General features: G+C 42.7%; 1 protein-coding gene and 1 long non-coding RNA gene across 3 annotated transcripts; both read right to left on the minus strand.

Annotated features, from left to right (window-relative positions):
- Nucleotides 1-1,623: 1,623 nt before the first annotated feature.
- Nucleotides 1,624-13,311, minus strand: LOC114111263 (odorant-binding protein-like). Of its 2 annotated transcripts, none has more exons than XM_060407244.1 (7): nt 13,154-13,311; nt 12,528-12,667; nt 6,577-6,647; nt 4,709-4,819; nt 3,663-3,764; nt 3,422-3,468; nt 1,624-1,833 (listed from the first exon to the last, which is right to left on the minus strand). In XM_060407244.1, exons 1-6 carry the CDS (start codon nt 13,247-13,249, stop codon nt 3,446-3,448), a joined length of 543 nt encoding a protein of 180 aa, XP_060263227.1. In that variant the 5' UTR covers nt 13,250-13,311; the 3' UTR covers nt 1,624-1,833; nt 3,422-3,445. The 2 variants fall into 2 exon arrangements, with proteins under 2 accessions (XP_060263227.1, XP_060263226.1); XM_060407243.1 differs by having other exon boundaries at nt 13,142-13,311.
- Nucleotides 13,312-18,024: 4,713 nt separating this feature from the next.
- LOC114111318 (uncharacterized) lies at nt 18,025-25,399 on the minus strand. Its single transcript, XR_003587399.3, has 3 exons — nt 25,266-25,399; nt 21,622-21,720; nt 18,025-18,240 (listed from the first exon to the last, which is right to left on the minus strand). It is a non-coding gene; the product is annotated as an uncharacterized LOC114111318 (long non-coding RNA).
- Between the last annotated feature and the right edge of the window lie 46,690 nt (nt 25,400-72,089).

Genomic DNA, 72,089 nt, shown 5'->3' on the forward strand with positions numbered 1-72,089 from the left:
CCACGCATCCAGTCCAGGATTTCCAGACATTCTGTGAAGACCAGAGTCACAACTCTAACTGCATACAGTCTGCTATACAATTAAACATTGTCCTCGACCTCCATTACTACAAAGTAAGCCATGAAAACATTACTGGTGCTTTGACATTGGCCAGCTGTAGCCCATTTGGAGGCCATGTCTATGTAGGATCTATAACATTTACTCTGTTACATTACTTCTAGTATTATTTTCCCAGCTCTTAGATCAAATGTCGGAGCTGTGGCCCCAACCCTTGGAATCAGTTCTACATCTTGAGGAGGCTAGTTCTTGTAGTCTGCAAACAGCTGGACCACCATGGGGAGCTGACCGGTATGTTCTGCCCATGACTGTGGGAATGCCACTCCTTGGAAATCCTAGCATCCACAGGTGTTGGAAACATAAGAGGCTGGAAGACCACCTTTAAATGTCATGAAGACTCACAACCTCTTGACTGCACTGTCAGTCATCTGGTACCTGTGAACACTGCCCTGAGTGGTGGTCCTGTGAACTGACCAAGGCTCCAGGGCTGCTCCACCTTTGATTCCCGGTGACCCAAAGGTCAAGGAGTGTCCGTCCTTCAGCTCAACTGCAGAAGTGCTGGTGCTCTCAGAATACACATTTTTCCTCAGTTGTGGCCCATGCCTTCCTACGCTTCCTATCTATGAAGCTCAGAGACTGGAATTCAGGTTCCCATCCTGTTATGAATGAGATGCTCGCTAGGGATGTGTTTCTTGACCAGACTGCCCTCTCCCACTGCAGTATAAGAATCAGAACCCTGTCCCTTGACCTTGATTGCTTAGTCCTTTTTCTCTTTCTCCCCTGGACACCTCTAGGATATCTCTATTTACTCCATCATTGTCTCTGATGGGACAGCTAACCTCTTACAGGCGTATGTTTCTGGATGGTTAAGTTTAATGTGCATTTTTGTGTGTTAGAAAATGGGGGCTTTTGGAACAAACACACATAAGTTAAATTAATCAGTTTATTTAAACCCTCAGAAATCAAACACCACAAGACTGGTTGTGATTAGTGTCTAGGAGAGATGAGATGGGAAATGGAGTGTGAGTGTGAAGAGAGAAGGATCGTGTTGATCAGGAACCGGGAAAGTCATCCTTGTGTTGCTGACCTTGATGCTGTGCAGAGAAGGACCAGTCTGGTCTCAGAGACTCTTTCCTTTCCACTGATCCAATCGTTAAGAACTATCCATCCTTCAGCTCAATTGCAGAAGTGCTGGTGCTGTGAGATTACACGTTTCCCCACAACTGTGGTCCATGGCACCTTACATTTCCTCTCTATGAAGCTCAGAGAGTGGAACACCACCTCCTTCCCCTGTAATGAGCACACTGCTTCCTAGGGACATCCTTCTTGAGCAGACTGCCCCCTCCCGCTGCAGTAGGAGGTTCATAACCCTGCCCTTTGTTCTGTGATGGTTTAGGCCTTTTTCTCCTTCTGCCTTGGACACCTCCACGGCATCTCCAGTTCATCCTTCTTGGAATTGTCTCTGATAAACACCTATCTTAGGAAATGCATATGTTTCCAGATAGTTAAATTTACTGTGCATATTTATGTGTTTTAAAACAGACACTCAGTAAAGACCCAAGTGAATCTGTTCTATATTAAACCAATTTATTTAAACCCACAGAAATCAAATACCACAACACAGGACATGACCAGTGGCCATGAGAGATGAGATGGGGAAGGAATGTGAGTGTGAAGAGAGAAGGATCATGATAATCAGGAAACAAGGAAGTCATCTTCATGTTGTTGATCTTGATTCCATGGGGAAGAGGATGTGTCTAGTCTCAGTGACTCTCTCTGTAGGTGAAAACACAGAACCAGAGCTTTAGTAGAGTTGGCTGTGTGATGGCTGACAGGGATGAGCCTCACACAGTCGATGTCCAGGCTACAGGAGCTGGTAGGGAATCCAACCTCAGAATCCTGGCAGACCTCTTACTCCACATCTCAACAGTGTAGGTGGGGATCCATGTAGAATTTCCCCAGTATGTACATATGGGGCAACTTTCCCATTTGGGATGGATTCTAGGAGTACTGATTTCAGAATACATGCCTCTAATCACACACGTTTTGTCTTTTGGGTCTTCAAGAATTATTATTTTTTAACTCTTCTTTACCTGTTGAGCCACAAGAAAAGCCTAAGAACACTAGAGTGGATAGCTTACCCTTCTCCAGCAGATCTTCCTGTCCCTGGAACTGACCCAGGGTCTCCTGCACTGCAGGTCAATTCTTACCAACTGAGCTCTCAGGGAAGCCAATATTGGAGTCTAACTGGTTATTAATGTTCTATTAGTTTCAGGTGTTCATCAATGTGGAGTTTCTGCATACATATAGCTATTCTTTTTCAGATGATTTTCCCAATCACGTTTTTTCAGAGAATTGCATGTACATCCCTGTACTATACTGCAGGCCTTTTTGGTCTTTCCATCCTGCATATAATAGTTTGCATCGGATAACCCCAAACTCCCAATCCTTCTCTTGCCCTACCCTTCTCCCTTGGTAACCACGGGTGTTTTCTCTATGTCTGTGTGTCTCTTTCTGTGTTGTAAATATGGTCCTTCAGGTCACATTTTAGGTTCCCCATATAAGTGATATCATATGGTAATTGTCTTTCCGTCTGACTGATTTCACTTAGTATGACAGTCTCTTAGGCCGATGTATGTTGCTGCAAATGGCATGATGTCATCCTTTTTGTGGCTGAGTAATAGTGCATGGGATATAGGTACCACACCTTTCTTATCATTTTCACCTGGAAGCGAGAATTTTTCTTTGTTCTTTTTCTTTCATTTTTCTTTCTCCACAGAAACTTATAAGCCACACTTTAGCCTTATCGGTATTGTTTTTCTGAGGCTGTCTTAGTTGAGAAAGTTGAAAGATCTCACTTTAGGAAAATCACCTTCTAAATGCAAATATAATTCAAATACGTGTTTCAGACAGTCCAGGTGGAAGGACTTTACTGGTTCTGTCAGAATCATGTGAGATTACACACAGGTGTTGCAGAAAACGTGAGCTCTTTGTTTTCAGTTCTTCTGCACGAGGGATGTGTGTGAACAACCATGAGGTCAGGACTGACAGTAATACTAGTTAGTTTCCACCAGCTTGTGGCCATTCCTGCTTCTCTCTGATGACTCTGGTCTGCAAGCTTCCTGCACGTGAAGGCTTTCCCACCAAACCTGCTCAGCATGAATCTACCAACTCTTCTGCAATTTAATATGGCTCGAAAGAAGAGAAATTGTCTAATGTAAGAGAAACATCGCTAGTGATAGAAAGTAAGCTATTGGCACTGAAAAAAAGTGTTACCTGCAAAATTTGGAAAGTATGAAATCACAGAGTTTACTTGGTGACTTATTTGATAAAACAGCACTTATAACAGATTATGCTTACTTACAATTAGGGCGTTTCGAAGTTATTTTCACGCCACAGCAAGACATTTATCTGGGGGAACAAAATGAACAACCCACCAATTAATACCATTCCCTAAACTTTGCAAGTGTTTTTTTTTTTCAATTTAGAGATTATATAAATGATTACTTATGGAAGAACATATTGTCAATAACTTGATTTGTTTCCTGACAGCATAGTTACATATGAGGCGAAAGGTATGTTCAGAAAAAATACACTTCCATTACCAGGTTCGGTTAAATCCTTAATGTTTTCTTCTGAAATCTTCCGACTTAGAGTCTCCTTCTTGAATATCTCTAAGCCTTCCTTATCAACGTCATTTTCTTTGCCTGAATATCACCATGCAAGAGGTAGAAATTTACGTGTTAGAAGTCCTAAACATGTCTTCATACAGAATAAAAACAATGTGCCTATCAGATTTCACTTGGAATAGTTTAAGAAGTCTCAGTTACCATTTCCCATGACACAGATGTCTGCTGTCTCTCTCAAAAATTATCCCCTGTCCAGCTCTGTAGCTAGTCCCCTCCACCCACCCCAGCATCAGAAACAGGACCTCAAAGACTCACAGGGCTCCATGAATTTGGGGCTCCTTCCGTAATGGTAAGGAAGCAGCTTGCTCCTAGACCAACTCCCTAGTGTCTGTACCTGCCACTCAGGTCTTGTTCTGAATCCAAATAAATAGGAAACAGGGTTCTCCCCTGACAGACATATTTACTACATCACAGAAGATAATGGGAGATGATTTATCCTTTAATACTGCACCATTGTACCCAGTACCTTTTCTGGTATAGACGCCTGATAGCCTATTGGTTCACACAGCACTTAGTGCTTCTTTGTGGTTATCTGAGATGATGTCAGTGTGGACAAGATAATGTATGTGGATAATTGAACAGGATAAAGATTAATTTTAAAAGGTTTTATTCCAAGGCTTAGAGTGCATAGGGAAACTTGTATAAAATAAAGCCACTGAGGTCAGACTCGTTACAGTCACAGCTTGCAATTAGTTGACATGTTAAAGACAACTTCTAGTAGCAATCATTTTTTCTAGTTTCAACAGGCAGGAATTATTTGGAAATGTTTGATGATATGACATACACACCCTATCACCTGTTCCTTGGTAGATTACCTTCCCGGATGCTTAACTGTGAAAGACCCAGGTCTTATACACTGAATGCTGAATATCGGCAGAACCTCCTGAGATTCTGAATGAAAGTCCCGACAGTGGACCTGTTCTCTGACAATGGCAATGGGAACTATGGGGTGTCATACATACCGAATAGTAGAACCTGTTGTGTCTTCTTGCCTGTTTCATCCGCGTTGACATTAATTGCTACCAGAGCTTTCTCGGAAACATGAATAAATTCAATTGTATTTGTACCATTATCTGTGAGAGAGAGAAAAGTTACATATACACAACCGCCTTAATTTATTCTCATTTAGATGTGTTGTCGCATGTTTCAGGCATTAAGAACAGTCCGTGCTGTGTTGATGTGTGTGTCAATTCGTGGGTGCTCTGAACACTACCATTCTTATGACAACAAGCAGAGCAGGCAATATATTTCCTTATCCCCACCTAATCCTACAGTTAACCGGTTACTTCATGCAGTCTTCTGGGATGCTTTCTATAACATGTGGTGGAATGTACCTAGCAGGTTTTCTTAAACGTCTTCAATTAGTTTTTCTTTTTGGCTCTCCTGGGCCTTTGCTGCTGTGCGGGCTTTCTCCATGAGCAGCGAGCAGCGCCTACTCTCTAGCTGCAGTGCCCAGGTTTCTTCTTGTGGTGGCTTCCCTCATTGTGGATCACGGGCTCTAGGGGTTGTAGGCTTCAGTAGTTGTGGATTGGGGTTCAGTATTCCCAACTCCCGGGATCTAGACCACAGGATCGGTAGTTGAGGTGCACGGGATCCATTGCCCCAAGTCATGTGGGATCGACCCAGACCAAGGATCCAAACTGTCTCCCCTGCACTGGCAGGTGGATTCTTCACCACTGGATCACCAGGGACGTCCCCAACAGCTTTTTAAACAGCATGAGCATATTATCGAAACCCAGTTCAGAAAGTCTTTCTATTTCTATTTCCCAGGCATGAGATTGATTTCTCCTCACCGAAATCAGTTTACCATTCATAACCTTGTGTTCCTGCATGCCTACGTTGGACCAGGCAACTTTCTGATGACTTTATATTAACTGTCGTGTCTCCCCTGCCGCTCAGTCGGCTATGACAGAGACCATGGCCTTGTGTGTTGGTGTGAAGACATTTTACCTGCTGGGAAATGCAGCCAGTGACCTCCTAGCGGTGAGCTCCATCCCCACCTGAAGGGCCGCCCCTCATCTCTGCGCGGCCCATCTACTTAATGCCATGTATCTGAACAAGAAGCAACTCTGACCTACTGCCTGTCACTTCTATACCCTCTACATCCATTCTCTCTTTCCTGGCCTCCATCACACCTTCCCACAATCACTCAGCATGATGGGAGGAAACTCCACCCACCTGTGTTCCCAAAATATGGAAACAGCACTGCTCAGGGTATAACACTCACTAGTCTACTTGAGAGACAGAAAATTAGTAGCTGAAGCCGCTTTATAGTCTCATAGCCCCAGACAAGGTGTACGCAGCTTACCCAAGGCCACAGTGAGTCTATGAGACTTGGGTCACATTAGGACAATTTAAGTCAGATTATGCATGTCCTCAGATTGCTCATGGGCTTCCCAGGTGGTGCTAGTGATAAAGAACCTGGCTGGAGACAAGAGAGGCAGGTTCGATCCCTGGGTGGGAAAGATCCCCTGGAAGAGGAAATGGCAACCCACTCCATTATTCTTGCCTGTAGAATCCCATGGACCGAGAAGCTTGCTGAGCTACAGTGCAGGGGGTCACAAAGAGTCAAGACATGACTCAGTGACTAAATGACAACAGCAACAGGTCCCTCATCATTGTGAGGGGCCGTCCAAGTTCTGTGATTGGACACTGTGTTCATGAGAGACGAGATGCTCAGACGATTTAGGACCAGCACCTGGTGCAACTTGTAATTGCTAGTAAACCTAGAATTCAGATATATGGAGTTCCTGAGGGAAGATAAACCAAGATTTCCAGCCAAACAAATGCTTACCACTGAAATGCTCACCACTGAAATGCTCATACTTACATTCATATTTGTAGATATAGGGTTTTATCAGTTCTCCACAAATGAAAAATGGTCTCCACACGTGACAGTTGCTTGAAAACAGAAGATATTTAAGTTGGTGGATGAAACTGATAAAAATGTGACAAGTCATTTGTGTCACCCTTCTAAGGCCTCATGTCATGTATCATGTTTGTATCTCTGAACAGTATGACATTCACCAGAGAAGAATTATGTGTAACATCAAGTAAGTATCAAGTGACAAAGTTGTCATGTCAACACATTAAATCTGAGCATAGTCCCAAAGATTAACTGCAGATACAAACTAAGTCATGTTTACAAACAAATAAACATGGAGAGATCCAGAATTTTAGGAGGGAAGAAAAAAAGTTAACACCTTGCTTGTAATCCTTTCCTTTAACCTGAGACACACAGCTGCCTAGACAGACCTTAGTTAACTCTCAACCCTTTCCATGTATTCTTTGATAATATAATAGCACAAAAGTACAAGAAATTAGAAAAAACATTTCTAAATTTTATCAGAAACAGACTCTCCTTGTATAAAAACAGCAGAAGAGGACCACCATGGTGGTCCAGTAGATATGAATCCACCAGCCAACACGGGGGACACAAGCTTGACCCTGGTCAGGGAGAATCCCATATGCTTTACGCCTTTGGCACCACAACTGCTGAAGCCAGCTTGCCTATGCCCGTGTTCCACCATGGGCAATGCCAATGCAGTGAGCAATTTGCATATCACAACAGGAGAGTAGCCCCTGCTCGATGCAACTAAAGAAAGCCTGGGTGCAGCAACAAAGACCCAGCACAACTGCAATAATTTAAAATAAATAAATAAAACAGCTTAAGAAGAATTCACATGAAAGGACGTCTGTGTGTACACTTATTCTACACACCTGTGTGTACAGACACATTAGACACACACAGACATACAAAGTACATATGACATTTCACACAGTGAATGATAGTCAAATATCTGATAATTATGTGCATATCACCTGTATAACAAAGAACTTTGTGGTCTTATATATCTCTTCCTACCATACGTGAGAAAAATACATATATTTGGCACATATGAAGATTGAACACCAAACATATATTCAAAAGGAAAGAATTGGATAAGTTACTGAAGAGACTGAGAGCTTAGAAAAGAGCCTGATGCTGGGAAAGACTGAGGGCAGGAAGAGAAGGGGGCCACACAGGATGAGATGGTTGCATGGCATCACCGACTCAATGGACGTGAGTTTGAGCAAGCTCCAGGAGATGGTGATGGACAGGGAGGCCTGGCGTGCTGCAGTCCATGGGGGCACACAGAGTCAGACACGACTAAGTGAATGAAGTGAACTGAACTGAACTGAGGAGACACATTGCAAGAGATTGGCCGTAATGAATAGCACTGAATGACATTACTAGTCATTAGGGAACTGCATCAGAGTTACTCAAAACAGCCACAGTGGGAAGAGAACCGCCGTCCAATAAATAGAAAATGTACAAAGTCTTATATAAGCCTGCCAAGTCGTTTCACATGACTTTGAAATAAGTGACTCCTTGTGTCTGACATCCTGTGGATAAAGTGCCCAAATGAGCTTAGTCATAGAAGCAGGGGAAAATGAGGAACATCAGATCCACTGTTACCTGTGCCTGGAGGGGAAGACATTTAATGACATTTAATGATAAAGGAGAGAGGACATTTTTGGCAATGATGGATGATTTTTATATCTTGATTTGGGATATGCTGAATATTGCCAAAATCAGACTGAAATTGAAGAAAGTAGAGGAAACCACTAGACCATTCAGGTATGACCTAAATCAAATCCCTTATGACTATACAGTGGAAGTGAGAAATAGATTTAAGGGACTAGATCTGACAGACAGAGTGCCTGATGAACTATGGACGGAGGTTCATGACATTGTACAGGAGACAGATATCAAGAAAAACAAATGCAAAAAAGCAAAATGGCTGTCCAAGGAGACCTCACAAATACCTGTGAAAAGAAGGGAAGTGAAAAGCAAAGGAGAAAAGGAAAGATATACCCATATGAATGCAGAGTTCCAAAGAATAGCAAGGAGAGATAAGAAAGCCTTCCTCAGCAATCAGTGCAAAGAAATAGAGGGAAACAAACAATAGAATGGGAAAGACTAGAGATCTCTTCAAGAAAATTAGAGATACCAAGGGAACATTTCATCCAAAGATGGGCTCAATAATGGATAGATTGTAGGGGCCTAACAGAAGTAAAAGATATTAAGAAGAGGTGGCAAGAATATACAGAAGAACTGTACAAAAAAGATCTTCACGACCAAGATAATCCCAATAGCATGATCACTCACCTAGAGCCAGACGTCCTGGAATGTGAAGTCAAGTGGGCCTTAGGAAGATTCACTACGAACAAAGCTAGTGGGGGTGATGGAATTCCAGTTGAGCTATTTCAAATCCTACAAGATGATGCTGTGAAAGTGCTACACTAATATGCCAGCATTTGGAAAACTCAGCAGTGGCCACACAACTGGAAAAGGTCAGTTTTCACTCCAATACCAAAGAAAGACAATGCCAAAGAATGCTCAAACTACCGCACAATTGTACTCATCTCACACGCTAGTAAAGTAATGATCAAAATTCTCCAAGCCAGACTTCAGCAATATGTGAACCATGAACTTCCAGATGTTCGAGCTGGTTTTAAAAAAGGCAGGGGAACCAGAAATCAAATTGCCAACATCTGCTGGATCATGGAAAAAGCAAGAGAGTTCCAGAAAACATCTATTTCTGCTTTATTGACTATGCCAAAGCCTTTGACTATGTGGATCACAATAAACTGTGGAAAATTCTGAAAGAGATGGGACTACCAGACCACCTGACCTGTCTCTTGAGAAACCTGTATGTAGGTCAGGAAGCAACAGTTAGAACTGGACATGGAACAACAGACTGGTTCTAAATAGGAAAAGAAATATGTCAAGGCTGTATAATGTCACTCTGCTTATTTAACTTCTATGCAGAGTACATCATGAGAAACGCTGGGCTGGAAGACACACAAGCTGGAATCAAGATTGTTGGGAGAAGTATCAATAACCTCAGATATGCAGATGACACCACCCTTATGGCAGAAAGTGAAGAGGAGCTAAAAAGCCTCTTGATGAAAGTGAAAGACGAGAGTGAAAAAGTTGGCTTAAAGCTCAACATTCAGAAAACTAAGATCATGGCATCTGGTCCCATCACTTCATGGCAAATAGATGGAGAAAAAGTGGAAACAGTGGCTGACTTTATTTTTCTGGGCTCCAAATGACTTCAGATGGTGACTGCAGCCATGAAATTAAAAAACGCTTACTCCTTGAAAGGAAAGTTATGACCAACCTAGACAGCATATTGAAAAACAGAGACATTACTTTGCCAACATAGGTCCATCTAGTCAAGGCTATGGTTTTTCCAGTGGTCATGCATGGATGTGAGAGTTGGACTTTAAAGAAGGCTGAGCACCAAAGAATTGATGCTTTTGAACTGTGGTGTTGGAGAAGAGTCTTGAGAGTCCCTTGGACTGCAAGGAAATCCAAGCAGTCTATCGTAAAGGAGACCAGTCCTGGGTGTTCATTGGAAGGACTGATGTTGAAGCTGAAACTCCAATACTTTGACCACCTGATGCAAAAGGTGACTCATTGGAAAAGACCCTGATGGTGGGAAAAATTGAGGGCAGGAAGAGAAGGGGATGACAGAGGATGAGATGGTCGGATGGCATCACTGATTCAATATACATGAGTTTGGGTAAACTCCAGGAGCTGGTGGCGGACAGGGAGGCCTGGCATGCTGCAGTTCATGGGGTCACAAAGAGTTGGATACAAATGAGCACTGAACTGAACTGAAATGAACTGATGAAAGAAATCAAAGATGACATAACAGATGGAGAGATATTCCATGTTCCCAGGCAGGAAGAATCAATATTGTGAAACTGACTATACTACCAAACCCAATCTACAGATTCAACGTGATCCCTATCAAATTACCAAAGGTATTTGTCACAGAACTAGAACAAAAAGTTTCACAATTCAGGTGGAAACACAAAAGACCCCAAATACCCAAAGCAGTCTTGAGAAAGAAGAGTGGAGCTGGAGGAATCAACCTTCCTGACTTCAGATTACACTACAAAGATACAGTCATCAAGACAGTATGATACTGGCACAGAAAGAGTAATACAGACCAATGGAACAAGATAGAAAGCCCAGAAATAAACCCATGCACCTATGGGTACCTTATTATTGGCAAAGGAGGCAGTAATATACAATGGGACAAAGACAGACTCTTCAGTAAGTGGTGCTGGGAAATCTGGACAGCTACATGTAAAAGAATGAAATTGGAACACTTCCTAACACCATACACAAACATCAATTCAAAATGGATTAAAGACCTGAACAAATGTAAGACCAGAAACTATAAAAGTCAGAGGAAAACATAGGCAGAACACTTGATGACATAAATCAAAGCAGGATCCTCTATGACCCACCTCCTAGATAACGGAAATAAAAGCGAAAGTCAACAAGTGGGACCTGTTTAAACGTGAAAGCTTTTGCACAGCAAAGGAAACTATAAGCAAGGTGAAAAGACAACCCTCAGAATGGGAGGAAATAGTAGCAAATAAATCAACTGACAAAGGATTAACTTCCAAAAAATCATACAACTCAACACCAGAAAAACAAATGACCCAACCAAATGGAAAAAGACCTAAAGAGACATTTCTCCAGAGAAAACATACAGATGGCTGACAAACACATGAAAAGAAGCTCAACATCGTTCATTATTAGAGAAATTCAACTCAACACTACAATGAAATATCACCTCTCATGAGGTCACATAATGGTTCTAATGGCCTTCGTCAAAATGTCTACAAACAATAAATGCAGGAGAGGATGTGCAGAAAAGGGAATGTTCTTGCACTGTTGGTGGGAATGTAAATTGATACAGCCACTGTGAAAGACAGTATGGAGATTCCTTAATAAAAATAGGAATAAAACCAGCATACGACCCAGTAATCCCACTCCTAGGCACAGACCCTGAGGAAACCAAAATTGAAAAAGACACATTGTTCATTCTGAAGGAGATCAGCCCTGGGATTTCTTTTGGAAGGAATGATGCTAAAGCTGAAACTCCAGTACTTTGGCCACCTCATGCGAAGAGTTGACTCACTGGAAAAGACTCTGATGCTGGGAGGGATTGGGGGCAGGAGGAGAAGGGGACGACAGAGGATGAGATGGCTGGATGGCATCACTGACTCGATGGTTGTGAGTCTGAGTGAACTCCGGGAGTTGGTGATGGACAGGGAGGCCTGGCGTGCCGCGATTCATGGGGTCGCAATGAGTCGGACATGACTGAGCGACTGAATTGAACTGAACTGATCCCATTGTTCACTGCAGCACATGTAAATAGAACATGGAAACCACCCAGATGTCCTTCGCCAGATGAACGGATGAAGAAGTTGTGGTACATATACACAATGGAATGTTGCTGCTGCTGCTGCTAAGCTGCTTCAGTCGTGTCTGACTCTGTGCAACCTCATAGCCGGCAGCCCACCAGGCTCCCCCATCCACAGGATTCTCCAGGCAAGAACACTGGAGTGGGTTGCCATTTCCTTCCCCAATGCATGAAAGTGAAAAGTGAAACTGAAGTCGTTACTCGGCCATAACCTTCCCCCCACACCTTCCCCCACCCCGATCCTGCCCTCAGCTTCTGCGCTCAGTGGAAACCGTCTCTTACAAATTCTGCAGGAAGGGTCAAGCCCCTGTGGGGACTGTGAGCTCCAGGACATCACCTGGAGGCTCAGGGGAACTGCCCCCCAGCTCAGAGACCCTGCTCAGCCCCACAGCTCAGGGCGTCCTGCTCTCAACATCACCAAGAGAGTTCCCTGCAAACAGGTAAGCCACACCCTCCCTCAGGCTCGGGTTTATGTGTGTGTTCTTTCCGGGTTATTTTTACTTACCAGTCATAAATGAAGAACATTATTACGAAGCAGTTCTTACAAAACACAATATAAATCCTGTGAGGCATGAGGAAGACTTTCTGACTGGCCTTCGCTAGGCTACTGGATGCAATGTATGTGGTGCTCCACTGTCCTGAAGGCTAACAAGAAAATTCACCTTAGAGATTTTCCTCCTTGTCTTTTTATTTCATTCAGAGTCCTCCCTCTTGAGTTTCCCACCCCTTGTGCACATCAGCACACAGTATCTAACTTGGCTAAATAAAACAGAATTTATAAGATAAGGTAAAAACTGAAGTCAGAGTGAATTGAGACATTTGAGAGACAGGTTAAGCTCTGATGTCAAATGCAAGATCTCAAATTCAACAGTAGTTTTCTGATCCTCTTTCTGTTACAAGAGCAGTAAAAATGCACAAGTCAATTAATACACAGTAGAGAGGATACACCAAACAGAACAGGCATAGAGCCAGTGAATGGAGCAGTGTTGCATGGGAGGGACACAACTTGCTTATGGATCAACGTAACAAACCAGAGAAAGTACACACACACACACACACACACACACACACACACACACACAAACACACACACACACAAGACCTCCTCCCAGATCATACCATTCCTGCTACCTCTGAGATGGTGCTACTTTTCGCAGCATCCGTAGCATCCTCTTCTTGAGCAGCACAAACCAGACCAAGGAGAAGAGTCAGGAACACAACCTTCATCTTGTGGCTCTTGTGGTCCTTCTTCTATTGAGGCTGAGGGTGTGCCAGTGGTTGGAGAGGGTGCGAATTGGTGCCACTTTTTATAGGATCGTTATGTTGGCTTGACGTCATGAACCAATGGTTGTTCCTCTTAAGCCCAGGGTTACACAGAAATCATCTTCAATATCCTCCTTGGTAGGGATGACCTTCAATGACATTTTGTGATTTTGATCATGCAGATTGCTTTAGGAGAAGGTTGAGTGAATCTAGACATTTGTCCTTTAGGGTGACTGAGAAACCACAATACACTTCCAATATGTCAGGTCCGGAGGATTTATTTTCCTCTGCGTCTTGAGATCCACAATGGGATAAACTGTCCAGGACACATATCCCCCACTCCTGTGTTCCTTCCTATTGTTTCCTTAACATTGAGCAAGTTGTTTAAATTTTAGTTTCTTAAAGTAAAATTAAGTGTGTGGTTTCATGTAGTTGAATGATTTCCTGTGAGAACCTTAGAAAGCCTCCTACTTCACTGCAGTTAGGAGGACATTGGCACAAAGTTAATCACCTCCTGCTCCAGAGCAAACTCTGTCCTCCTTGTAAACAAGGACATGATCTGAGCAGTGCCCCTTAACATGCTCTGAAAGGCTATGTCAGCAATGCATTTTCATCTCTCCCTTTGAAGACACCCCTTTACCCATCCAATCTGCAATGTACCTTTCACTCATTGACTCAATTATTTCTCAGGCAAATGAGGAAGCAAGACAGTAGTGCTTGTGATAGCTAGGATTTTTAAAGAAAAAAATTTTGTTAATTCGAAATGCCTAGTTGTTTTCAAGGTCACTCAAATAGTCAAAGAATCTGTTCTTTGTCATTTTTCTCAACCAGGAGTCTTCATTTCCCAAACCACAGATGGAATCAGCAGCCCCTGTATTGAAAGTGTGTCATCTTCAACCCTGGACCACCAGGGCAGTCCTAATTCAGGGAGATTCCTGTGGTTTTTTTTTTTTCCTTTTCCTTGATGAGAAAATTTGGGCAGCTATGTGAATAACAAGGCGATTTCTTAGTGGAAAAAAAAAGACCAAAGGACCTGTGGAGGACTCTGAATCCAGAGCCATATCCAAGGTTCATTCAGTCACACGCATGGGAGTGTGGATTCAAAAGTAGGGGTCCTGGTCAGCTCTGTCCAGTGGACAAGGGAGAAGGATCTAGAAGGCTGGGGGCACTGGCTCAGGAGTTTCCAGAAGACACCCAGCACCCCAACAGTGACTGATTGTCTCTGAGACCTGTGACACCAGGGAAAGACATTCATCAAGGTTCAGTTAGACAAGTGACACTGTTTGTCCCTCAGTTGTGCCTAATTCTTTGTGACCCCATGGACTACATTCCACCAGGCTCTTCTCCTTGGGATTCTCCAGGCAAGGATACTTGGAGTGGGTAGTCATCCCCTTCTCCAAGGGATCTTCCCAACCCAGGGATCTAACCTGGGTCTTTTGCATTGCAAACTCTTTCCCATCTGAGCCACCTGGAAAGCCCAGTGAGACATACAGGATTGTATAAGGACAGAAGGAAGACATCGGTCTTGTTCTACCTCACCTAGAAGCAAGTAACACAGAGTAGAGTTTGCCTGATGGTCACCAGGTTGGACATTTCAACATAGCTCCCAAGGGTCCCCCATTAGTCTAAGGACAGAGTTATCATATTTTCTATTAAATGTCAGAGCAACACTTTGAGGTGCACAGAATCCAATAAAAGACAGATCAGCACTCAATATGAACAGAGGAGGTAACATCTATACTTTAGCTCAAGGTGTCCTGCTAGAAATTCTCACCACTCGGAGCTTCCTTTGAACTCCTCTTGCCTTTGAGAACCTCTTGAAGCTCTCGAGGTAGACAGGAACAGAGAGATGTGGGGGAAAAAAAAATAAAATAAGAAGAAAAGTGAAACATCCGTGACCTTCCTAATCCTTTGGAAACTTTTAGGCTTCCAGGCTGACGTGGGCAGGAGGAAATTTCCTACAGATGTCAGAGAGGACCGGTTCCATAGAGAAAGGTCCCATTGTCTCTCATCACTGGGCGCCTCTGTTTCTATGTTCAAGTATTGGTATTTATGGGTCAGTGTCTGTTTTCTTTGCATCACGCGTGTTAGTTTTACTGAATTATGGACAATTATTTCCTCTGTGGATATTTCAGTCAGTCAGCCTCTTGACTCACTCCTTGACCCAACTGTGTTATTAATATCCACTTAGAGAGATTCAAATTTTCCATCCCTCCAACCTATGTAATAAAGGGTGAGTCTTAACTAATGTTAGGTTGGAAACAAGAGCCAATATCAACAGTAAATCTGAGACCCGCACTTCTCAAGGTGCATGCACAGAGTGAAAGAAGCGTTTCGTTCTCTGCACAATGTCTTGATTTCTCCTTCATCTCACAGGAACAGACTAGAGAATCAGTTCAGTACCACGTGCTGCAAATGTTTACCTACATGTGCATAATTAAGAACGTGTGTTCTATAAGATTCCTCATGTCCCGCTTTGTCCTGAATTCAGTAAATACAGATTTAGTGCCAACAAAAGCCCAAGCCTCAGAATTCAGCAGGAAGCAGATAGACTCAGTACATTGTCCAGTGAGCCACCTTGCCATGAAATGAGTCAGATACAGATGAACAAAAGCTAAGAAACAGTTACCAAAGTTGTAGGGTGAAGAATAACAATGGTCGGAACTTAGAGTGTGCTGGGATCCTGTTTTGGAAAGAAGGAATATTTCCATAGAGAAGGTTTTGAGTGATGCTCTGACCATAGTTGGAAGAGGGAGTTTAGTGTGTATCTGTGAGAAGAACACAACAGGACTTGAGCACGCAAAGTACAAATGTGTTTTGAGAGTACACCTTGGTTGGTTGTATCTATCAAAATTTTGCAAGTTTGTTCACTTAAAAAAAATATTTAGCATGGGTTCCATTTTTAGATTATTTTTTTGAATTTGTGGCAATTTTGCTTCTGTTTTATTTTTTGCTTTTCTGCCTCTGAGGCATGTGTGATTTTAGCTCTCCAGCTTATGTGCAGAGTACATCATGAGAAACGCTGGGCTGGAGGAAGCACAAGCTGGAATCAAGATTGCCGGGAGAAATATCATTAACCTCAGATGTGCAGATGACACCATCCTTATGGCAGAAAGTGGAGAACTAAAGAGCCTCTTGACAAAAGTGAAAGAGGAGAATGAAAAAGTTGGCTTAAAGCTCAACATTCAGAAAAGTAAGATCATGGCATCCACTCCCATCACTTCATGGCAAATAGATGAGAAACCAGTAGAAACAGTGGCAGACTTTATTTTGGGGGGTTCTAAAATCACCGCAGATTGTGACTGAAGCCATGAAATTAAAACATGCTTACTCCTTGTGAGAAAAGCTATGACCAACCTAGACAGCATATTAAAAAGCAGAGACGTTACTTGGCCAACAAAGCTCCATCTAGTCAAGGCTATGGTTTTTCCAGTAGGCATGTATGGATGTGGGAGTTGGACTATAAGAAAGTTGAGCACTAAAGAATTGATGCTTTTGAACTGAAGTGTTGGAGAAGACTCTTGAGAGTCTCTTGGACTGCATTAAGACACAACCAGTCCATCCTAAAGGAAATCAGTCCTGGGTGTTCATTGAAAAGACTTATGCTGAAGCTGCAACTCCAATCCTTTGGCTACCTGATGCAAAGAACTCATTCATTTGAAAATATCCTGATGTTGGGAAAGACTGAGGGCAGGAGGAGAAGGGGATGACAGAGGATGAGATGGTTGGATGGCATCAGCAACTCAAAGGACATGAGTTTGGGTAGGCTTCGGGAGTTGGTGATGGACAGGGAGGCCTAGCATGCTGCAGTTCATGGGGTCACAAAGAGCTGGACATGACTGAGCGACTGCACTAAACTGAACTGAAGCCATGGAAAGATTCATTACTGGTTTCTTTGACAATGGCCAGCTAGCTGTAGCCCATTTGGAGGCCATGTGTATATAGAATCTGAAACATTTATTCTGTTATGTTACTTCTAGTATTATTTTCCCAGCTCTTAGCTCAAATATCAGAGCTGTGGCCCCAACCCTTGGAATCAGTGCTATATCTTGAGGGGCTAGTTCCTGTAGTCTGCAAACAGCTCGACCACCGTGGGAAGCTGACCAGTGTGTTCTGCCCATGACCGTGGGAATGCCACTCCTCGGAAATCCTAGCATCCACAGGTGTTGGAAACATAAGAGGCTCTAAGACCATCTTTAAATGTTATGAAGACTCACAACCTCTTGACTGTGCTGTCAGTCATCTGGTACCTGTGAACACTGCCCTGAGTCGTGGTCCTACGAATTGACCAAGGCTCCAGGGCTGCTCCACCTTTGATTCCCAGTGACCCAAAGGTCAAGGAGTGTCCGTCCTTCAGCTCAACTGCAGAAGTGCTGGTGCTCTCAGAATACACATTTTTCCTCAGTTGTGGCCTGTGCCTTCTTACGCTTCCTCTTTAGGAAGCTCAGAGACTGGAATACAGGTTCCCATCCTGTTATGAGATGCTCTCTAGGGATGTGTTTCTTGACCAGACTGCCCCCTCCCACTGCAGTATGAGAATCAGAACCCTGTCCCCTGACCCTTGATTGCTTAGTCCTTTTTCTCCTTCTCCCCTGGGCACCTCTAAGACATCTCTATTTACCCCATCATTGTCTGTGGTGGGACAGCTAACCTATTCAAGGCATGTTTCTGGATGGTTAAATTTAATGTGTGTTTTTGTGTGTTAGAAAACAGGGGCTTTTGGAACAAACCTACGTAAGTTGACTGTAAATTAACCAATTTATTTAAACCTTCAAAAATCAAATCCCACCAGACCAGTCACATGATTAGTGACCAACCAGGAGAGATGAGATGGGAAAGGGAGTATGAGCATGAAGAGAGAAGGATGACGTTGATGAGGAACCAGGAAGATCGTCTTTGTGTTGTTGATCTTGATTCTGTGCAGAAAAGGACCTGTCTTGTCTCGGGGACTCTTTCTGTAGGTGAATAAAATAGGACCAAAAGTTTAGTAGAGGCGATTGTGAGATGTCTGACAAGGGTGAGCCTCAGGCAGTAGGCTGCCCAGGGTACAGGGAGCTGCTAGCTGATCCAATGTTAGAATCCTGGTGGACCTCAGGACTCCACACCTCTGTGCTGTGGGAGTCTGTGTGGAATTTTCCCAAGGATGTACTTACTTGGCGGACTTTCCCACTTGGCTGTATTCTAGGAGCTATGATTTCAGAAGGCACATTCATTCTCTGTGATGGGAGCATATGCCTTAAATCTCATAATTTTTTTCCTTTGTGGCTTCAAGAATCAATTTATTAATTTTTATTTTATAGTGGAGTATAGTTGATTCATAATATTGTATTAGTTTCAGGGGTACAGCAAACTGAATACCAATACAATGTATTTATAAATACAACTGTATTTATACTAATACAATGTGTGGTTTCTATGGACATGCATTAATATCTTTTCTTACTTAAATTCCTTTCCTATTTAGGGTTTTCAGAGCATTTCACATAGATTCCTGTGCTCTACAGTTGAAAGTTCTTGTCTATCCATCCTGTATATAATAGATTATATCTGCCAACCCCAAACTCACCTCCCTTCTCTCCCCAACCCTCTTCTCCTTGGCAACCACAAGTCTGTTCTCCATGTCTGTGAGTCTATGTATCTTTTGTAAACAAGTTCCTCTGTGTCATATTATAGATTCCGCATGTAAGTGATGTCGAGTGCTATTTATCTTTCCCTTTTGACTTGCTACACTAGGAGTGACAATATCTAGGTCCATCCATGTTGGTGCCCATGCATGATTTCATTCATTTTTATGTCTGAGTGACATTCCATTGAATATATACAGCACCTCTTTCTTATCATACTCACCTGGAAGCTAATGTTCTTCTTTGCTTTTTTTCTTTCATGTTTTAATTCAACAAAAAATTAAAATTCACACTTCACCTTAGATCCGTGTCATTTTCTGAGGCTGATTTGTTTAGAAAGTTTAAAGATCTCAGTTTAAGAAAATCAGCCTCTGATGGGGGATAGAATTCAAATGTATGTTTCAGAGAGTGTGGCTGGAAGGTCTTTTGGTTCTGTGAGAATCATGAGAGATTAAACAATGGTCTTGCAAGAAAAAACAAAAAAAGAGTTGTGTTTAATCCTGATTTCCCAGGAGGAGGGAAGTGTATGGACAACCATGAGGTCAGGACTGATGGGAACATTAATTAGTTTCCCCCAACTTGTGGGGATTCCTGCGTCTCTCTGATGACTCTGGTCTGCACGATTTCTGCAGCATAAAGCTCTCTCAGCATTAATCAATCAACCAATTGACACTTTAAAATGGCCCCAGAGACAGGAAACCAGCTACTGTGACAAAGTTCTCTAGCGACAGAATGTAAGCTGTTGGGCAAATATATATATATATATATATATATATATATATATATATATATAACCTACAAAAATTGGCAGGTATGAAATCACCAAGTGTCCTTATGGATTTATTACTGGAACAATATTCAGTTCAGTTCAGTCTGTCAGTCATGTCCGACTCTTTACAACCCCATGAACCGCAGCAGGCCAGGCCTCCCTGTCCATCACCAACTCCCAGAGTTTACCCAAACTCATACCCACTGAGTTGGTGATGTCATCTAACCACCTCATCATCTGTCATCCCTTCTCCTCCTCCCTTCAATCTTTCCCAGCGTCAGGGTTGATGAAGGTGAAAGAGGAGAGAGAAAAAGTTGTCTGAAAGCTCAACATTCAGAAAACTAAGATCATGGCATCCAGTCCCATCACTTCATGACAAACTGATTAGAAAACAGTGGAAAAAGTGGCTGACTTTATTTTGAGGGGTTCCAAAATCACTGTAGGTGGTGATTGCAGCCATGAAATTAAAAGATGCTTACTCCTTTGAAGGAAAGTTATGACCAACCTAGACAGCATATTAAAAAGCAGAGACATTATTTTGTCAAAAAAATGTCCATATAGTCGAGGCTATGGTTTTTCCAGTGGCCATGTATGGATGTGAGATTTGGACCATAAAGAAAGCTGAGTGCTGAAGAATTGCTACTTTTTAACTGTGGTGTTGGAGAAGACTCTTGAGAGTCCCTTGGACTGCAAGGAGATCCAACCAGTCCATCGTGAGGGAAATCAGTCCTGAATGTTCATTGGAATGACTAATGTTGAAGCTGAAACTCCAATATTTGGCCGACTTTATTTTTCTGGGCTCCAAAACCACTGCAGATGGTGATTGCAGCCATGAAATTGAAAGATGCTTACTCCTTGGAAGGAAAGTTATGACCAACATAGATAGCATATTCAAAAACAGAGACATTACTTCGCCGACTAAGGTCCATCTAGTCAAGGCTATGGTTTTTCCTGTGGTCATGTATGGATGTGAGAGTTGGACTGTGAAGAAGGCTGAGCGCCGAAGAATTGATGCTTTTGAACTGTGGTGTTGGAGAAGACTCTTGAGAGTCCCTTGGACTGCAAGGAGATCCAACCAGTCCATTCTGAAAGAGATCAGCCCTGGGATTTCTTCGGAAGAAATGATGCTGAAGCTGAAACTCCAGTACTTTGGCCACCTCATGCGAAGACTTGACTCATTGGAAAAGACTGATGCTTGGAAGGATTGGGGGCAGGAGAAGAAGGGGACGACAGAGGATGAGATGGCTGGATGGCATCACTGATTTGATGAATGTGAGTCTGAGGGAACTCCAGGAGTTGGTGCTGGACAGGGAGGCCTGGCGCGCTGCAGTTCATGGGGTCGCAAAGAGTCAGACACGACTGAGCAACTGAACTGAACTGAACTGTGAGAGTTGAACTGTAAAGATAAGTGATCACATAAAAATTGATGCTTTTGAATTGTGCTGTTGGAGAAGACTCTTGAGAGTCCCTTGGACTGCAAGGAGATCCAGCCAGTCCATCCTAAGGGAAATCAGTCTTCCATGTTCATTGGAAGGACTGATGTTGAAGCTGAAACTCCAATATTTTGGCCATCTGATGAGAAGAGCTGACTCATTTGAAAAGACCCAAACAATATTAGTAACAGACTATTTTCACTTATACTAGGGTGTTGAAATCCATAGTCCACAGGAAATATACTCATCTGTTGGGGGATCTAAAGGACAGGATAAAAAATATCCACCAATTACTACCATTCCCCAGTGTTTCTAAAGCTATTTTCTGTTTTAGGTTTGTTTTTTTGTTGGTTTTTTTGTTGTTGTTTTGTTTTGTTTTGTTTTTTCCAAGGAGGAGATTATATGAAAGATTATTTATGCAGAAAGAAATTTTGAATAAGTTGATTTGTTTGATAGTATATTTTCTTATCAGGTGAATGATATCTTTAGGAAAAACTATAATTCCACTACCACTGTCGATGAACTTCACGGTATCTTTCCATTTAATCCCTTTTGCTTCTATCAGCTCACAGAACTTCTCCCAGGCTTCTGCTCCAATATTTACTTTCACTGAAAAACATGACACAGAAAGCAGAATTTTCCCCTTTTACAACCAGTAGAAATTTCTGAATACCAAACAAGAAGTTGAGCATGCAAGTCACACTTGTTATGAAGTAAGCCTCATACAGTTACCATTTCCATGACACAGATGCTGTCTGTCTTAAGAATTACTCCCTGTCCAACTCTGTAACTAGGTCCCCCCCAGCGTAAACAGTAGGACCTCAAAACTTACAAGAGCTCCCCGAATTTGGGGCCTACTTCTCCTTAATCAACTTCCTAGTTATCTGTACCTGCCACTCAGGTAACGTTCTGGTCCCTAATGTATAGGAAACAGGGTTCCTCCCTGACAGACACTCTCCACGTCGGACAGTAAAACGGGAGACGATCTGTGCTTTACTTACTCCACTGTTCCACCCAATTCCTTTCCTGAAAGAGACACGTGTTATGTTAGTAGCATTCACACCTCGCACTGCTTCTTTGTGGTTATTTGGGCTGTTTGTAATGTTTGTAAGAACACTGCATTCGAAAATCTAGCAGGACAAAGATGTACCATAAAAGTTTCTTTTCCAAGGCTTAGAGTGTATTGGGAAACTGGTATAAAATGAAAAAATTGAGAATTAGACTCATTGTCAGTTCAGTTCACTTCACTCTCAGTCGTGTCCGACTCTGTGACCCCACGAACCTCAGCACGCCAGGCCTCCTTGTCCATCATCAACACCAGGAGTTCACCCAAACCCATGTCCATTGAGTCGGTGATGCCATCCAACCATCTCATCCTCTGTCCAGACACCCTGGAATGCAAAATCAAGTGGGCCTTAGGAAGCATCACTATGAGCAAAGCTAGTGGAGGTGATGGAATTCCAGTTGAGCTATTTCCAATCCTAAAAGATGACGCTGTGAAAGTGCTGCACTCAATATGCCAGCAAACCTGGAAAACTCAGCAGTGGCCACAGGACTGGAAAAGGTCTGTTTTCATTCTAATCCCAAGAGAAGGCAATGCCAAGGAATACTCAAACTACCGCACAATTGCACTCATTTCACACGCTAGTAAAGTAATGCTCAAAGTTCTCCAAGCCAGACTTCAGCAATACGTGAATCATGAACTTGTAGTTCAAGCTGGGTTTAGAAAAGGCAGAGAAACCAGAGGCCAAATTGCCAACATCCGCTGAATCATGGAAAAAGCAAGAGAGTTTCAGAAAATATCAACTTCCGCTTTATTGACTATGCCAAAACTTTTGACTGTGTGGATCACAGCAAACTGTGGAAAATTCTGAAAGAGATGGGAATACCAGACCACCTGACCTGCCTCTTGAGAAATCTGTATGCAGGTCAGGAAGCAACAGTTAGAACTGGACATGGAACAACAGACTGGATCCAAATCAGGAAAGGAGTACGTCAAGGCTGTATATTGTCACCCTGCTTATTTAACTTATATGCAGAATACATCATGAGAAATGCTGGACTAGATGAAGCACTTGCTGGAATCAAGATTGCTGGGAAAAATATCAATAACCTCAAATATGTAGATGACATCACCCTTATGGCAGGAAATGAAGAAGAACTAAAGAGCCTCTTGATGAAAATGAAAGAGACAAGTGAAAAAGTTGACTTAAAACTCAGCATTCACAAAACTAAGGTTGTGGCATCCGGTCCCATCACTTCATGGCAAATAGATGGGGAAACAATATAAATAGTGACAGATGTTATTTTGGGGGTCTCCAAAATCACTGCAAATAGTGAATGTAGCCATGAAATTAAAAGACACTTGCTGCTTGGAAGAAAAGCTTGACCAACCTAGACAGCATATGAGAAAGTAGAGACATTACTTTGCCAACAATGGTCCGTCTAGTCAAGGCTATGATTTTTCCAGTGGTCATGTATGGATGTGAGAGTTGAACTATAAAGAAAGCTGTGCGCCTAAGAGTTGATGCTTTTGAACTGTGGTGTTGGAGACGACTCTTGAGAGTCCCTTGGACTGCAAGGAGATCCAGCCAGTCCATCCTAAAGGAGATCAGTCCTAAATATTCATTGGAAGGACTGATGCTGAAGCTGAAACTCCAATATTTTGGCCACCTGATGTGAAGAGCTGATTCATTTGAAAAGACCCTGATGCTGGGAAAAATTGAGGGCAGGAGGAGAAGGAGACGACAGAGGATGAGATGGTTGGATGGCATCACTGACTCAATGGACATGGGTTTAGGTGGACTCTGGGAGTTAGTGATGGACAGGGAGGCCTGGAGTGCTGTGGTTCATGGGGTCTCAAAGAGTCAGACAGAACCAAATTAACTTAGGAAGCCAGCAAGCATACTATCAAATATATACATATATGATATATAATATTTAAACATATGTATTTTTGTATATCCATAAGTCACTCTCTCAAAGCAGAAACTTATTTTTTGTGAATGTTTTTATTCCTCCAGATATATCCTTGAGGTTGCATGTTCTTAGTAAACCATCTGCAGTGTAGTGGGCATTCCCTGAGTGGTCCTTGGGGCTGAATTGTTAATAAACTCAGTGGTGATGAAACCTCCCATGAGGATGCTCCGAGGGTAGAGCTCACTGTGTGCACTAAACCCACTGTGTGCTCTCCGCCCCACCCCCCACCACCACTACCACTGGCTTCTGTGCTCAGTGGGAACCGGTCTCTTACAAATTCCACAGGAAGATGTCAAGCCCCTGGTGGGGACTGTGGGCTCCAGGACACGAGCCTCTCCCCACTGCCGTGTCCCACTTCTCTTTAATGAGTTGAAGCCAGTGGAGCTTCTGGGACTTGCCTCTAGGCTAAGGCTCCAGGACATTCCCTGGAGGCTCACAGGGGACCTGTCCCCCCAGCTCAGATACCCTGCTCAGCCCCACAGTTCAGGGTGTCCTGCTCTCAACATCACCCAGAGAGCTCCCTGCAGACGGGGAAGAAACACCCCCTCCCTCAGGCTCAGAGTTTATAGATGTTTTCCTTCTGGGTTATTTTTCCTTTCTTGACCCAGAGATAGATGTCCACTGTGCCCTTTTCATCATCAAACACGACATCGCACACGTAAACCCTGAATGGTGCATTGATGTGTTGTGGGTAAATGTTGGGTCAGTGGATGCAATATACAGACTTCTCCAGTCTCTTGAAAACTAAAAGTAAAATCCCCCTTAGAAAATTAGTCTTTGTCTTTTTATTTCATCCAGCATGAGCTTCCCACCCGTTCTGCAAATCAGCACCCATTGTCTAAATTCAATGAAGACAGAAGGATTTACAAAATAACGTAGAAATCAAAATCAGAGTAAAAGAAGGAATGGAGACATTTCTGAAACAGCTTGAGCTCTGATGTCAAATGCTCACTCCAACAGCTCTCTTTCTCTGTTATAAGAGCAGGAAAAAATGCATGAGAGTCAATACACAGTAGAGATGAGGCAGACCCCAAACAGCAGAGGTCTAGAGCCACTGACTGGAACAAAGTTGAGTTGAAGGGACACAACTTGCCTATGGATCAACATAACAAAACCAGAAAATGTACACACACACACACCCAAGACCTCCTCCCAGAGCAGAGCTTCCCTGGTACCTCTGAGAAACTTTGCTCAGCTTCCTTTTCTTGGGTGGCACAAACCAGACCAAGGAGAAGAGTGAGGAAGAGAGCCTTCATCTCGTGTCTCCTGTGGTCCCTCTCCTGTCGAGGCTGAGGGTGTCCCAGAGGTTGGAAAGGGTGGGAATTGGTGCCACCTTTAACAGGATCGTTATGTCGGCTTGATGTCATGAACCAATGGTTGTTCCTCCTAAGACCAAGGTTACACAGGAGTCGTCGTCAATATCCTGCTTTGCATGGATGAACTTTCATGACATTTTGTATTTGAATCATGCAGATTGCTTTAGGAGAAGGTTGAATGAATCTTGACAGTTGACCTTTAGAGTGACTGAGAAATCACAATACACTTCCCGTATTTCAAGTCAGGAAGATTTATTTTCCTTTGCGTCTTGAGATCCAAAACGGGATAAACTGTCCAGGACACACACCTCCCGCTCCTGCGTTATTTCATCTTGTTTCCTTAACATTGAGGAAGTGGTTTAAAACTTACTTTCTTAGAGTAAAACTGAGTGTGTGGTTTCATGAACTTAAATGATTTCCCGAGAGAACCTTAGAAAGCCCCTTACTTCTCTGAAGTGAGGAGGATATCAGCACAAAGTTAATCACCTCCTCCTGCCCCAGAGCAGGCTCTGTTCTCCTTATAACTAAGAGCATGATCGGAGCAGTGCCCCTTAATGTGCTCTGAAAGGATATGTCAGCAACGCATTTTCATCTCTCCCTTTGAAGACACCCCTTTAGCCATCCCATCTGTAATGTATCACTTACTCATTGACTTAGTTGTTTCTCAGGCAAGGGAGAAAGCAACACAGCAGTTCTTGTAATTTCTAGAATTTTGAAGGAAGAAAAGAATTTCCTAACTCTAAATACCCTTGCAGCTCAGCTGGTCAAGAATCCGCCTGCAGTGTGGGAGACCTGGGTTTGATCCCTGGGTTGGGAAGATCCCCTGGAGAAGGGAAAGGCTACCCACTCCAGTATTCTGGCCTGGAGAGTTCCGTGGACTATATAGCCCATGGGGTGACAAAGTGTCGGACACGACTGAGCCGCTAACACTTTCACTTTACAAATACCTAGTTAGTTTCAAGGTCACTTTGAAACAGTCAAAGAATCTGTTCTTTATAATTTTTCTCAACAGGTGATCTTAGTTCCCTGACTAGGGATGAAACCAGCACCTTCTTCAGTGGAAGTGTGGAGTCTTAACCCTGAACCACCAGGGCACTCCTGATTCAGGCTGTTTCTTGGTGGTGGGCGGAGTCGGGGTGGTGTTTTTCATGGGCAGATTTGGGCAAGCCTGTGTGCAACAGGGGCAATGCTTGCTGAAAAGAAGGACCAAAGGAACTGTTAAGAACCCTGAATCCAGAGCCATGTCCAAGGTTCATTAGTCACATGCATGGGAGTGTGGGTTTGAAAGAAGAGGTCCCAGTCAGCACTGTCCAGTCGACAAGGAAGAAGGCTCTAGAAAGCCTGAGGTCACTGGCCCAGTTGTGTTTAGAAGACACCCTACACCCTGACTGTGATTTCCCTGAGACCCGTGGTGACAAGGAAAGAGACATCAAGGTTCAGGTAGCCAAATGACAGCGTTTGTCCCTCACTGATGTCTGACTCTTTGCAACCCCATGGACCGTAGCCCACCAGACTCCTCTGCCCATGTGATTCTCCAGGCAAGAATACCGGAGTGGGCTGCCATTCCCTTCTTCAAGGGAAAAAGGAATCGAACCTGGGTCTCCTGCATTGCAGGCGGATTCTTTGCCATTAAATCCACAGGGAAGCCCAGTTAGATAAACTAGAATGTATAAGCATGGAAGGAAGACCTCTGTCTCGTTCTCTAGGAATACCCACTTAGAAGCAGGATAACACAGAGTAGGAATTCCTCAGAAATAGTCTCTCAGGTTGTACATTTCAACATAGCTTCCAAAGGTACCTCGTTAGTGTGACTCAGGACAGATTTACAATTTTCCAGTAAATGTCAGAGAAACACTTTGAGGTGGACATAGGCCAAGCAAAGGGTAAACACTCCATGTGAGCAGAGGAGGTTATATCTGTACTCTATCTCAAGGTTTCCTGATAGAAATCCTCACCACTCAGAGCTTCCTTTGAGCTTGTATTTCCATTGAGGACCCCTCGAAGCTCTCCAGGTGGAGAGGAAAAGAGAGATGTGAAAAAAAAGAGAAGTGACATGTCCATTATGTTCCTCAGTTCAGTTCAGTTCAGTTCAGTCGTTCAGTCATATCCAACTCTTTGCGACCCCATGAATTGCAGCACGCCAGGCCCCCCTGACTAGTCAAGGCTATGGTTTTTCCTGTGGTCATGTATGGATGTGAGAGTTGGACTGTGAAGAAGGTTGAGCACCAAAGAATTGATGCTTTTGAACTGTGGTGTTGGAGAAGACTCTTGAGAGTCCCTTGGACTGCAAGGAGATCCAACCAGTCCATCCTAAAGGAGACCATCCCTCGGTGTTCTTTGGAAAGAATGATGCTGAAGCCGAAACTCCAGTACTGTGGCCACCTCATGCGAAGAGTTGACTCATTGGAAAAGACTCTGATGCTGGGAGGGATTGGGGGCAGGAGGAGAAGGGGACGACACAGGATGAGATGGCTGGATGGCATCACAGATTCGATGGACATGAGTCTGAGTGAACTCCGGGAGTTGGTGATGGACAGGGAGGCCTGGCGCACTGCGATTCATGGGGTTGCAAAGAGTCAGACACGACTGAGCAACTGAACTGAACTGAACTGAGTGACTACATAACATCCAGCTGAAGACTAGCAGGGCGGTACTCTTTCTGCCCTCTTCTGATGCCTATGTCAGAAGCTTTGCCTATCTCCTTTATACTTTAATAAAACTTTATTACACAAAAGCTCTGAGTGATCAAGCCTCGTCTGTGGCCCTGGATCGAATTCTCCTCTGGAGGCCAAGAATCCTGGCGTCTTTTCGTTCAGCAACAGCCTTTCATCTTTTTCTTTCATTTTTTCCTCAACAAAAAATTAAAAGCCACTTTAGCCTAGATTGCTGTTGTTTTCTGAGGCTTACTGTAGAAAGTTTAAAGAGTTCATGTTAAGAAAATCAGCTTCTGATGGGGAGTATAATTCAAATATATGTTTCAGATAGTATGGTAGGAAAGCCTTTAGGTTCTGTCAAATTCATGTGTGATTAAACACTGATCTTGCAAAATATTGAGCTCTCTTTAATCCAGTTTTCCTGGAGGAGGGATATGTGTGGACAACCTTGAGGTCAGGACTGACAGGAACAGTAATTAGTTTCCACCAGCTTGTGGGGATTCTGGCTTCTCTGTGATGACTCTGCTCTGCAAGATTCCTGCAGGTGAAGGCTTTCTCACCATAATGCCCAGCAGTAATCAACCAACCCATTTGCAATTTAATATGGCTTCAGAGAAGAGAAATTATGTAATGTAACAGAAAAAGTTCTCCAGGGATAGAATTTAAGTTGTTAGAAATAAAAAAACCATTACCTAAGAAATTCGACATGTATAAAGTCATCGTATGCCCTTATTGTGTATTTTATGGAACAACATTATTAACAAACTCTTTGCTTACATGATCTTGTTTTGGGCCTTGTCATCCACAGGGAGGACAGTCATCTGGGGGAAGATCAAAAGGACAGGGAAAAAGATCCAATGATTGCTATCATTCCACACTATTTCCAGGTTGGTTTTTATTTTTTTTCAAGTAAAGAAAGTGAAAGTGAAGTTGCACACTCGTGTCTAACTCTTCGCAACCCCATGAACTGTAGCTCACCAGGCTCCTCTGCCCATTGGATTTTCCAGGCAAGAGTATTGGAGTGGGTTGCCATTTCCTTCTCCAGGGGATCTTCCTGACCCAGGGATCCAACCTGGACATATCACATTGTAGGCAGACGCTTTACCGTCTGACTGACCAGGGAAGACAGTTCATTTCAGTTCAGTCGCTCAGTCATGTCCAGCTCTTTGCCACCCCATGAATCGCAGCACGCCAGGCTTCCCTGTCCATCACCAACTCCCGGAGTTCACTCAGACTCACGTCCATCGAGTCAGTGATGCCATCCAGCCATCTCATCCTCTGGCATCCCCTACTTCTCCTGCTCCTAATCCCTCCCAGCATCAGAGTCTTTTCCAATGAGTCAACTCTTCGCATGAGGTGGCCAAAGTACTGGAGTTTCAGCTTTAGCATCATTCCTTCCAAAGGGCTGATCTCCTTCAGAATGAACTGGTTGGATCTCCTTGCAGTCCAAGGGACTCTCAAGAGTCTTCTCCAACACCACAGTTCAAAAGCATCAATTCTTTGGTGCTCAGACTTCTTCACAGTCCAACTCTCACATCCATACATGACCACAGGAAAGCCCAGGAGAAGGAAATGGCAACCCACTCCAGTATTCTTGCCTGGAGAGTCCTGTGGCTAGAGGAGCCTGGTGGGCTGCTGTCCATAGGGTCGCACAGAGTCGGACACGACTGAAGTGACTTAGCATGCATGTATTGGAGAAAGAAATGGCAACCCACTCCAGTATTTTGTCTGGAGAATCCCAGGGACAGGGGAGCCTTGTGGGCTGCCATCTATGGGGTCGCACAGAGTCGGACACGACTGAAGCGACTTAGCAGTAGCAGCAGGGATTACATAAAAGATTATTTATGGAGAAAGAAATTGTAAATGAATTGATTCATTTCCTGATAATAGGTTTACATATTGGGTGAATATTTAGGAAAAAGTATAGTTTCATTACCAATCTCAATGAAATTCACAACATTTTCATCTTTAGTTCCTTTTTCACTTTTCAGCTTATTGAATATCTCCAAGGCTTCCTCTTCAATATCATTTACTTTAACTGAAAAGAGCATGCGGAAAGCAGAATGCTTGCCCATGAGGACCCAGGGAAATCTCTGAATGCAGAGGAAAGATTTGAAAGTCCGACTCAGATAGACCTTCACAGCTGTAAATGAAGCCCCAAACAGTTTCCATTTCCCATGACTCAGATGTCTGCGGTGGTCTATCTTAAGAATGAATCCTCATCGAACTGTGGAACTAGACCCTGCCCCCTCCCCACTGAATCAACAGCAGGACCTCAAAGATTCCCAGGAGCTCCATGCTTTGGGGGCTCCTTCCATCACAGCATGACACCAACTTGTTCCTTTACCAAATCCGCCACTCTTAGCTTATTCTGGACCCAAATAAATAGCGAAGAGGGTTCTCCCCTGACAGACACACCCTCACCATATCGCACATAGTAATGGGAGATGATTTATTCTTCAGTTAACACACCATTATACCCAGTACCTTTCTTGAAATAGACACATGTTCTTCCAATGATATTCACACCTCTCAGTGCCTCTAGGGGAGTATTTGGGCTGATGTCAATATTCATAAGAAGAATACATTTGAAAACCTGAACAGGATGAAGATTTATGATTAAAGTTCCTGCTTGAAGGCTTAGAGTACATTGAGAAGTGGGTATAAATTGAAAAAAAAAAACTGAAAGAAGTCTCAATATAACCATGGCTTGAGATTAATTGAAGTGTTAAAAAAAGAAACTGGAGAAAACCAGTATTGTAAATTTCCTCCAATTAAGAATTTTTAATGTTAAAAACCTATTTCTACTAAAACTGAGTCTCTTAATTTTTTTTAATGTCAACATATGAGAATTATTTAGAAATTTCTCATGATCTGGTCCTCCCCACCCCTAAAAACTGCTCTTTGTTGGTAGATTTCATGCCGGGGTTCTTACCTCACTGAAGATAAACACTTCGGTCCCATAGACTGCATAATGGATATTGTCACCACGTATTGATTTTATCGATAGAAGTTCTGACAATGAAAGTGTCTCGTAACAATGTTGATGTGAATATGAGGATATCATACATACCAAGCAATATGACGGCTCATGGTGTCTCTCCCCATTTTCATCCACTTTGGCAACACGCGGTACTAGAACGGTGTCGGAAGCATACGTAACTTTAAATTTCGTTATACCTTCTTCTGGGAGAGAGAGAGAAGGTACATATATAGAAACCTGGCTTTGTTGCCAGTTAGATGTATTTATTGTCAGGGAAACAGTACCTTCTGTGTTGATCTGTTTCTCTCTCCATGGATGGGTTGAAAGCTGCAGTTGTTATGATAACAAGGAAAGCAAGCAAGACTTTTTTATTCTCATCTTCTCATAAAGTCAAGCTGATATGCTTAAACTGTAGGCACATATATACCCTTTTGTTGTTCAGTCACCCAGTCATGTCCGACTCTTTGCAACCCCAAGGACTGTAGCATGACAGGCTTCCCTGTCTTTCTTCATCTCTTGGAGCTTGCTCAAACTCATGTCCATTGAGTCAGTGATGACATCTAAACATATCATCCTCTGTCATCCTCTTCTCTCCTGCTTTCAAACTTTCCCAGCATCAGGGTCTTTTCCAGTGAGTCAGCTCTTCGCATCAGGTGGCCTAAGTATTGGAGTTTCAGCTTCAGCATCAGTCCTTGCAATGAACACCCAGGACTGATTTATTTAGGATGAACTGCTTGGATCTCCTTGCAGTCCAAGGGTCTCTTAAGAGTCTTCTCCAACACCACAGTTCAAAAGCATCAATTCTTTGGCCCTCACCTTTCTTCACAGTCCAATTCTCACATCCATACATGACCACTGGAAAAACCATAGCCTTGACTAGATGGACATTTGTCAACAAAGTAATGTCTCTGCTTTTTAATATGGTGTCTAGGTTTGTCGTAGCTTTTCTTCCAAGGACAAAACATCTTTTAATTTCACAGCTGCAGCCACAAACTACAGTGATTTTGGAGCTAAAGAAAATAAAGTCTGTCACTGTTTCCACTGTTTCCCCATCTATTTGCCATGAAGTGATGGGGCCAGATGCCATGATCATCATTTTTGGAATGCTGAGTTTTAAGCCAACTTTTTCACTCTCCTTTTTCACCTTCATCAACAGGCTCTTCCGTTCCTCTTCACTTTCTGCAATAAGAGTGGTGTCAACTGCATATCTGATGTTATTGATATTTCTCCCAGCAATCTTAATTCCAGCTTGTGCTTCCTCCAGCCCAGTGTTTCTCATGATGTACTCTGCATAAAAGTTAAATAAGCAGGGTGACAATATACAGCCTTGATGTACTCCTTTCCCAATTTTGACCCAGTCCATTGTTCCATGTCAGGTTCTAATTGTTGCTTCCTGAACTGCATATAGGTTTCTCAAGAGGCAGGTCAGGTGGTCTGGCATTCCCATTCCTTTAAGAATTTTCCTTTTTTTTTTGTGATCCACACAGTCAAAGGCTTTAGCATAGTCAATGAGGCAGAAATTGATATTTTCCTGGAATTCTCTTGCTTTTTCGATGCTCTAGTGGATGTTGACACTTTGATCTAGTTCTTTTGCCTTTTCTAGATCCAGCTTGAACATCTGGGAGTTCTCGGTTCATGTACTGTTGAAGCCTGGCTTGGAGAATTACTACTTTGAGTATTACTTTGCTAGTGTGTGAAATGGCTACAATTGTACAGTAGTTTGAACACTCTTTGACATTTCCTTTCTTTGGTATTGGAATGAAAACTGACCTTTTCCTGTCCTGTGGCCACTGCTGTACTCCTTAGGCCATGTAAAATTAGTTTAGGGCCATTGTAAAGACTCTTGAGAGTCCTGTGGACTGCAAGGAGATCCAACAAGTCCATCCTAAAGGAGATCAGCCCTGGGATTTCTTTGCAAGGAATGATGCTAAAGCTGAAGCTCCAGTACTTTGGCCACCTCATGCGAAGAGTTGACTCATTGGAAAAGACTCTGATGCTGGGAGGGATTGGGGGCAGGAGGAGAAGGGGACGACAGAGGATGAGACGGCTGGATGGCATCACTGACTCAACGGGCGTGAGTCTGAGTGAACTCCAGGAGTTGGTGATGGACAGGGAGGCCTGGCGTGCTGTGATTCATGGGGTCGCAAAGAGTCGGACATGACTGAGTGACTGAACTGAACTGACTGAAAGAAGTTAGAGATGTAAATCTTAGCCAGCATTCCCATGGATTTGAACAGAAGTTGCTTTTACAGTTGAACTTAGCATGATTTCCTGGCATTAAAGTTAATCCACTGGACCTTGAATGGAATGAGATATTTAAAGGTTGTTTTTAAAAATTGAATGCAATGAACATTGGGGTACATGTGTCTCTTTCAATTCTGGTTTCCTCGGTGTGTATGCCCAGAAGTGGGATTGCAGCACTGTTTATAATAGCCAGGACATGGAAACAACCTAGATGTCCATCAGCAGATGAATGGATAAGAAAGCTGTGGTACATATACACAATGGAGTATTACTCAGCCGTTAAAAAGAATTCATTTGAATCAGTTCTGATGAGATGGATGAAACTGGAGCCGATTATACAGAGTGAAGTAAGCCAGAAAGAAAAACACCAATACAGTATACTAACACATATATATGGAATTTAGGAAGATGGCAATGACGACCCTGTATGCAAGACAGGGAAAGAGACACAGATGTGTATAACAGACTTTTGGACTCAGAGGGAGAGGGAGAGGGTGGGATGATTTGGGAGAATGACATTCTAACATGTATACTATCATGTGAATTGAATCGCCAGTCTATGTCTGACGCAGGATGCAGCATGCTTGGGGCTGGTGCATGGGGATGACCCAGAAAGATGTTATGGGGAGGGAGGTGGGAGGGGGTTCATGTTTGGGAATGCATGTAAGAATTAAAGATTTTAAAATTTAAAAAAATAAAAAACTAAAAAAAAAAAAATTGAATGCACTGATGTGCAAGCTCAAGATACACATTTGAGTTGTCAGTTCATAAGTCTGTTGTAAATTTTCTATTAGAATCGTGTGAACTACAATTCTATACATATTATTCCCATTGAGGGTCCGCATGCTCAGTCACTCAGTCATGTCTAGCTCTTCACGACTGCATGGACTATAACCCACCAGGCACTTCTGTCTAACCGAGTAACACTCAAAATTGGGAGGAGACCTCCAAACCATCTGTTTGATACTTTTGTTCATGAAAAAGTAATGTGTTTGGAAATCTTAGTGTCTGCAGCCTACTCACAGATCTGATTGGTAGTAAAACTAGAGTTCAGGGGTGTGGTGTTATCCAAGCAAGTTGTGCCAATATTTCCACCGAAACATACTCTGTTCAGTGAAACACTCATACTTACCATCAACAACATAAATGCCATCCTCCTGGGTTTTTTTCCTGTGACAGGTTTTGTTTCCCAATTTCCATTTGACCTGGAAAACAAAAGATATTCAAGGTGGGTGGTTACAATAATGAAAAATTTGACATAGAGTGATGATTCTGTTTCACCCCAGAGATTAAGTGTGAGGTGTCACTTTGGTGATTGTAAACAATGTGGTATTCCAAGAGGATATGTTCTCTAAGATGAGGTCCCTGTCTACTGACAAGGACCGCTTGTCTACACATGAAATCTGAGCCTAGGTTCCAAAGATAAGCTATAGATACAAAGCAAGCCATGCTGAGTGCTGAGGAAACATGGGGAAATCTAGAATTTTAGAAAATGATTAAAAGGATACACCCTTAAAAAAAAAAAAAAAAGTTCCTGGAAACAGAGAGTTGGACTGTGAAGAAGGCTGAGTGCCGAAGAATTGATGCTTTTGAATTGTGGCATTGGAGAAGACTCTTGAGAGTCCCTTGGACTGCAAGGAAATCCAACCAGTCCATCCTAAAGGAGATCAGCCCTGGGATTTCTTTGGAAGGAATGATGCTAAAGCTGAAACTCCAGTACTTTGGCCACCTCATGCAAACAGTTGACTCATTGGAAAAGACTCTGATGCTGGGAAGGATTGGGGGCAGGAGGAGAAGGGGACGACCGAGGATGAGATGGCTGGATGGCATCACGGACTCAATGGACGTGAGTCTGAGTGAACTCTGGGAGTTGGTGATGGACAGGGAGGCCTGGCGTGCTGTGATTCATGGGGTCGCAAAGAGTCGGACACGACTGAGCGACTGAACTGAACTGAACTGAATACATCGTGACAGACCTTGGGGGTCCTCAGCACCCTGGCAAAGACTCATTTGATAATGCAATAGGAAAGAATCACTAAGAATTAGAGGAAGAAGTGTTTAATTTTATGGAAGAACACACTTTTCCATCACAACCCCATAAGAGGATTAAACACTGCAAGACACATGTATGTATGTATGTGTGTACGTGTATTGACACAAACACACACTCAAACACACAAGCTCATGAAATGTTTATATGACACAAGGAAATTACACACACATATATATGATACGCATAAGCTATCAGCCATGTACCAGAAGACTTCCGCTGACTTCCCGTATGTCACGTGAGAGGAAAGGATTACTGGCAGATAGGATGCAGGCACAAGAAAGAAATATTAAAAGGAAAATAGCCCAATAAAAATGGGGTTAATTTATGAACAGACACCTTGGAAAAGAAAGGGCACCATGAATTGTGTTCATTGTCGTTTGTCATTATGAAAACACATTTAATTATTCAAAATCACCACAAAGTGGGAACAAAAGCATTTTCCATTAATGGCAAAATATTCCCCAGTGGTTCAGGGGTAAAGAAACCGCCTGCAGTGCAGAAGCCACTGGAGACCCGGGTTTGATACCTGGGTCAGGAAGCTCCCCTGGAGAAAGAAATGGCAAGCCGCTCCAGTGTTCTTGCCTGGAGAATCCCCATGGACAGAGGAGCCTGGTGGGCTATAGTCCATGGGGTCACAGAGTCTGACACGACTGAAGCAACTGAGCATGCTTAACACATACAAAACTGTGTCTGTGCAAGCAGTATCCTTTCACTTTGCTTGAAAATGGTGACTCCCTGCATATGCGCACACAGAGATACATTTTTACAACATTATTCTGAGTGATAGGAGCTGGGGAAGTCAACCAGGACTCATAATCTTAGCCTCTGAAGTTCTAGAAGAGGAGAGAATAAGGAGCTCTCTTGTTACCTGTGGTGCTAGGGGTAGAATTTCATGGCAAGGAAAGGGAGATTTTTTAAAAGAAATGGAGGAATTTGAGATCTGAACTGTGATGTCGTGGAAAAGGTATGCACTGCTCAAAGCGCATTAAACTATTGCCCTCCATAAACATGTATATAAATACACTTCAGTGCATTCAAAATTCAAACATAGAGCTCAAAAAGTGTAGAAACAGCAGAAAGGAAGATAATATGATATTCTAAAAAAAATTAATGAAAACAGACCAGAAATATCCCAGGATAGGACATGTATGAGAGTCTTTGTGTTTGTGAGTCTCTGTCTATACGTGTGGTTTTAATTTGATGTTAAGTATGCTATCAACTATATATACACAGTATATGCTATGAAAACATTATACATTTATATATTTAGAAACCAACCTTTCCAAGCAGAAAACTCTTTTTTTTTTTCCCTTAGTGTTTTTATTCCTCCATATACATACCTGCAAGGAGATCCAACCAGTCCATCCTGAAGGCAATTAGTCCTGAATATTCATTGGAAGGACTGATGCTGAAGCTGAAACTCCAATCCTTTGGCCACCTCATGCGAAGAGCTGATTCATTGGAACAGACTCTGATGCTGGGAGGGATTGGGGGCAGGAGGAGAAGGGGACGACACAGGATGAGATGGCTGGATGGCATCACCGACTTGACGGACATGAGTCTGAGTGAACTCCGGGAGTTGGTGATGGACAGGGAGGCCTGGCGTGCTGCGATTCATGGGGTCGCAAAGAGTCGGACACGACTGAGCGACTGAAGTGAACTGAACTGAACTGACACATCCCTTAGTTTGCATGATGTTAGTGAACCTTTCTCAGTATAGTGGACACCCCTGAATGGTACCTGGGACTCTGACGACTTTAGTGAACTCAGTGGTGATGGAACCTCCCATGAGGAAGCCCCAAGGGCAGAGCTCACTGTGTGCTCTCTGCCTGCCCTCGGCTTCTGTGCTCAGTGGGAACCGTTTCTTATAAATTCCGCAGGAAGGGGTCAAGCCCCTTGTGGAAACCGTGGCTTCCAGGACACCAGACTCTTCCCACTGCATTGTTCCTCTTTGCTGTAATGTCTTGACTTCAGTGGAGCTTCTGGAATCCCCCGTCTTCTCAGACTATAGTCTTCAGAACATGCCCTGGGGACTCATAGGAGAAATGCACCACTCCCTCAGCTCAGAGACCCCACTCAGCCCCACAGCTCAGGGCGTCATGCTCTCAGCATCATCCAAAGAGCAACCTGCAGATGGGGGAGACCCACCCTCCCTCAGGCTCGGAGTCTGCCTGTGTTTTCCTTTTGGGTGATTTTTACTCACTCATCTCAAATGGAGAAGTCTTGTTCCCTGTTCATCAAACGCCACTTCATAAACTTTACAGAAGAAATCCCTGAATAACCCTTTCTCCTTGCTCTTCTCTGTGTCAGTGAAAGCAATGTACAAAATTCGCCATTCTCCTGAAAGCTAGCAGCAAAATTCCCAAGAGAAATTTTAGTCCTTGTCTTTTTGTTTCATCCAGCATCATCCCTCCAGGCTTTCCCATCCTTTGCACAAATCAGCACGCCTTATCTGTCTTGACTAAGCAAAGTAGGATTCATAACACAGTGCAAAAAAAGTCAGAAGAAAAGACACAATCGAGACACTTCTGAGATAGCTCGAGCTCTGATGTCAAATGCAAGAACTCCAACAGCTGTTTGACAGAACCTCTTTCTCCATTCCAAGAGCGAGAAAAATGCATGACAGTCAACCAATACCCAGCAGAGATATAAGTGACACCAAACAGAACAGATGCAGGGCCAGGAAACGAAGTAGTGTTTCTTTGGAGCGATATGACTCAGCTTATAGATCCACATGACAAAACCAAAAGAGAGATATAGACACACACACACACCGCGCCCCCCACCCCCCAAGGCTGCCTCCCAGATCAGACCATCCCTGGTACCTCTGGGACACTTGGCTGAGCTTCATCTTCTTGGGCAGCACAAACAAAAGTAGTCGACAGAGGAACAGAACCTTCGTCTTGTGTCTCATGGTCTTGCTTATGTCGAGGCTGAGAGAGTCCCTGTGGTTGGAGAGGGTGGGGATTGGTGCCGCTCTTTATAGGCTCGCAGTGTTGGCGGTGACATTTCAGGAACCAATGCTTTATAGGCTCGCAGTGTTGGCCGTGACATTTCATGAACCAATGATTGTCCCTCCTAAGACCAGGGTCACAGAGAACTGATCTTCAATATCCGACTTGGCAGGGCTGAGCATTCAAGGCACTTTGTCGTTTTAATAGGCAGGATTGTCTTAGGAGGCATTTAAGTGACTCTGGACATTTGACCTTTACAGTGAGTGAGAAATCACACGTACACACCCAGGATTTCAGGCCAGGAATATTTCTTTTCCTTTCTATCTTGAGATCCAAAATAGGATAAACTGTGCAGGGCACACACCTCCTGCTCCTGTATTATTTCCTTAACTTTGAGCAGATGGTTTAAAAAATTTATTTGCTACAAGTAAAACTGAGTGTGTGTTTTCACATAGTTAAATGATTTCCTAAGAGAACCTTAGGAAGCCTCCTACTTCTCTGAGATGAGGAGCACGTGAGCACAAAGTATTCAGCACCTCCTCCTACCCCGCAGCGGGCTCCGTCCTCATTATGACTAAGGGCAGGATCCATTCAGATTCCCCTTAACCTCATCTGAAGAAGACATGTCAGCAACTCATTCCCATGTCTCCCGTTCCAGACACTCTTTACCCATCTGATCTGTAATACATCATTTATTTACTGACTCGGGTGTTTCTTAGACAAAGAAGGAAGCAAGACAGTAGTTTTAATTTGTGGATATTAAAAGAACACAGACAGGTAAGCCTGGTGTGCAGCAGTCTGTGGGGTGGCAAACAGTCGGACATGACTCAGTGAATAACAACAAGAAGAACACGCAGCACTGTTTATAACAGCCAGGACATGGAAGCAACCTAGATGTCCATCAGCAGATGAATGGATAAGAAAGCTGTGGTACATATACACAATGGAGTATTACTCAGCCGTTAAAAAGAATTCATTTGAATCAGTTCTGATGAGATGGATGAAACTGGAGCCGATTATACAGAGTGAAGTAAGCCAGAAAGAAAAACACCAATACAGTATACTAACACATATATATGGAATTTAGGAAGATGGAAATGACGACCCTGTATGCAAGACAGGAAAAAAGACACAGATGTGTATAACGGACTTTTGGACTCAGAGGGAGAGGGAGAGGGTGGGATGATTTGGGAGAATGGCATTCTAACATGTATACTATCATGTAAGAATTGAATCTCCAGTCTATGTCTGACGCAGGATGCAGCATGCTGGGGGCTGGTGCATGGGGATGACCCAGAGAGATGTTATGGGGAGGGAGGTGGGAGGGGGGTTCATGTTTGGGAACGCATGTAAGAATTAAAGATTTTAAAATTAAAAAAATTAAAAACTAAAAAAAAAAAAAGTCAACAACAACAACAAAAAAAAAAAAACAAGAAGAACAAAGCAAATTTCCTAACTCTTCCTGTCTAGTTATTATCAAGGTCACTCAAACAACCAAAGAATCTCTTCTTTGTATTTTTTTCTCAACCAGGGATCTCAGGTTGCCCACCCAGGGATGAAACCAGCACCCCCCTGCATTGGAAGTGTGGACTCTTCACCACTGGTCCACCGGGGTGATCCCCAATCAGAGGATTTCGAGCAGAGTTCTGATCCCAGCTAACACCCCTTATCCACTCGCCATCACCCTTCTGTCTCTCCTTATGCACCTCCAACATCCCCAGGTTTTCCTTTTGGATTCTTACCAACACACGTCCCCTGGGAATGTGTCCTAGGACCATCCCGTCTTAGGAAGTCCTTTCTAACAGCCAATCCAGGGGAGAGTAAACATAGTTTCTCTAACAGATGATTGTAACAATCTTGTTATTTTGTAAATGAAGGAAGACATAGGACCTTTATTCCAAAGTCTCTTTTCATCAGTATTGCTAAAATGTAGGTTAAAAAATTGATACATAAAAACCAGAATTGTCTTACTCAAACAGTACTCTTGTAGCCCCTCTCCCCGAAACAATGCTAATTCATGCTTGGTACATCCCCCTGGCATCTCTTTCTCTAGTTTGTCCTGGTTTCTGTAACTGTGAAGCCTCTCTCTCCTAGTTTATTAATTATCGCTTACTTTTCCCTTTACTCTATGACGATTGTTTTTCTATCGAAGATTGTACCACTCTTATCCAAACAGTGCAAGGAAATGTTTAATCTTGTTCACAAAGAACGCCAAGTTCCTTCAAGGATTCATAACAAAGGTTCAGTGGACCTACGCCGTACATTTCACATACTTCCGAAGGGTGGTGCATTTGTCTGAAATTTCCATGACCTTCCTAGTACTTGGAGAAACTTTTAGGTTTGCAGGTTGATGCAGATGGGAGGAAATTTCCTAGAAATGTCGGAGAGGACCAGCCCCATAGAGAAAGGCCCCATAGAGAAAGGCCCCATAGAGAAAGGCCCCATAGAGAAAGGCCCCATTGTGTCTCGCCACTGTTGACCTTTGTTTTCATGTTCCAGTACTGGCATTTATCGGTCAATGCATGTTTTGTTTTCTTCGCAACTGTTAGTTTTACTGAAGGCTGGGCAGCTAATTCCTTCCAAGGTATTTCAGTCCGTCAGCACTTGCACATAGCCCTTGATCAGAGCGTCTCACTATCAAATAGGAATTGAAATTTTCCACCCATCCACGTGACACTAATAATTGGTGAGTGTTAGATGATTCCACGTTGGAACCCAAACACAACATCAACAGTGGAAAACTCCAGACTAGTACTTCTCAAGATGTGTGCACCACAGGAGAGAAAAGCTTCCTTCTCTGCAGCGTGCCTTGATCTCTCCTTTGTCTGACAGTAAATTGCTAGAAAATAAATTCCATACAATATCCAGTAAACATCTTCCTCCATGTACATCATAAAGAGCGTGTGCTCTGTAAGATGCCTCAGGTCCACACTTTGACCTGATTTCAATAAATACAGACTTAGCTGCCAACAAGAGCCGGAGCCTCAGAATTCAGCAGGAAGCAGACAGACTCAGGACATCATTCCGTGAGGGGTCTTCCTGTGAAATAAGACGAATATACAGATCAATATTGCCAGAGGAATCCCTGTTTAGAAGCTTTAGGGTGAGAATAAGGAAAGGTGGAAAGTTAGAATGTGTTTGGCATCCTGTTTGGTAAGGATATCCTTACCAATTCATAGGATATCCCTATGAATATTTCCAAAGAGAAGGTTTGGAGTGATGCTCTGAGGAGGGTTGGAAAAGTGAGTTGAGTGTGAAAATCTGCGAGAAGATGGTAGGACTCAAAAACAGAATATACAAATGTGTTTAGAATGGTCTCTTTGAAAGGCTGTATCCATCCAAAAATTCTACAAGTGCACTCACTGCTTTTTTTAAAAAAAGATTTTCTTTTGTGAGGTGAACTACGTTTAAGTCTGTTTTGAATTTGGTACAGTACCATTTCTGTTTTCTCTTTTGTTTTTTTTTGCCCACAAGGCATGTGGGGTCTTATCTCACCACCTAGGAACGTAACCTGTGCAGAGTTCTAACCAGAGTCGCAAGAGACGTCCTTAGACGGGCACTCACGTTCATAAGGCATTACATTTAAAGCAATTATAGAACAATTGATACAGATAAAAATCATTCACCGGTGTGTTGACTGTGGTGTCGAAACATTAAGAAATAAATTTGATGTCCTAGCAGCTCTGACACACTCATAGTGGAAAATATAAACCATCGCGTTTATAAATTAGATCCCTATGAATTCACAAAATCTCTACAAATATTAGGACTTAATCAGAAATGTAATTCTCTTTATAGTTTAATTATCATGTATGTGTAAATCAAAGACTGCTCTTTGGTGTGTTAGTATGTTTGTTGATGATAAAGCATGCGTTCTCTGTACGCATGAATTTGTATGTAGAACTGTTATAAAGTCTCTGTTGGAATAGAGTTGCTTTCCAGAGTTATATTAGCTTCTGCCTGTCAACAAGGTGGATCAGCTGGACATGCATATATATTCCCCTGTTTTCTGGATTTCCTTCCCACTCAGGTCACCACAGAGCACTGAGCAGAGCTCCCTGAGCTGTGCAGGAGGTCCGCATTAGTTACCTGTTGGATTCATAGTATCAACAGTGTATAAGTGTCTGCCCCAAGCTCGCAAATCCCCCACCAGCACCCTGCCCGCTTCCTCCTTGGAGTCCGTGTTTGGGCTCTCCGTCTCTGCCTCTCCTTCTGCCCTGGAACTAGGCTCATCTGTGTTGCTTCCCTGGTAATAGATTGCACACACCTATGAGTTAATATACTGCATCTGGTTTTCACTTTCTGACTGACTTCACGCTCTATGACTCTCTGTAGGTGCATCCACAGCGCTGCAACTGACTGAGGAGTATTTCACTGTGTGTACTGAGTATTCTCTCCTGGGAAACCCCATGAACATAAGGGCCTGGAGAGCTATTGTCCACGGGGTGGCAAAGAGTTGGGCACACCTTACGACTAAGTAACAACAAGTACATCTTTATCCATTCCTCCGTTGGTGAGCATTAACGTGGCTTCCATGTCCTGGTTGGTGTAACTAGTGCTGCTGTATACTGGGGTGCATGTCCATTGTAGAATTAACGTTTTCTCTGGGCATATAGAATTTAGCAAAATCTGTCAGAAGTACCCAATTGTGTCTAGAGGATTCAGGATCAAATTAGAGTGGACAGTACTTTAGTATGAACTCATATTATCATGAGTCTGTGGGTGGCTTTCTGTAAGTTTAGCAACATTTCTTCTTAAATATTTCAATTAAATCTTCTTGTCATGCAAATTTATTGAGCATTCCACTCAATTTCTTTTCTGGATTAAAGGACAGTAAAAGGTTTTTTTTTGTTTTTGGTTTTTTTTTGCCTATATCAGGATTAGTAACACATCTTTCAAAAGTAATATGTACATTTCATCAAGAGTATTACTTCCAGTAACATAATCTGTTTATAGTTTCATCATGATTGGTATCCACTGGATTTGTGATGATGATAGGTTTTCCCATGTTATTACTGACGCGACAGATACATACATTCACACAGTTATATTTATATGTGTGTATGAGTTGGCCTGTAAAGAAGGCTGAGTGCCAAAGAATTGATACTTTTGAACTGTGGTGTTGGAGAAGACTCTTGGGAGTCCCTTGGACTGCAAGGAGATCCAACCAGTCCATTCTGAAGGAGATCAGCCCTGGGATTTCTTTGGAAGGAATGATGCTAAAGCTGAAACTCCAGTCCTTTGGCCACCTCATGCAAAGAGTTGACTTATTGGAAAAGACTTAGATGCTGGGAGGGATTGGGGGCAGGAGAAGAAAGGGATGACAGAGGATGAGATGGCTGGATGGCATCACTGACTCGATGGACACGAGTCTGAGTGAACTCCGGGAGTTGGTGATGGACAGGGAGGCCTGGCGTGCTGCCATTCATGGGGTCACAAAGAGTCAGACACGACTGAGTGACTGAACTGAACTGAACTGAACTGAACTGATGTATATATATATATTGGAGAAGGAAATGGCAACCCACTCCAGTGTTCTTGCCTGGAGAATCCCAGGGATGGGGGGAGCCTGATGGGCTTACATAATCATCTATTATATACCAGGTCTTATCTTTCAGCATTTCTTAAGAGACTCACCCCTTTACTCTGTATTCATTTGCCTATGTGCGTATCCGCTCATACAATCCAGCATTTCCAGACTGCCTTTAAAGACTAGCATCCAAAGTCTAATGGGATATGCTCTGCTGTACAAGTGGGAGAATTTAAACACTATCTTGGACCTTTTTACTACAAACTCAGCCATGAAAGTATTCATTACTGGTGCCTTTGACATTGGCCAACTGTAGTACATTTGGAGGCCAAGTCCATGTAGGAACTAAAACATTTACCCTGTTACATGTCACTTAGGTCTAGTATTCTGTTCCCAGCTCTTGGACCAAATCTCTGAGCTCTTGCTCAACGCTTGGAACATTCTGTATCTAGGATGCTTGATCTTTCAGACTGTAAGCGCCTTGAGCACTATGGGGAGCTGGGCTGTGTGCTCTCCTGAAGGCAGTGGGAATGGCCTCTCCTCGGAAGCACTAGCATCCTCTGCTCTTTGCAGATTATGAGGCCTGAAGCCCCTCTTCAGATTCTGGAAACAGTGCCAGCTTCCTAAATGAGCTGTCAATCATCCTGTTCCTGCAAACACTGTACTGACATCACGATCCTATGAACTGATCCAGGGTTCACCGGGGGCTCAGGCAGTAAAGAATCTTTGGCAATGCAGGAGACTCAGGATTGATCCCTGGGTGAGGAAGATCCCTGGGAGAAAGGAAGGGCAACCCACTCCAGCAGTCTTGACTAGACCATCCCATGGACAGAGAAGCCTGGTGGGGTATAGTCCATGGAAGCACAGAGAAGGACACAACTGAGGTCTATATCATATTAAAAAGCAGAGACATTATTTTCTCAACAAAAGTCCATCTAGTCAAGACTATAGCTTTTCCAGTGGTCATGTGTGGATGTGAGAGTTGGACTGTAAAGAAAGCTGAGCGCCAAAGAATTGATGCTTTTGAACTGTGGTGTTGGAGAAGACTCTTGAGTGTCTCTTGGACTGCAAGGAGATCCAACCAGTCCATCCTAAAGGAGATCAGTCCTGGGTGTTCATTGGAAGGACTGATGCTGAAGCTGAAACTCCAATACTCTGGCCACCTGATGCGAAGAGTTGACTCATTGGAAAAGACCCTGATGCTGGGAAAGACTGAAGGTGGGAGGAGAAGGGGACGACAGAGGATGAGATGGTAACTACATGGACATGGGTTTGGGTGGACTCAGGGAGTTGGCAATGGACAGGGAGGCCTGGCGTGCTGCTGTCCATGGGGTCGCAGAGAGTCGGACACGACTGAGAGACTGAACTGAACTGAGCTGATGCAACTGGCATCCCTAGTGATCCAATCATTAAGAAATATCAGTCCTTCAACTCACTTACAGAGGGGCTGGTGCTGTCAGAATATGCATTCTTCCTGTTGTGGCCCATGGCATCTTACAGTTTCTCTCTCTGAGGCTCAGAGAGTGGAATACAAGCTCCTTTCTTTGTCATGAATGCAATGTTTTCTAGGGACATCTCTCTTGACCAGACTGCCCCATCCTCTACAGTAAGATGACCCAGAACCTTGTCTCCAGTCCCATGATGGTTTAGTCCTTTTTCACCTTCTCCTCTGCAAACCTCTAGGATGTCTCCTTTTAATCTTTCTCAGAAACCTTCAGATGGAACACTGATCCTATTAAAGGCACAGGTTTCTGGATAATTAAATTCAATTTGCATAATGGTGTGTTTTAAAATGTGGACACTCAGCACAGATATACGTAACTCGGCTGGATACTAAAGCAATTTATTTAAACTCTCAGAAATCAAATGCACCAGACAGGATGTGATTAGTGACCAGGAGTGATGAGGAGGGAGAGGGAGTGTGAGTGTGAAGAGAGAAGGATCAAGTTAAATGGGAACCAGGAAAGTCGTCTTTGTGCTGTTGATTTTGATTCCACGGAGATGAGGACGGGTCTGGTCTCAGTGACTCTTCCTGTGGATGAATAAAACAGGACCAGAGGTTTAGCAGAGTCGAATGTGGGATGGCTGACAGGGGTGAGCCTCGGGCAGTAGGCTGTCCAGGGTATAGGAGCTGGGAGCTGATCCAATGTCAGAATCCCGGTGGGCCTCACCACTCCACATCTCAGTCATGTGGGTGGGCACCATGTGCATTTTCCCCAGGATGTACATATGGCTGAATCTTTTATCTACAGATGCATTGTAGAAGTAATGATTTCATGGTGCCTGTTCATGTGGATGGGTCATCTAAAGATGGTTTGCAGACTCTTTGACTGGAATAGCTCCTCTAATTCCACAAGCTTTGTCTTCCGGGTCTTTGCGAATTACTTTTGTAATTTTTTTTTTTTTATTTTATGTTGGAGTATAGTTGATTGATACTGTTGCATTAGTCTTAGGTGTACAGCAATGTGATTAGCTTACACACACACACGCATCGATTCTTTACCAGCTTATTTTCCCACTGAGCTTTCTACAGAGTGTTGCGAATACTTCTCTGTGCTATACTTATGACCTTGTTCATCCATGCTGTATATAACACTTTGCCTCTTGTAACTCCAAACTCCCCATCCTTCTCTTTCCCCAGTGTCTCAGACCTGGCAACCACAAGTCTTTTTCTATATATATGAGTCTGTTTCTGTTTTGTGAATAAGTTCTTCCATGTCATATTAAATTCCACATATAAGTGATATCATGTGATATTTGCCATTGTCTTTCTGACTTACTTCACTCAGTCTGACAATCAGTATGTCCATCCAGGGTGCTGCAAATGGTAGGGTTTCATGCTTTTTTATGGCTGAGTAATATTCCAATAAATATATGCACTACCTCTGTCTTATCATATTGACCTAGAAGCTAATGTTTTCTTCTTTTCTCAACAGAAAATTGACACCCACACTTTAGCCTTAATCATTGTCATTTTCTGAGACTGTATTACTGTAGAAAGTTTAAAGATCACACTTTAAGAAAATGTTATTCTAAGTAGGACTATAAACCAAATGCATGTTTCAGCCTGTGTGGTTGGAAGGCATTTACTGCTTCTGTCATTATCCTGAGAGATTAAACACTGGCCTTGCACAAAGTGTGACCTCTCTTTAACCCCGTTTCCTGTGGAGGAGGGCTGTGTGTGGACAAGCATGAGGTCACCACTGGTGGGAACACTTAATTGGTTTGCAGCAACTTGTGGCCATTCCTCCTTCTCTCTGATACCTCTGGTCTGCAAGATTCCTGCAGGATGAGGTTTTCTCACCAAAGCTGCTCAGCGTTAATCAACCAACTCATTTGCACTTTAATATGGCTCAAGAGAAGAGACATTATGTCTTGTAACAAAAGCAGTTCTCCAGTGATAAAATGTAAGTTGTTAGGACAAAAAAACATTACCTACAAAATTTGGCCAGTGTGAAACCACCGCATGGTCCTCTTCATTCATTTTATGGAACAACTCTAATAACAGTCCATTTTCACTTACACTTGTATCCAGCCTTGTTGTCCACAGGGAGGGCCATCATCTGGGGAAAGATTGAAAGGACAGGAATAAAAGATCCACTGATTACTACCATTCCTTACCATTTGCAAGGTTTCTTCCTTTTCTTTTTTTCAGTAATATATTTTATAGATTATCTATGGAGAAAGGATTTTTAAATAAATTGATTTGTTTCCTGATAGGATATATTATGAAAACATATATTTCCATTACCACTTTTGAGGAAATTCACAATATATTTCTCTTCAATCTTTTTCTCTTCTACCAGCTCTTTGAATCTTGCCAAGGCTTCATCTTCAATATTTACTTTAACAGAAAAACACCATCAGAAAGCAGAATTTTGTTCCTTAAGCCCAGGGAAATTTCTGAATACAACACAAGAGCTTGAGTGTCCAAGTGAAATCTTTACTTGATATAAATTGGGCCTCAAACAATTACAATTTCCCATGACTGAGATGTCTTCTGTCTGTCTTAAGAATGAATCCCCGTCCAACTCTGTAACTAAACCCCCTCCCCAGCATCAGCAGCAGGAAGTCAGAGACTCGCAAGAGCTCCGTGAATTTGGGAATCATCCATCACTCTATGGAACCGACCTGCTCCTTGACCAACATTCTAGAATCTGTACCTGCCTTGCAAATACATAGCAAACAGGGCTCTCCCCCAACAGATACACACAAGCCATGTCAGAGAGAGTAATGGGAGATGATCTACTTTTCAATTAACCCACCATTCTCCCCAGTACTGGTCCTGAAATAGAGACATATTGTTCCAATGATGCACACACCTCCTCAGTGCTTCTCTGTGGTTCTATGCACTGATGTCAGTGTTCGTTAAGAACGATGCATTTGAAAAGTTGCACACAATGAAGATTTATTATAAAAGTTTCCTTTCCAAGGCTTATGCTATGTTGGAAAACTGGTGTAAACTGAACAAATTGAGAATAGCCTTATTATATCCATGGCTTCAAATTTATTGAAGGGTTAAAAAAAAAAATAGAAGCTAATACAATACTCTAATTTTCCTCTAATTAAAAATTTTTTTAATTTTTCAAAAACTGTTTCTAGTGAATTGCAGCTTTATTTTTTTTAATGCAACAGGTGGGGATTACTTAGAAACCCCTATGAGCTTCTCTTTCTCAGTAGATTACATTCCAGGGTCCTTAATTCAATGACCATAAAGACCTAGGTTCTGTAGACTACATAACGCATATTATCACCACAGCCTGATTTCATGGATAAAAGTACTGAAAATGGCAATGCTTCTTAACAATGTACAGTAATAGTATGATGCTAGTATGATAAAATAAGGGTATCATACATACCCAACATTACAACCAATTGTCTCACCATGCCATCTTCATCCACGTATACAATACACAGTATCAGAATGGTGTTAGACTCATAAAAAACATTAAGTTCTTTTATCCTCTCATCTGTGAGAGAGAGAAAAAATAAATATATACAACAACACCATAATTTATCGGCATATTTATCGTGGCAAATAAGGGTATGTGCAAGGGTGCATCCTGTATTGATGTCTGTCTCATCCCATGGATGGCCTTGAATGCTACAGTTGTTATGACAAGCAAGGACTGCAGGCAAGACTTTTTATTTCCACCTTTTCATACAGTTGATCTGATACACTTAAATTGGACTCAGATATGTTCCCCTGAGGCCATGTAACATTAGGGAACTTGTTTAGAGTTGTTATAAACTATTTAGGGATATAAATCTTAGCCGTCATCCTAATTGCTTTGACCAGAATCTGCATTTTTGGTTGAACTCGGGATGATTTCCTTGCATTTCAGTCCATCCACCATACCTTGGGGAGAAAAAGATAGCTTAAGATTGTTTTTTAAAAGGAATGCACTGCTGTGCAAACTCAAGATACACACTTGAGATGTCGCTTCATGAGGCTGTTGTAAATTATCTGTGAGAACCATATGAAATACACGTCTACATGCTTTTCTCACTGAGTGTGTGCAAGCTTACTTATGTTCAGTCATGTCTGACTTTTTGCGACCCCCATGAACTATGACCCACCAGGCTTCTCTGTCTCACTGAGTAACATTCACAATTGGGGGCAGGGCTCCAAGCTGTGTGTTTGAAACTTTGTTTCATGACAAAGTAAGTTCAGTTCAGTTCAGTGGCTCAGTCGTATCGGACTCTTTGTAACCCCATGAATTGCAGCACGCCAGGCCTCCCTGTCCATCACCAACTCTCGGAGTTCACTCAGACTCACATCCATCAAGTCCATGATGCCATCCAGCCATCTCATCCTCTGTCGTCCCCTTCTCCTCCTGCCCCCAATCCCTCCCAGCATCACAGTCTTTTCCAATGAGTCAACTCTTTGCATGAGGTGGCCAAAGTACTGGAGCTTCAGCTTTAGCATCATTCCTTCCAAAGAAATCCCAGGGTTGATCTCCTTCAGAATGGAGGGTTGGATCTCCTTGCAGTCCAAGGGACTCTCAAGAGTCTTTCCCAACACCACAGTTCAAAAATATCAATTCTTTGGTGCTCAGCCTTCTTCACAGTCCAACTCTCACATCCACACATGACCGCAGGAAAAACCATAGCCTTGACTAGACGGACCTTAGTCGGCAAAGTAATGTCTCTGCTTTTGAATATACTATCTAGGTTAGTCATAACTTTTCTTCCAAGGAGTAAGCGTCTTTTAATTTCATGACCGTGTTTGGAAATCTTCGGGAGAAGACCATGCTCACTACTCTGATTGTTAGTCAGAGTAGAATTCAGGAGTGGGGTGTGATGGAAGGAGGTTGTGCCAAGATTTCTGCCCAACCATGCTCTGACCAGTGAAACTGTCAAACTTACTGTCCAAAGCACAGGTGCCATCAGCTTGCCTTATTCCCGTGACATGTATTATTTCCCAGTTTCCATTAGACCTTAAAAACAAAAGATAGTCAAGGTAGGTGATTAAAATGTAGAAAAAAATTGGCATATAGTGAGGATTTTCCTTGTCTCACCAGAATGGTTGTGTGAGGTGTCACTTTAGTCCCTGTGAACCATTTTGAAAAGAGAATATGTTCTCAAAGTCAAATCACTACCTTGTGAGAAGGATGGTTGGTCTACACATTAAATTTGAGCATAGTTCCAAAGACAAACTGCAAATACCAAGTAAGTCACATGGACAGACAAATAATTATGGAGAAATCTAGAATTTATGAAAAAATAAAAACAACACATCTTTTTAAGGAACATCCCAGAAGCAGACAGGTGTGGCTATCATAACAGACCTTGGGTGTTCCCACAAGCCTGGCAATGACTCACTAGAGAATAGGACAGGGAAACATCACTAAAAGTTGAGAAAGAAATGTTTACTTTTATCAAAACACTCTGATTCCATCACAACACTATAAGAGGATTAAACACTGAAGGATGCATGTATGTATGCACATGTGTTGACACCTACATACACACATGCAAACACGCAAACACATATGATACACTAACTAACATGACATATGGAAATTATATGTATATAATACATGATAAGAATAAGTTGTCAGCTCTGGTGTCAAATGCAAGAAGCACCAACAGCCGTTTGGGTTACCCTCTTTCTCTGTTACAAGAGCAGGAAAAAATACATAAGAAGCAACTAATATGCAGTAAAGATGATACAGAGACCAAGCAGAACAAGAATAGAGCTAGTAAATGGAGCAGTGTTCAGCTGGAGGGAGATGGCTCACATTATGGATCCACATAACAAAACCACAAAGGACACACACACACACACACACACACACCCTCCGAAAACCTCCTCCCTGATCAGACCATCCCTGCTGCCTCCGAGACACTTTGCTCAGCTTCCTCTTCTTGGGCCGAATAAACCACACCAAGGAGAGGAGTCAGGAAGAGAAACTTCATCCTGTCTCTCGTGGACTTTCTTCTGCCGAGGCTGAGGGTGTCCCAGTGGTTGGAGAGGATGAGAATTGTGCCCCTTTTCATAGCATCCTTATGTGGGTGTGACGCGTCATGAACCCATGCTTGTCCCTTTTCAGAAAAATGTTATCCAGAAGTCATCTTCAATGTCCTGCTTTGCAGGGATGAACGTTTATGACATTTTGTCATTGAATGATGAGGATTGTTTTAGGAGATGCTTAAGTGAATCTAGACATTTGACCTTTAGAGTGAGTGAGAAATCGCAATACACGTCTGATATTTCAGGTCAGGAAGATTTATTTTCCCTTCTATCCTGGGTTCCAAAATGGGATAAACTGTCAAGGACACACATCCCCCACTTCTGCATTGCTTCCTTAACCTTAGGAGGAGGTTTAAATTTCATTACCTAAAAGTAAATTGGAGTGTGTACTTTCACCGACTTAAATGATTTTTTAGGAGAGCCTTAGAAAGCCCCCTCTTTCTGTGAGGTGAGGAGGAAGTCAGCACAAAGCATTTATCACCCCCTCTTTCCCCATCACAGGCTCGTCCTCCTTACAGCTAAGAGGATGACCCATCCAAATGCCCCATAACCTCCTGTGAAGAAGGCAAGTCTGCAATCCCTTTCCACCTCTCCTTTTCCAGACACCCTTTACCCATCAAATCTGTGATATCTTATTTACTCATTGACTCAGGTGTTTCTTAGGCAAGCAAGAAAGCAAGACAGTAGTTCTTATAATCTCTAAAATGTTGAAGAAAAGAAAAAGCAAATTTTCTAACTCTGTATGCCTAGTTATTATGAAGGTCAGTGAAATAGCCAAAGAATCTCTTGTTCGTATTTCCTTTCAACCAGGGAACTTACTTCTTCAAAAAGAGATGGAACCCATACCCCCTTCAGTGCCAGGGCAGAGTCTGAAGCACTGGACCAGAAGGGTCATTCTGATTCAGATAATCTCGAGCAGGAAGGTGATCCCAGATAACACACCTTATCCTCCTGCCATAACCCTACGTCTCCCCTTAGGCACCTCCAATATCCCCAGGCTTCCCTCTTGGAGCCTTACCAACACATGTCCCCGGGGAATACATCCTAGGACCATCGCATCTTAGAAGGGTTAGACCTCTCTAACTGCCAATCAAGGGGAGAGTACACATAGAACTCTCAGAGATGATTACAACAGGTGGTGGCAATCCTATTATTTTGCAAATAAAGGAATTCATAGGACAGGACCTTTATCCCAAACTCTTTCCATCAGTATTGCCAAAAATGTAGGTTAAGAAAAATGATAAATAAAAACAGAATCGTCTTACTGAAACAGTGCTCTTGTAAACTCTCCCCCGAAAAATGCTAAGCCGTGCTTGTTATGTCTTCCTGGTGTCTCTTTTTTCAGTTTGGCCAGGTTTCAGTAACCGTGAAGCCTCTCTTTCCTAGATGACTGGTTTTATCTTATTTTCTCTTTTTCTCTGTAATCATTTTCTATCTTAGACTGCACAACTCCTATGGAAACCGTGCAAGGAAACTTTTGACCTTGTCTCCTAAGAACACCCAGTTCCCTCAAGGAGTCGTGGCCAAGGGTCAGTAGACCTACTTGGTACATCTCACATAGTTCCGTAGCGTGCTGCATTAGTCTGAAATTTCCATGACCTTCCTAGTACGTGTGGAAATGTTTAGAATTGCGAGTTGATGTGGATGGGAAGAAATTTCCTAGAAATATCAGAAAGGACCGGTCTTGCAGAGAAAGGTCCCATAGAGAAAGGTCCCATAGAAAAGGTCCCATAGAGCAAGGCCCCATTGTGTCTCGCCACTTTTCACCTTTGCTTCTGCGTACCAGTACTGGCATTTATCAGTCAGTGTGTGTTTTCATATCATCACATGTGTTAGTTTTACTGAACACTGGACACATAATTCCTTTCTAGGTATTTCAGTCCGTCAGCACCTGGACATAGCCCATAACCAAACCACTTCATTGTCAATTAAAATAGGAAATGAACTTTTCCACCCCTTCCACAAGACTCTACTGTTTGGTGAGTGTTAGATGAGGTCAGGGTGGAGGCCAAGCGCAACATCAACAGTGGAAAACCCCAGACTAGTGCTTCTCAAGATGTGAGCACCAGATGAGAGAAAAGCACCCTTCTCTGCAGAAGGTTTTGGTCTCTGCTTTATCTGACAGTAAACTGCTAGAGAATGAGTTCCATACAAGGTCCGCTAAACTAATACCAACATGCGCATCATGAAGAATGTGTGCTCTGTAAGATGCCTGAGGTCCACACTTTGACCTGATTTCAGTAAATACAGATTTAGTGCCAACAAGAGCCTGAGGCTCAGAATTCAGCAGGAAGCAGACAGATTCAGGACATCATCCTGGGAACAGTCTTCCTGTGAAAGGACTCATACATATTACTACAAGCTAACAAACAATTGCCAAATCAATTCCTCTTTAAAAGTTGTAGGGTTCACTTTCTGCCATAAGGGAGGTGTTATCTGCATATCTGACGTTACGTATATTTTTTCCGCCAATCTTGATTCCAGTTTGTGCTTCCCCAGCCCAGCGTTTCTCATGATGTACTCTGCATATAAGTTAAATTAGCAGGGTGACAATATACAGCCTTGACGTACTACTTTTCCTATTTGGGACCAGTCTGTTGTTCCATGTCCAGTTCCAACTGTTGCTTCCTGACCTGAAAATTTTGATTCTCATTTACGTGTAGAACAGACTCTTGAATTCTATCAAAGATTTAGAGAACAGTGAATGAATATCCTTCTAAAACTCTTTAAAAAAATTGCAGAGGAAGGAACACTTCCAAATTCATTCTATGAGGCCACCATCACCCTGATACCAAAACCAGACAAAGACAACACAAGGAAAGAAAACTACAGGCCAGTATCACTGATGAACATAGATGCAAAAAATACTCAACAAAGTTTCAACAAACACAATTCAGCAACACGTCAAAAAGCTCATACACCATGATCAAGTTGCGTTTATTCCAGGTGTCCAAAGATTCTTCAATATATGCAAGTCAATCAACGTTATACACCATATAAACAAATTGAAAGATAAAAGCCATATGATAATCTCAATAGTTGCAAAAAAGCCTTTGACAAAATTCAGCATCCTTTTATGATTAAAACTCTTCAAAATGTGGGCATAGAAGGAAGCTACTTCAATGTAGTAAAGGCCATGGTTGATAAGCCTACCGCAAACATAATTTTCAATGGTTAAAAACTGAAAGCAGTCCACTTTTGCCACTGTTATTCATCATAGTTCTGGATGTCCTAGCTACAGCAATCAGAGAAGAAAAAGCAATAAAAGGAATCCAGATTGGAACGGAAGAAGTAAAGCTCTCACTGCTTGCAGGTGACATGATACTGCGCATGCTGTTGCTGCTGCCAAGTCGCTTCTGTCGTGTCCGACTCTGTACGACCCCATAGACTGCAGCCCACCAGGCTCCCCTGTCCCTGCGATTCTCCAGGCAAGAACACTGGAGTGGGTGATACTGTGCATAGAAAACCCTAAAGATAGTACCAGAAAATTACTGGAGCTAGTTACTGAGTTTAGCAAAATTGCAGGATATAAAATCACCACACAGTAATCACTTGCATTTCTATATACTAACAATGAAAACTCAGAGAGAAATTAAGGAATCAATCACTTTCACCACTGCAACGAGAAGAATAGAATATCTAGGAATAAACTTACCTAAGGAGTCATAAAAACTGTACACAGAAAATTTTAAGATGTTAATGTAAGAAATCAAATATGACATAAACAGATGGAGAGATAGTCCATGTTCCTGGGTAGCAAGAATCAATATGGTGAAAATGACTATACTATCAAATGCAATCTACAGATTTAATGCAATCCCTATTAAATTACCAATGGCATTTCTCACAGAACTAGAACAAAAAATTTCACGCAATTCATACGGAAACACAAAAGACCCAAAATAGCCAACGCAGTCTTGAGAAAGAAGAATGGAGCTCAAGGAATCAACCTTCCTGACTTCAGATTATACTACAAAGATACAGTCATCAAGACAGTGTGGTACTGGCACAAAAACAGAAATACAGACCAATGCAACAAAATAGAAAGCCCAGAAATAAACCCATGCACCTATGGGTACCTTATATTTGACAAAGAATGCAAGAACATACAATGGGCAAAGACAGCCTCTTCAGTAAATGGTGCTGGAAAAACAGGACAGCTACATGCAAAAGAATGAAATTAAAACACTTCCTAACACCATACACAAAGATAAACTCAAAATGCATTAAAGACCTAAATGTAAGACCAGAAACTATAAAACGCTTAGAGGAAAACATAGGCAGAACACTCGATGACATAAATCAAAGCAAGATCCTCTACAACCGACCTCCTAGAGTAACAGAAATAAAACCAAAAGTAAACAAGCGAGACCTGATTAAACTTAAAAGTTTTTGCACAGCAAAGGAAACTATAAGCAAGGTGAAGAGACAATCCTCAGAATGGGAGGAAATAATAGCAAATGAATCAACTGACAAAGGATTAATTTCCAAAATATACAAGCCATTCATACATTTCAATGCCAGGAAAACAAACAACCCAATCAAAAAGTGGGGAAAAGACCTAAACAGACATTTCTCCAAAGAAGACATAGAGATGGCTAACAAACATGTGAAAAGATGCCCAACATCGCTCATTATTAGAGAAATTCACTTCAAAAATACAATGAGACATACCTCACACCAGTCAGAATGGCCCTCATCAAATTGTCTGCAAGCAATAAATGCTGGAGAGGATGTGGAGAAAAGGGAATGCTGTTGATGGGAATGTAAATTGATACAGCCACTAGGAAAGCTGGTATGGAGATTCCTTTAAAATCTAGGAGTAAAACCACCATGAAAGTGAAAATGAAGTCACTCAGTCGTGTCCGACTCTTTGTGACCCATGGACTGTAGCCCACCAGGCTCTTCCGTCCATAGGATTTTCCAGGCAGGAATACTGGAGTGGGTTGCCGTTTCCTTCTCCAGGGGATCATCCTGACCCAGGGATCGAACCGGGGTCTCCCACATTACAAGCAGAGTCTGTACCATCTTAGCCACTAGGGAATCCCTTAAAACCACCATATGACCCAGCAATCCCACTCCCAGGCATATACCCTGAGGAAACCAAAACTGAAAGAGGGATATGTATCCCATTGTTCACTGTAGCACTATTTACAGTAGCTAGAACATGGACGCGACCTAGATGTCCATCGACAGATGAATGGATAAAGAAGCAGTGGTACATATACACAATGGAATATTCCTCGGCCATAAAAAGGAATGCCTCAGAGTCAGTTCTCGTGAGGTGGATGAACCTAGAACCTATTATACAGAGTGAAGTGAGTCAGAAAGAGAAAGATACATACCGTATTCTAACACATCTATACGGAATCTAGAAAAATGGTACCGAAGAATCTATTTCCAGGGCAACAGTGGAGGAACAGACATAGAGAATAAACTTATAGGCATGGGGAGAGGGGAGGAGAGGGTGAGACGTATGGAGAGAGTGACATGGGAACTTCTATTACCAAATGTAAAATAGAGAGCCTAGGGGAATTTGCTGTATGGCTCGGGACACTCAAACAGGGGCTCTGTGTCAACCTAGATGGTTGGGATGGGGAGGGAGGTGGGAAGGAGTTTCAAAAGGGAGGAGATATATGTATACCTCTGGCTGATTCATGTTGAGGTTTGACAGAAAACAGCAAAATTCTGGAAAGCAATTATCCTTCAATACAAAAAAATAATAATTTTTTTAAAAACCTAAAAAAAAATTAACAAAGACGGCTCTTCAACACGCTAGTATGTTGGTCTCCTAATGAGTCGGCATGCATGTGTATGCAGAACTGTCAAATTGTTGCTGGAGTATAGCTGTTCCATGCGGCTGTGTTACTTCTGCCAGACAGGATGGTGAATTAACTAGACATGTGCGTGTATCTCCTCTTCTCAGGAGTTCCTTCCCATGCAGGTCAGCACAGAGCACTGAGTAGCATTCACTGTGCTGGGCAGCCTGTTCTCATTAGTGAAAGTGAAGTTGCTCAGTCATTTCCAACTCTTTGCGACCCGTAACCTGTAGCCTACCAGGCTTCTCTGTCCATGGGATTCTCCAGGCAAGAATACTGGAGTGGATTGCCATTTCCGGTCTCTATTTTAGAGATGCTATCAGCAGCGTATACATACAAGAGTCCCAGTCTCCCATATCACTCCACATCTCATTTCCCCCTTGGTGATCATATGTTTGTGCTCTCTGTCTGTGTCTGTCCTTCCATCCTGGAACTAGGTTCATCTGTACCTCTTTTCTATTCATAGATTCACAGATTGCACCCACATGTGAGTTAATATACAATATTTGTTTTCTACTTGCCGACTTAGTTCACATGCTGTGACACTCTGTAGGTCCATCCACAGCTCTGCACACGGCTGAGTAGTATTCCACTGTGCATGTCCAGTATTCTTGTCTGGGAAATCCAATGAACAGAAGACCCTGGGGATGGAGTGGCTATAGTTCACGGGGTGGCAAAGAGCTGGACACAACTTGCGACTAAACAGCAGCAACAACAACCACGCCTTTCTCCGTTCCGCTTTTGGTGGACATTCATGTTTTCTTCCATGTCCCAGCTATCGTACACAGTGCTGCTGTATACTGGGGTGCGTGTCCATTTGGAATTAATGTTTTTTCTGGGTGTATAGAATTTCATGAAACCTGTCAGAAGCACCTAATTCTGTCCAGAGGATGCAGGATCAAATGAGAATGGAAAATTCTTTAATATGAACTCTAACGTGTCTCTGTGGGTGGCTTTCTGTAAGCTTAGGAAATATTTCTTCTATTCCTCTCAAACATTTCAATTAAATCTTCTTGCCCTGCAAATTTATCGACTATTCTACTCAATTTCTTTAGTAGATTAAAGGGCAGTAAAAGTTTATTTTGTCTACATCAGGATAAGTAACACAAGTTTCACGTAATGTGTACATTTCATCAGGACTATTATTTCCAGTAAGCTAACACTGTTTTATAGTGCCCTCTTGATCATCATCCATTGGATTTGAGGTGATGACTCATTTTTTCCATATTAATATGACATCATGGGTACAAATAGTCACACATCTATATCTGTGTGTGTGTGTATATATATATATATAGGTATATACATAAATTAATATATGTGCATATAATGTTTCAGAATTTTTGACATAATTTATGGCCAGGGCTCAACTTTCAGCATTTCTTAAGAGACAAACTCCCCCTTAATCTGTATTCATTTGCATATCTGTGTATCTATTCTTATTCAGTTCAGTTCAGTCGCTCAGTCATGTCAGACTCTTTGCAACCCCATGAATCACAGCATGTCAGGCCTCCCTGTCCATCACCAACTCCCAGAGTTCACTCAGACTCACGTCCATCGAGTCTGTGATGCCATCCAGCCATCTCATCCTCTGTCGTCCCCTTCTGCTCCTGCCCCCAATCCCTCCCAGCATCAGGGTCTTTTCCAGTGAGTCAACTCTTCGCATCAGGTGGCCAAAGTACTGGAGCTTCAGCTTTAGCATCATTCCCTCCAAAGAAATCCCAGGACTGATCTCCTTTAGGATGGACTGGTTGGATCTCCTTGCAGTCCAAGGGACTCTCAAGAGTCTTCTCCAGCACCACAGTTCAAAAGCATCAATTCTTTGGTGCTCAGCCTTCTTCACAGTCCAACTCTCACATCCATACATGACCACAGGAAAAACCATAGCTGCTGGGGTCCAGCCCTGGTGGATCCAGGGAATTCGAAGGGGGGATGGCGTTGGCGTGGGAAGACTTGTTTATTTATTAATATTAGATTAGATTAAGAAACAATAGTGTAGTAGGAGAATTAAGTGGAGGAAGAGGGCTGAATAGCTTGGATTACATGGAAGACCAGTAAAATTCCAGACAAGGAATTTGCACCATCTCTGTTAGGCCGCCGGCACCCGTTTGAATATCGGAGAGTGCCCCGCCTTGGACTCTCTCTCTTACGGATCTTAAAAGCCATCTTAAAAGCCGGGGCAAGTAAGTAGACATAGTGAGCCTCCACACCCCAGATGGGAATTCAGCCTGAAATTAGAGTAAAGAGGAGACACGGGGAAAACCAGTCCAGCGACTGGCTCTCCTTCTATTGTCCTTCAAGGCCTTTTATACTTTTGATTATACATAGAGATCAATGGGTAATACAAAATTATGTAGCATTCGCAGCCCAGACTCTTTCTGTATATCTTTTTGTGTACAAAAGGTCTCAGGTGATTTACATTATCTTCTGGCCAAGAGGCTTGTTAACACTTTTTGGCTCTCTTCCTTAATGAATGTTAATTTCATTTCCCCTGAAGTGTTTTTCTTTAATCTGCATCTCCTTAGAGCGTTAACGTTACATCTCTATAGAACAAAGGTGTAGTGGGTTATAACAAAGAAGGTACTTAACTCAGAGATCTAATGTTGTTAATACCAGGTCTACTACTTGTTTTCTATATACCAACTATATCTAAAAATAAAGGATATGAAAATTTGGCAGCAAGTATTGACTCAACAAATGAAACCTTTAATCAGTCTTATTCTAATGTTGGTTCCTCGGAAGCCCCTACATTCCTAGGATGTTTTAAGCTTCCTGTGCCTCCTGCGGTCAGGAGGCCTCAAACAATCACATGCGCAGCTGTATGAGTCCTGCAGGCAGGCTAGAAAGCCATCAGAGGAGTTCTTGGATTGAAACACTCTTTCAAATGCAGAAGACTAAAGCCCTGAATTGACTTTTTCCAGAGACTGTCAGAAGAGTAGAAAAGCAGGCAGATTCTTATTTTTTGAGGGGGTGGATGCTCAGGAAATTCCAGGGGAAAAACCTGAGGTCTGATTAGCCTTGCCATCAGAGCTCTGCCGCATGACCTTGTCACGGGTGGAATTCCTCACGCTGGGTCCTGGCTCATAGCCTTGACTAGATGGACCTTTGTTGGCAAAGTAATGTCTCTGCTTTTTAATATGTTATCTAGGTTGGTCATGACTTTCCTTCCAAGGAGTAAGTGTCTCTTAATTTCATGGCTGCAGTCACCATCTGCAGTGATTTTGGAGCCCACCAAAATAAAGTCAGCTACTGTTTCCACTGTTTCCCCATCTATTTCCCATGAAGTGGTGAGACCAGATGTTATGATCTTCGTTTTCTGAATGTTGAGCTTTAAGCCAACGTTTTCACTCTCCTCTTTCACTTTCATCAAGAGGCTCCTGAGTCATTTTTCACTTTCTGGCATAAGGGTGGTGTCATCTGCATATCTGAGGTTATGATATTTCTCCTGGCAATCTTGATTCCAGCTTGTGCTTCCTCCAGCCCAGCATTTCTCATGATGTACTCTGCATATAAGTTAAATAAGCAGGGTGACAATATACAGCTGTGACATCCTCATTTTCCTATTTGGAACCAGTGTGTTGTTCCATGTCCAGTTCTAACTGTTGCTTTCTGACCTGCATATAGGTTTCTCAAGAGGCAGGTCATGTAGTCTGGTATTCCCATCTCTTTCAGAATTTTCCACAGTTTACTGTGATCCACACAATCCAGCATTTGCAGACAACCTGTGAAGATCAGAGTCCAAAGTCCGACAGCATACACTCTGCTATACAGGTGGGAGAATTTAAACACAGCCCTTGACCTCTGTTACTATCAACTAAGCCGTGGAAATATTCATTACTGGTGCTTTGACACTGGCCAGCTGGAGCCCATTCGGAGTCATGTCTATGTAGGAACTAAAACACATATTCTGTTAAATATCACTTAGGTCTAGCATTCCTTTCTGAGCTCTTGAACCAAATCCATGAGCTTTGCCCCAACCCTCAGAACGTTCTGTATCTTGAGAATGATTGATCTTTCAGATTGTAAACACCTTGAGCACCCTGGGGAGCTGATCCATGTGCTCTCCCCATGACTGTGGGGATGGCCTCTCCTTGGAAGCACTACCATCCACTTCTCTCTGAAGCATAAGAGGCTGGAAGATCATCTTTAGATGTTGTGAACAGTTACAGCTTCCTGTCTAGCTGTCAATCATCTTGTTCCTGCCAGCACTGCCCTGACTTCCTGTTACTATGAATTCACCAAGGCTCAGAACCTGGTCACCTCTGATTGCTAGTGATCCTGTCCTTAAGGAAAATCAGGGCTTCAGTTAAACTGCAGAAGTCCAGGTGCTGTCAGAACAGGCACTTTTCCTGTTGTGGCCCTTGGCTTGTTACACTCTCTATGAAGCTCAGAGAAGGGAACACAAGTTCTTTCCCTGTGATGGATGAGGTGCTTTTTAGGGACATCTTTCTTGACCACACTGCCCCCCACCCCCTGATGACAGAAAGAGGATCCACCACCCTGTCCTCTGTCCCAGGATGGCTTAGTCCTTTATCTCCTTCTCCCATGGAACCTCTAGAGAATCTCCTTTTACTTCTTCCCAGAACTGTCTCTGATGGAACCCCTATCCTATTATAGGCTTATGTTCCCCTGTAATTAAATTTAATGTGCATATTTGGGTATTGTAAAATGGGAACTTTTGTTCCACACACAGGCGACTCAGCTGTATATTAAACCAATTTATTTAAACCCTCAGAAATCAAACACCACCAAGCAGGACGTGATTAGTGGCCAGGAGAGACGAGATGGGAGAGGGAGTGTGAGTGTCAGGAGAGAAGGATCCTGTTACTCAGGAACCAGGAAAGTCGTCTTTGTGTTGTTGGTCTTGATCCCACGGAGACGAGGGTGCATCTGGTCTCAGGGACTCTTTCTGTAGGTCAGCAAAACAGGAGCAAAGGTTTAGTAGAATCAACTATGTGATGAGGGTGAGCCTCAGGCAGTAGGCTGTGCAGGGTACAGGAGCTGGAAGCTGATCCAATGCCCGAATCCTGGTGGACCTCAACACTCTGCACCTCTGTGATGTTGGGGTCCATGTGGAATTTTCCCCAGGATGTACATATGGGGCGATCTTTCTCATTGGGCATCGATTCTAGGAGTAATGGTTTTAGAATGCATGGTCAGCCTCTGAGATTGGAGCACACACCTCTAATTCCACAAGTTCTGTCTTTTGGGTTTTCAACAATTGGTGTTTTGATTTTTACTTTATATTGAAGTCTATTTGGTTAGCGATCTTGTGTTAGTTTCAGAGGAACAGCAACAAGTGGTTTACACGTACATACATTAAGATCTAGTCTTTTTCAGATTCTTTTCCTATAATGGTTTTTAAAGTGTGTTGCGTATAGATCCCTGCGCTATATACTTGGACCTTGTGGTCCATCCATCCCGTGTAAAACTGTTGCGTCTGCTAACCCCCAACCCCCCTTCCTTCTCTTACCCAAACCCCACCCATTGGCAACCACAAGCCCATTCTCTCTGTCTGTGCATCTTTCCTTTGCAATAACTTCCTTCGTGCCATATTTTATATTCCACATACAGGTAGTATCACGTGATATCTTTCTCCTTTGACTTTCTTCCTTAGTATGACAATCTTTATGTCCTTCCATGTTGCTACAAATCCATGATTTCTTCCCTCTTGTGGCTGAGTAATATTCCATGGAAAATATACACCACATCTTTCTTATCGTATTCCCCTGGAAGCTAGTGTTTTTCTTTCCTTTTTCTTTTCTTTTTTTTTTTTTTTCTCAGCAAAAATTCAGAGGCCACACTTTAGCCTAGATCTGTGTCATTTTCTGAGGCTGTCTTAGTTTAGAATGTTTAAAGATCTCACGTTAAGAAAATCACCTTCTAAAGGGGAATGTAATTCAAATGCATGTTTCTGGTAGTGTCCTTGGACGGCCCTCGGGTTCTGGCAGAATCGTGTGAGATTATACACTGCTTTTGCAGGAAACCTGGGCTCACTTTAATCCCAGTTCTCCTGGAGGAAGGGAGTGACGGACGGCCATGAGGTCAGGATGACGGGAACACTAATCGGTTTCCACCACTGTGTGGCCTTTCCTGCTTCTCTCTGATGACTCTGGTCTGCGAGATTCCTGCAGGATAAGGCTTTCTCAGCAAAGCTGCTCAGCATTAATCAACCAACTAATCTGCAATTTAATATGGCTCAAGAAAAGAGAAAATACCTACTAAAACAGAAAAACTTCTCTAGTGACAGAATGTATGGTGTTGGACCTAAAAAATTGTTATGTACAGAGTTTGGCAGTCATGAAATCACCATGTGTCCTTATTGATTTATTTAATGAAATAACAATAATCACAGACCCTTTTCACTTACCCTGAAGTTGTTCTGGTCTCTAGTAGTACACAGGGAGGACAGTCCTCTGGGGGAAGATAAAAAGAACAGGAAGAAAAAATTCATCAATTACTACTATTCCCCAGGATTTCCAAATTTTATTTTTTAAGTAAGAGATTATATAAAAGATTATTTATGCAGAAAAATTTTAAAGAAATAAATTTTTTTCTGACAGTATGTTTCTGTATCGGGTGCAAGATATATTTAAGAAAAGCATACTAACCACTTTCAATGAAATTCACAACATTTTCTTCTTTAATATCTTTCTCACTGATCAGCTTATTGAATATGTCCATGACTTCCTGGTTTACACTTATTTTAACTGGAAAAAAAAACACACAGAATGCAGAATTTAGCTCATTACAGCCCAGAGAAATTTCTCAATACAGAACAAAAAGTTGAGTGTCCAGGTCAGATCCTCACTTGGAATAAATTAGCCCTCAAACAGTTACCGTTTCCCATGACTCAGATATCTGCCTTCTGTCTTAAGAATTAATTCCATCCAGCTCTCGAATTAGACCCTTCCCCCTCCAGCATCAGCAGGAGGACCCCAAAGACTCAGAGGAGCTCCATGAATTTGGGGAGCCTCCCATCACTGTATGGAACCGACCTGCTCCTTGATCAACTTCTTAGAATCTGTACCTGCCACTCAGGTCTTGTTCTGACCCAGATACATAGGAAACAGGGTTCTCCCCTGACAGATACACTCTCGCCGTGTCAGACATAATAATGGGAGATGATCTATCCTCTAATTAACCCAATGTTCTAACTTGAAGCATTCCTGCAATAGACACATGTTGTTCCAATGGTACTTAAATCTCTCAGTGATCTGTGTGAGTATTTGGGCAGATATCACTGTTTCTAGGAACAATGCGTTTGAAAGCTTGAACAGAATAAAGAGCTATTTTAAAAGTTTCTGCTCCAAAGCTTAGACTGCATTGGAATACTGGTATAAGATGGTGAAATCGAGATTAGACTCCTTATAGCTACAGCTTGAAATGACCTGCTGTATTAAAAAAGGGAGAAAAAGCAGAAACCAGCACAGTATTGCAATTTTCCTCCAATGAAAACTAAAAAGGTAAGAAAAAAGTATTTCTTTTTTTCTTAAGTGGGACAAAAATATTTATTGATTCTCCAGCACAAAGTAAACTTTTTAATCTCATTTTTTAATTTCTTTTTCAATTTTTATTTTGCTTTACAATACTGTATTGGTTTTGCCATACATTGACATGAATCAGCCACAGGTGTACATGAGTTCCCAATCCTGAACCCCCCCTCCCACCTCCCACCCCAAAAGTATTTCTAATAAAACGCTATTTTTTTTTAATTTTTTTTAATGTCGACATTTAGGAATTATTTAGAAATGTCTGAGGTTCTGACCTCCTCACCCCTACTAACTCCTCTCTCTTGGTAGATTTTGTTCCATGGTTCTTAACTCACTCAACATAAAGACCTAGGTCCTGTAGACTGCAGAATGGATACTATTGCCACATCCTTCTTTCATGGATAAAGTGCTGACAGTGGAAACGTTTCCTCACAGTGGTGATGGGACTATGAGGGGATCATACATACCAGCCAATATTACAGCACATGGTGTCTCCACACCGTGTTCATCCACGTTGAAAACACATAGTATCAGAACAGTGTCAGACAAATAAGCAACTTTCAGTCTTTTTGCACCCTCATCTGTGAGAGAGAGAAAAGATCCATATATGCAACCCTGCCTTAATTCATTGTCGGGTAGCTTTATTTTGGAAATGAGGGTGTTAGAGTGGGTACATTCTGTACTGATCTGTGTCTCACTCCACGGGTGGGGTGAATGCTACATGTTATGAGAGCAAGGACAGCAGGCAAGATAGTTTTATTTCCATCTTCTCAGAAAGTTGACCTGATACACTTGAATAATAGTTACATTATTACCCCTTCGGCCATGTAAAATTACGGACCTTTCTCAGGGTCATTGTAAAAAAGACAGAGGTGTAAATCCTAGCCAACATCCCCATGACTTTGAACAGAAACTGTTTTAAAGGTTGAACATCGGATGATTTCTTTGCATGCAAGTTCATCCGCCGTACCTTAGATAGAATAAGATATTTTAAGATTGTTTTTAAAAGCGAATGCACTGTTGCACAAATTCATGACGCACCCTTGAGACGTGGGTTCGTACGGCTGTTGTAAATGACCTATAAGAACCGTATGAAATACAGGTCGACAAATGTTATTCTCATTGAGTGTGTCCGTGTTTACTCGCTCCGTCATTCTGTCTCTCTGCCACACCAGTGGACTGTGGCTCACCAGGCTCCTCTGTTTCATTGAGTAACACTCACCATTGGGAGGAGACTTCCAAGCCGTGTGTTTGAACCCTTGTCCCATGAAACAGTAAAGTGCTTGGAAATTTTAGGGACTGTAGCCTGCTCACCCCTCTGATTATTCATAGGAGTAGAATTCGGGTGAGTGGGGTTACTGAAGGAAGTTGTGCTAATATTTCCACCCAAGCATACTTTGGTCATTGAAGCACCCATCAGTTCAGTTCAGTTCAGTCGCTCAGTCATGCCCAACTCTGCAACCCCATGAATCGTAGCACGCCAAGCCTCCCTGTCCGTCACCAACTCCCGGAGTTCGTACTCACACTCAAAAATGTAAGTGTTATCGTCTTCTTTCTTTCCCGTGACTGTTATTTTTTCCCATTTTCCATTCAACCTTAAAAACATATTCAGGGGATTGATTAAAACATGAAGAAACTGTGACATGCAATTGGGATTTTCTTTGTTTCCCCCAAAGATTAAGTCTGAGGTGTCACCTTAGGGGTTGTGAACAAGCTGATGTTTTCGAAGGTCACGTTACTATCAACTGACAAGCATGGCTTATCTACACATTACATCTGAGCAGTAGTTGCAAAGATGAAGTACAGATAAAAATGCAAACATTGCATGTACACCCGTGGTGGATTCATGTCAATATATGGCAAAACCAATACAGTACTGTAAAGTAAAATAAAGTAAAAATAAAAATTTTAAAAATTAAAAAATAAATAAATAAATATGCAAATACAAGGTAAGTCCTGCTGAAAGCCAATTTAATGGAGAAATCTAGAATTTAGGGAAAAAATAAAATCAATACAGCTTTCTAACAAATACTTCCCAGAAATGGAGAGGTGAGGCCATCACAACAGACTTTGGGGGTTCTCAAAGCCTTGTCCATGACTTATTAGATTATATGATAGAAAAAAAATCACCAAACATTAGAGAAGGAAATTTTAAATTTTACCAAAACACAAACTTTTTGCATCACAGCATCATAAGAGGATTAAACACTGAAAGACTCATGTATGTATGCACATATATTGACACAAAGACACACACACAAACAGAAGCACACGTGATATGCTTATATGACAGGTGGGGGTAATTATATATATACATATTTATATACAATATGTCTAAGTTGTCAGCCATTATCAGGACTTTCACAGACTTCATATATGTCCTGTATGATAAAAGATATATTTGGCCCATGGGAAGCTTACGGAAGAAAGAAATACTAAAAGGAAAATAATCCAACAAGAATTGGATGAAGTTTTGAATAGGCAACATGGAGAAGAATGTGCACCATGAATTGTGTCTGTGGTCATTAGTCACAATGAAAATGCATGGAAGTTAGTCAAAACAGCCACAATGTGGGAGAAAATCACCTTCTATAGCTGCAAAATAGTCCCCAGTGGCTCAGGGGTAAAGAATCTGCCTGCAATGCAGGTGCCACAGGAGACCAAGGCTCAGTCTCTGGGTCGGGAAGATCCCCTGGACGAGGGCATGGCAACCCCCTTCCAGTATTTTTGCCTGGAGAATCCCATGGACAGAGGAGCCTGGCAGGCTACAGTCTATCGCGTTGCCAAGAGTCGGGCACGATTGAACTGACTGAGCTCTCATTGCACATCCAAAATTATATATGTGCAAACGATGTTTTTTCACTTGACTTGAAAAAGGTGACTCCCTGCAAATGCACTCACAGAGATACATTTTTACAACACCATGCTGAGGGAGCTACAGAAGCTGGGAAACTCAACCAGGACTCATAATCTTACCGTCCGAAGTTCTAGAAGAGGAGAGAATAAGGAGATCCATTGCTACCTGTTGCTCCAGGGGTAGAATTTCGTGGTGAGGAAAGGGAGATTTTTGAAAGAAATGGAGGAATTTGAGATTTGGACTGTCTAGGTCGTGAAGAAGGTGTATACCTCTCAAAGCACATTAAACTATGCCCTCCATAAAGGTGCATATAATTATACATAAATACACGTGCGTGTACTCAAAATTCAAACAGCAAGCACAAAAATTGTTAAAACAGCAGACAGGAAGATAATATGGTATTCTTAAAAAATTAATGACAATGGACCAAAAGTATCCTGTATGAGAGTGTTTGTGAGGCTCTGTCTGTATGTGTGGCTGTCATTTGATGGTAAGTATGCTATCAAATATATACATGTACAATAGATAATATAAAAATATTTATACATTTATATATTTATCAACTAACCTCTGCAAGCAGACACCACTTACTTGTTTTTTTCTTAGTGTTTTTATTCCTTCATAAATATCCCTGAGTTTGCACGTTCTTGGTAAACCCTCTGCTGTGTCGTGGACATTCCCTGAGTGGTTGTTGGGGCTGTGAGTCTTTAGTATACTCAGGGGTGATGAAACCTCCCGTGAGGACGCCCCGAGGGCAGAGCTCACTATGCGCTCTCCGCCTGCCCTCGGCTTCTGCGCACAGTGGGAACCGTCTCTTACAGATTCCACAGGAAGGGCTCAAGACCCTGGTGGGGACTGTGGGCACCAGGACAGGAGCCTCTCCCCGCTGCCGTGTTCCTCTTTCCTTTAATGAGTTGATGCCAGTGGAGCTTCTGGGACCTCCCTCTGGGCTAAGGCTCCAGGACATTTCCTGGAGACTCACAGGGGAACGACGCCCCGCCCCTCCCCGCCCCTCCCCGCCCCTCCCCGCCCCTGGAGACTCTGCTCAGCCCCACAGCTCAGGGTGTCATGCACTCAACATCACCCAGACGGCTCCCTTCCTGCAGACACCCTCCCTCAGACCAGGGTTGATAGATTTTCCTTCTGGGTGATTTTTACTTCCTCAACACAAAGGTAGATTTCTACTGTGCCCTCGTCACTGTTAAACACAACTTTACAGACGTAAAGCCTGGTTGTCCCGTTCGCTGTGGTATCCGCAGTCTTCTCTGTACAAGTGGATCCAAAGTACACGGTTCTCCATTCTCCTGAAAGCTGCAGCAAAATCCCCTTCGTAATATTTGTCCTAATCTTTTTATTTCATCAAGCACCATCCCTCGTGAGCTTCCCATCCCCTGTACAATTCATTATCTAACTTGACTGAGCAGAGCAGAATTTATAAAATAATGTAAAGCTAAAGTCACAGGATAAGACAGAACTGAGACATTTCCGAGATCGCTTGAGCTCGGATGTCAAATGCAAGAACTCCGATCCAACCCTGTTTGGCTGCTCCCCGTTCTGTGTTACAAGAGCAGTAAAAATGACTTGAGTCAATTAATACACAGTAGAGATGCAGACACCAAACACAAGAGGAACAGAGCCAGTAAATGGAGTAATGGATTGCTGGGGGTAGATGACTCGGGTTATGAATCCACAGAGCAAAACTATAAAAGGGATACAGACAAACCAAGACCTCCTCCCAGATCAGACCGTCCCTGGTACCTCTGCGACACTTTGCTCAGCTTCCTCTTCTTGAGCGGCACAAACCACACCAAGGAGAAGAGTCAAGAACAGAACCTTCATCTTGTGTCTCCCGTGGACTTTCTCCTGTCGAGGCTGAGGGTGTCCCAGTGGTTGGAGAGGATGCGAATTGTGCCACTTTTTATAGCATCCTTACGTTGTTGTGACTCTTCATGAACCAATGGTTGTCCCTTCTAAGACCAGGGTTACAGAGAAGTGATCTTCAATATCCTGCTTGGCAGGGCTGAGCATTCACGGCATTTTATCATCCCAACAGAAAGGATTGTTTTAGGAGATGCTTACATGAATCTGGACTTTTGACCTTTAGAGTGAGTGGAAAATCACCATACACAAGTGATATTTCAGCTCAAGAATATTCATCTTTCCTTTCTACATTGAGATCAAAATGGGATAAACTGTCCGGGACTCACATCCCCTACACCTGCATTCATTCCTTAAGGTTGAGGAGATGGTTTATATTTTATTCTCTAGAAGTAAAGCTGAGTGTGTGGTTTCATATAGTTAAATGACTTCCTAAGAGACCCTTGGAAAGCCTCCTATTTCTCTGAGATGAGAAACACATCAGCACAAACTATTCATCACCTTCTCCTGCCCCACGGCGGGCTCTGTCCTCCTTATAACTAAGATGAGGATCCGTTCTGTGCCCCTTAACCTCCTGTAAAGAAGGCATGTCAGAACTCCACTTCTGTCTCCCCCTCTCCAGACACACTTGATCCATCAAATCTCTGATATCTCATTTATCCATTGATTAAGTTTTTTCTTAGGCAAGCAAGAAAGCAAGACAGTAGTTCTTATAATTTCAAGAATTTTGAAGAAGAAAAAAATCTCCAAACTCTATATGTCTAGTTATTATCAAGATCAGTGAAACAGTCAAAGAATCTCTTCTTTGTATTTCCTCTCATCCTGGGAACTTAACTCCCTACCCAGAGATGGAACTCCTGCCTCCTGCTGTGCAAGAGCAGAGTGTGAGTCACTGGACCACAACGGTCGTCCTCATTCAGATAATTTCAAGCAGAGATGTGATCCCAGCTGATACACCTTCTCTTCCCGGCATGAACCTTCTTCCATCTCTCCTTAGGCACCTCCAACATCCCCAGGTTTTCCTTTTGGATTCTTACCAACACCTGTCTCCCTGGGAATGTATCCTGGGCCATCGCATCTTTTGAAGTTCACCTTTCTAACTGCTAATCAAGGGGAGATTAAACATAGCACTCTCAGAGATGATGGCAACAGGTTGCGGCAAAATTGTTATTTTGTAAATAAGAGAATTCAGGGGATGTCTATCTCAAACTCTTTTCATCAGTATTGGCAAAAATGTAGGTAAAAATTGATAAGTAAAAACAGAATGGTGTTACTGAAACAGTACTCTTGTAACCTCTCCTCCAAACAATGCTAATCCATGCTTGTTATGTCTTCCTGGTGCCTCTTTCTCTAGCTTCTCCAGGTTTCTATGAGTACAAAGACTCTCTTTCCTACATGATTAACTTTGTCTTACAATTTCTTTTCTCTGTAATCTTTGTTTTCCTATTTTATGTTGCATGCTACTACTGCTGCTGCTAAATCACTTCAGTCGTGTCCGACTCTGTGCAACCCCATAGACGGCAGCCCACCAGGCTCCCCTGTCACTGGGATTCTGCAGGCAAGAACACTGGAGTGGGTTGCCATTGCCTTCTCCGGTGCATGAAAGTGAAAAGTCAAAGTGAGTCACTCAGTCGTGGCCGACTCTTCGCAACCCATGGACTGCAACCTACAAGGCTCCTCCATCCATGGCGTATTCCAGGGGAGAGTACTGGAGTGGGGTGCCATTGCCATAACACCTGTCAAAACAATGCAAGGAAACCTTTGACCTTGGCCACTAAGAACACCCAATTCCCTCAACGTTTCGTGACCAAGGTTCAATGGACCTACATTGTACACTTCACATAGTTCCTAAAGGTGTCCCATTTGTCTGAGATTTCCATCACCTTCTTAATACTTGCAGAAACTTTAGAATTGAGAGTTGTTGTGGATGGGAGGAAATTTCCTAGAAATGTCAGAAAGGACCAGTTCAGGAGAGAAAGGTCCCATAGAGAAAGGCCCCGTAGAGAAAGGTCCCGTAGGGAAAGGCCCCGTAGGGAAAGGTCCCGTAGGGAAAGGCCCCCGTAGAGAAAGGTCCCCGTAGAGAAAGGCCCCATAGAGAAAGGCCCCATTGTAACTTGCCACTGTGCATCTTTGCTTCTGCATTCCAGTACTGGCATTTATGGGTCAGTGCATGTTTTCATATCATCACATGTGTTAGTTTTACTGAACGCTGGACACGTAATTCCTTTCTAGGTATTTCAGTCCATCAGCACCTGGACATAGCCCATAACCAAACCACTTCATTGTCAATTAAAATAGGAAATGAACCTTTCCACCCCTTCCACAAGACTCTACTGTTTAGTGAGGGTTAGGTGAGGTCAGGGTGGAGACCAAGTGCAACATCAACAGTGGAAAACCCCAGACTACTGCTTCTCAAGATGTGAGCACCAGATGAGAGAAAAGCACCCTTCTCTGCAGCAGGCTTTGATCTCTCCTTTATCTGACAGTAAACTGCTGGAGAATGAGTTCCATACAAGGTCCGCTAAACTTATACCTACATTCACATCATGAAGAATGTGTGCTCTGTAAGATGCCTCAGGTCCACACTTTGAGCTGGTTTCAGTAAATACAGATTTAGTGCCAACAAGAGCCTGAGCCGCAGAATTCAGCAGGAAGCAGAGTCAGTACATCATCCACTGAGCAGTCTTCCTGTGAAAGGAGTAAGATACACATTCATACAAGCTAGCAAACGATTGCCAAGT

This window comes from Ovis aries, chromosome X (assembly GCF_016772045.2).
Source record: "Ovis aries strain OAR_USU_Benz2616 breed Rambouillet chromosome X, ARS-UI_Ramb_v3.0, whole genome shotgun sequence".
In the NCBI taxonomy this organism is placed as follows: Eukaryota; Metazoa; Chordata; class Mammalia; order Artiodactyla; family Bovidae; genus Ovis; species Ovis aries.

Coding starts and splice junctions, on each gene's coding strand:
- LOC114111263 (XM_060407243.1), bottom strand. CDS start 13,249: ATGAAGGTTGTGTTCCTGACTCTTCTCCTTGGTCTGGTTTGTGCTGCT. Junction 6,648..12,527: donor ATGTTCTTCATTTATGACTG/GTAAGTAAAAAT, acceptor TCTGTTTTCAAG/CAACTGTCACGTGTGGAGAC. Junction 3,469..3,662: donor TAAGGATTTAACCGAACCTG/GTAATGGAAGTG, acceptor TTGTTCCCCCAG/ATAAATGTCTTGCTGTGGCG.